The sequence below is a fragment of the Neophocaena asiaeorientalis genome, unplaced genomic scaffold (assembly GCF_003031525.2).
Source record: "Neophocaena asiaeorientalis asiaeorientalis breed wild unplaced genomic scaffold, Neophocaena_asiaeorientalis_V1.1 scaffold59, whole genome shotgun sequence".
NCBI classification, from domain to species: Eukaryota; Metazoa; Chordata; class Mammalia; order Artiodactyla; family Phocoenidae; genus Neophocaena; species Neophocaena asiaeorientalis.
Window position 1 is genome coordinate 11615966 of NW_020174268.1, and position 72089 is coordinate 11688054.

The 72089-nt window shown below is 39.1% G+C and overlaps 3 protein-coding genes across 19 annotated transcripts in view; 2 read left to right on the forward strand and 1 right to left on the reverse strand.

Moving 5' to 3' along the window:
* The window catches only part of SUPT20H (SPT20 homolog, SAGA complex component), a 39659-nt gene extending 28788 nt beyond the window's left edge, over positions 1 to 10871 (forward strand). For 8 of the 17 annotated variants that reach the window (XM_024755341.1, XM_024755349.1, XM_024755340.1 and 5 more), the window contains 6 exons: positions 82 to 236; positions 2519 to 2574; positions 4461 to 4577; positions 8006 to 8111; positions 9526 to 9629; positions 10389 to 10520. In XM_024755341.1, the coding sequence (XP_024611109.1) occupies positions 82 to 236; positions 2519 to 2574; positions 4461 to 4577; positions 8006 to 8111; positions 9526 to 9629; positions 10389 to 10520 (670 nt within the window). Of the gene's footprint in view, positions 1 to 81; positions 237 to 2518; positions 2575 to 4460; positions 4578 to 8005; positions 8112 to 9525; positions 9630 to 10388 lie in introns of all 17 variants that reach the window. The other 9 variants (XM_024755343.1, XM_024755354.1, XM_024755345.1 and 6 more) reach the window with 3 other exon arrangements.
* On the reverse strand, positions 10790 to 16800 carry EXOSC8 (exosome component 8). Its single transcript, XM_024755358.1, has 11 exons — positions 16758 to 16800; positions 15607 to 15643; positions 15307 to 15370; positions 14458 to 14531; positions 13323 to 13368; positions 12516 to 12621; positions 12382 to 12427; positions 12077 to 12173; positions 11668 to 11788; positions 11338 to 11444; positions 10790 to 11006 (listed from the first exon to the last, which is right to left on the reverse strand). The coding sequence occupies exons 1-11, from the start codon at positions 16772 to 16774 to the stop codon at positions 10891 to 10893; spliced, it is 831 nt and encodes a 276-aa protein (XP_024611126.1). The 5' UTR covers positions 16775 to 16800; the 3' UTR covers positions 10790 to 10890.
* A 1211-nt stretch (positions 16801 to 18011) lies between these two features.
* On the forward strand, positions 18012 to 51595 carry ALG5 (ALG5 dolichyl-phosphate beta-glucosyltransferase). The gene is made up of 10 exons (XM_024755543.1): positions 18012 to 18145; positions 21538 to 21709; positions 22067 to 22113; positions 24449 to 24517; positions 29256 to 29348; positions 33104 to 33217; positions 36658 to 36717; positions 42133 to 42284; positions 49196 to 49281; positions 51386 to 51595. Exons 1-10 carry the CDS (start codon positions 18080 to 18082, stop codon positions 51499 to 51501), a joined length of 975 nt encoding a protein of 324 aa, XP_024611311.1. The 5' UTR covers positions 18012 to 18079; the 3' UTR covers positions 51502 to 51595.
* Positions 51596 to 72089: the final 20494 nt, after the last annotated feature.

Here is a 72089-nt window from a genome sequence, read left to right on the forward strand (position 1 = left end):
TTGTTTTTTAATCCAAGGAATTATGTGGCTGATTTTCCCTTCTATAGTGCTAGTTTAATGCTCTGTCTTATTCTCCTGCAGTGGAGCTCAAGCTTTGATGAGTGGTTCAAACCCTATGCTGGGCTGTAACACTGGTGCCATAACTCCTGCAGGAATAAACTTGAGTGGCCTTCTACCCTCAGGAGGTCTGCTACCAAATGCATTGCCCAGTGCAATGCAGGCAGCTTCTCAAGCAGGTCAGAATATTAGAAATAATAACCTCTAATAAAATTAAAGTCCATGCTTATGTAAAAATGCCATTTTAATTATATTCTTTAACATCCTTATTTTATGAAGTATTATGTCGGAAGTATTTCCTTGCAAAAGCTTTAAGAGTTCTGGTATTTGAATTAAAAACCCATCTAGCTATGAACTTCTCTGTGAGGAAACTTGGTAAGCCTGTAAGTCTCTGCAAATTTTATCTTTACCTTCCAAAGATTATTATAAAAGTAACTTTTATAATTGTCAGTGTAGTCCTGTCCCAGGTAAAAGAAATGTATTTTGAAAACCATATATACGAGCAAGAAAAGCAACACAGCGTGGCATTTAAAAGCCTCAGTTCTGGAGCCAGACTGCCTGATGTGAATCCTGCTTGTGCAGCTTACTCTAACTGTGTAATCATGACAGAGTTACCTTTGTGCCTCACTTTCTTCATAAATGTGGATAGTAATAATACTTTACCTCAGAGTTGTGAGGATTGAATGATAAATACAGATGAGATGCTTAAACTATGCTTGAGATGTGATAAACATTCAAAAATATTTGCTGTCATCATCATTAGTAGTAGTTTTCTTGCAGTAGTAGTAATAATTATAATTACATATACTGAAAAAGAGTTTTAACAACTTGTGCTTTTTTTTTTTTAATTTACTAATTATTTGGTTGCAGCAGGCGGGCCCCTTAGTTCTGGCATGCAAACTCTTAGTTGAAGCATGCATGTGGGATCTAGTTCCCGGACCAGGGATTGAACCCAGGCGCGGAATCTTAACCACTGCGCCACCTGGGAAGTCCTGACTTGCGCCATTTTTTAATGCTCTTTGAGAGAATGTATTATATCTCAAAACAGTTCGATTTCTTACTACTGAGAAAAAAATTAACAGGAAAAGTAAACTCAGCATAGTAAGAAAAACTTATCTGAAACTTTCTATGAGTTAAGAGAAAGAAAACCCAAAGAATATAATTTAAACATGTTAATATATTGCTGTGATTTTCTACTTACTAGCTCATATTCTTATTTTAATATGTATAAACATGCTCTAGTGACAGAAGCCCTGGAAATGGAATCAGTGTTGAATTTAGGATTTTATATTTACATATAATTCTACTAGTTACTTGTGGCTCCAAATGCTAACTGTGGGGTCTGAAAGCGTTCACTTAATTTTTCTACCTTAGCCTGAGTTTCATCTGTTCTAAAATGGGAGTGAAAATTTCTAAATTCATTTGGTACTTACGAGAAATAAATGAAGTGATATGAAAGTACCTTTAGAAAGCTATAAAGCATTATACAGATGTCATCCACCTTTAAAGGGAGTTATGTCTTCTTTTTTTTTTTTTTTTCATGAGAATCCTGGAGGGAATATCAGTATTGTCACATTTTTATCTGATTATGCATTTTCCATTTCTTATACAAGACTTTCATACTGTCATCTGTGCATTATTTGCTCTGTATCTTTTTTAGTACAATTATCTGCTTAGAGGACTATATACATTTTTAACTAGTGTTCGAATTGGTATACTTAGTGAGGAAAATATATACAATACATACTTTGAGACTGGGATCAGCAAACTATAACCCACATTTAAGCAAGAATAGTTTTACATTTTTTAAAGTTTGTTTTTTTAAAAAAAAGAGAAAGAGTATATGAGAGTCTCTGTGTGGCCCATAAAGCCTACTGGAAGAGTTTGCCAACCCCTGTTTTACGATGTGCTCCATGTTGTGTCACAGATTTTGGGGAATAAGTTCAGAATTAACAGAGCATCGTTTCCTGACTTTCAGCTTGATCCTTACACACAAAATTCAGCAGCGTTCTTTAGCATTATTAATATTAGCATTTGTACTTTCAAAAATGGCACAGGGCACACTGCTTCTCAGAGATAGGGTTATCATCATATGCTGTTTAGCACTGAGGAATATAAATAGATGCCAGTCCCTGAAATGTATTCGCACAACAGTGATAGTTTTATTATATTTATGGTGTTTGCATACTGCTAGATTACTTTTCCAACCAACAGTCAAAATAGTTACAAAGAAGTCTCAGTTTCTGAAATACAGATTATAGTGTACATCTGGTGCTCACATCTTTGGTATTGATGAAAATAGGGGGGTTTTTGCTTACAAGAAATTTTTAAAGTATAGAAAATAAGCACATCTGTGCAGGAAGTACTTAAAGTATTATATTTTTATATACTAAAGTATAAAATACTTTCAAGTATAATAAAGTTTTAATTCCCTGTTTTAACCATGAGTTTTATTTAATAGGTGTTCCATTTGGTTTAAAAAATACTTCAAGTCTCAGGCCCTTAAACCTACTTCAGGTAAACCTGAAACACTGCTTTTTATTAAAGTTTTTATAGTTTTTGTTTGTTTGTTTGTTTTTAACCATGTAAGTTTGTACATATCAGCATTTGAAGTTTTGAGGTTGTCCAGAATCTTCTAAGGGTGTGGTTACCTTTGCATGTTCAAGTAGATAAGGGGAAAGAATTGGTATCCTATGTACTGCACTTTCATCGGCTCTGGCACCACTGCCAAATCAAGAACTAGTTCCAGAGGGGAGAGTTGACAACTGCCAAGGAAAATAACTTGCCTACAATAGTAGCAGCAGGTATACTTAGAAATAATTTCTCAACAGACTTTTTATGTATGCATGTAGGTATTGCTGTTTGCTTATAGTTGATTTTCTGTGTGAATAGAAATTTTTAAAATTAGGTATGTGTCTTCTTTTCCTGAGGAGAATGTGACTTCGTGGCACAGTGCCAGGCACCTAGTAGTCAGTCAATAAATGTTTGTTAGATTACAGTTTGTGTCTAGTAGTGAGGCTTTTCTTAACACATTTTATCAGTGTTAACATATAAAGAGAGATTGTAGGTAAAGAATTTAGTACATGTTGTGAACTTATAATATTCTGAGTGTTATGCTAGGTCCTTTAAGGATGGAGTTCAGTATTAAGCTAGTAGGTTGGAAAATGGATGGGATTATCTACAGAGAATTTTTAGAAAAGGTAGACATAAATATAAAGACTTGGAGACAAAGAATGGCAGAGCTATGGATTATTGGGAAATAACAAACAGATCAACCCAACCTGATATTCAGAAGTAATAAATCAGGAAATACATTTAGAACTAAATCTTAAAACTTATTTCCTGTCACAATATGCAAACAGTGTCAGTATTTACAGACTAATTGCAGAATGATCTAATTGTGTTATGGACACATTGGTTTATTTAGCCGACTTTCCTGCATTTTGCTGTAGGAATTTCTACAAGGATCAGTCTCAGTGTTAAGAGGAGTGGGATCCCTTAATAGCACTGATAATAAGGATTAAGGGCAAAGCCACCTTATAAATTATATTTTGCAACATTTATTACTGTCTACCTAATTGAGGAAGGAACATTTGACCTGTGCTTTGTCCAGGTTTACCTAACAGTGAGCTATGCTGTGTATAGAGCTTTTGACCTGAGACACCTTTTTTGACTATAAAGACCTAAGAGTTCTGTATTTGATATTTGCTTGGACTTTCCCACAAAACTTCAAAGTGCTTTTAACTTAAACTCCTGTAGAATAAAATGGAAAAACCATTTGTTTCCTGATGCATTTGGAATGCATAGTTTTAGTTTGTAGTGTGGAGTTTTCTGGATGATGCTTTTTTAAAAGTTTTTTTTTTAATTAATTTATTCAGAATGACAGAGCAAGTAATGTCTCCAAACTAAATATGGACATCTAATGCATTTTCTTTTCAGCTTTGGAATTCCTAGCTATGTTATATAAAAATCCATGCATTTCTGGTTTAGGGCAAAGCTAGACCAAATTTAGGGAGACAAGTTTTCTTAATATATATCTGATTATCACTAGCTTCTTGTTTATACTTCCAAATGCATTTAATGCTGTTTTGTGTTGATGTATAAAAGGAGTTAAATAAAAGCAGTATGTATATTTGGATAGCTAACTATTAACTTGAAGCAGAAAGACTTACATTGGAGATTACTAACATATTTGAGAGCCAGAGTAACAGCACTTAAAAATTGTGTTTAAAGCGATTGTTCCTTTTTTTAAAGGGCAGGAATCTTGTTTTGTTTCCATTTTTGTTCACCTATTTCCTCAGTCCCTGGAAGAATGCCTGACACATAGTGAATGCTCCAGAAATGTTTGTAGAATAAAGAAATTTAATCTGAAATCGGCTAATTAATTCTTGCTTACTTAATAGCTTCCAGGTGGCTCGCTCATTTTTAACACACTGCAGCAGCAGCAGCAGCTTTCTCAGTTTACACCACAGCAACCTCAGCAGCCCACAACTTCTGTTCCTCAACAGCCAGGGGAGCAGGTATGTCCTTTCTACCTTCTATATGCTTTGTATCATAGAATTATAACTTTTGGTATATGCCAAGCATATTTCAAGTGTTTTTATTTAGATTGTTTGAACCAACTTTTCATGTGCGGTTTTTCTTCATTAACAGTAGCAGCTATCAGTTATTGGGTGCCTATTTCTAATTCTCACAACCGCCATACTTGAATAGATGTGTCACTTCCATCTTGCATAGTCTGAAATAGATTCAGGTGACTAACTTGCTCACAACCATACATCGAGTGGCAGAGCAGGGATTCAAGTCCAAGTCTTTCTGCCTCTATAGGCCATGTATTTTCTACCCCATCATCATCCTTCTTTTGATAGTATTTTGTCTCTATTAGAATACAGATGTTCTTTTTATCTTGAAGCATAAAACAGAGCGAAGATAGACAAAAACAAATACTTTGTATGTTGCCAAACAAAATGAAATTGAACAAGAACTACAGTAAATTAAAGTAATAGAAGGAACTTCAGATTTTTCTGAACCTTTGCTGCACTTCGGAATCATCTGGGAAACTAAAAATTACTGATTGCTGAGTCCCACCCTCATCGTTTCTCTTAGTTCATAATTAAATATATGTAGTGTTCACTATCAGTCCTTCCACCAAAGATTCCCCAGTCAAATCTTGATTGGATAATGCTCATCCTCTATTAGATTTCTCAGGAAAGGCACATTTAAAACTATTTTTCTTTATTAACACATAAAGGATTACTTGGCTGGATATAAAATTCTTGATTTGCACTTTCTTTACAAAATTGTAAAATACTGTAACATAAAATTTACCGTCTTAACCATTTCTAAATATGCAGTTTAGTAGCATTAAGTATATTCATATTGTTGTGCAGCCAGTCTCCAGAACTTCATCTTGCAAAAGTGAAACTCTATACCCACTAAACAACTCCTTATTTCCCCCCTCTTCTAGCCAACTTTCTGTTTCTGTGAGTTTGACCACTCCAGGCACCTCATATAAGTGAAATTATACAGTATTTGTCTATTTGTGACTGACCTGTTTAATTTAGCATAATACCCAAAAGGTTCATCCATGTTGTAGCATGTGTCAGAAATTCCTTTTTAAGGCTGAATAGTATTTCATTGTATTTATATATCACGTTTTGTTTATCCATTTATCCATCAATGGACATTTGGATTGCTTCCATCTTTTGATGGAAGTCTGAGTTATCTTTTTTTTTTTTTTTTTAATGAATTGTGCTTTAGGTATTAAGTCTGAGAACTCCTCACCAGCCCTAGGCCCCAAAGTTTTTTTTTCATAGTTTCCATTTAATTCTATGATCCATTTTCAGTTGATTTTTATAAAAGGTATGAGACTGGTCCAGGTTCATTTTATGGGGGGATATGGATGTCCATTTGCTCCAGCACCATTTGTTAGAAAAGCCATCCTCCTCAACTGAATTACTTTTGCACCTTTGTCAAAGATCAGTTGGCTGTGTTTGTGTGGCTCTATTTCTGTATTCTCTACTCTGTTTCACCCATCTATGTATTAATATCTGTCACTCTGTTAGTACCATACTGTTGTGATCGCTGTAGACTATATATATACACACACACATATATATATACACACATACACATACATATAGTAAGTCTTAAAATCAGACATAGTGATTCTTCCCATGTTATCCTTTTTCAAAATTCTTTAGCTGTTCTAGATCCTTTGCCTTTCCTTATGAATTTTAGAATCATCTTATCTATATCTACAGAAGACTTTGCTGGGATTTTTAAAGGAATTGAGTTAAACCTAAAGGTCATTTTGGGAAAGGCTTAGCATGTTTACTATGAGTTTTCTAGTCCATGAACACAGTGTGTCTCTAGGCTAAAATCAGCTAGTTTTCAGCATACAAAACCTATATGTTTCATAGATTTACACCTAAGTTTCTTTCCTTCCTTCTTTCTTTCCCTTCCTTCCTCCCTTCCTTCCTTCCTTTCTCCCTCCCTCCCTCCCTTCCTTCCTTTTTTTTCCCATTCTTGGGAAATTGTTAATGGTATTGTTTTTAATTTCGTTTTCTACATGTTCATTGCTAGTATACAGAATTGGTTTTTGTATGTTGATCTTGTGTTCTGCAATCTTACTGACCTCACTTATTTGTTCTAGAAGTTTTTTTGTAGGTTCGTTAGGGTGTTTTTTCCTAGATAATCAATGCCATTTGCAAATAAGGGCAGGTATTTTTTCTTTTTAATTTATATGCCTTTTTGTTTCCTTTTCTTGAATGTGCTCACTAGAAGTTCTAGTACTATGTTGCAAACAGTGTTTTAAGCTTTAAAAACTTGTTCTGATGAAGCTTTATAGAAGCAGTATTGAAAAAAACAAACAGCCCTATCAAAAAATGGGCAGGCCTAAATAGATGAAAAGGGAGTCCTCTTGCACTGCTGGTGGAAATGTAAATTGGCGCAGCCACTATGGAGAACAGTATGGAGGTTCCTTTAAAAACTAAAACCCAAGCTGCCATATGATCCAGCATTCCCATTCCTGGGTATATATCCAGAAAAGATGAAAACTCTTATTTGAAAAGATACATGCCACCCCCACGTTCATACTCTTATTTGAAAAGATACATGCCACCCCCATGTTCATAGCAGCACTGTTTATAATAGCCAAGACAGGAACAACCCAAGTACCATCAACAGATGATTGGCTTAAGAAGATGTGGTGTATATATATATACAGTGGAATATTAGCCATAGAAAGAATGAAATACTGCCATTTACGGCAATGTGGATAGACCTAGAGAATATCAAACTAAGCGAACTAAGAGCAAGACTAATGTTATATGATGGCACTTATATGTTGAATCTAAAAATTAATACAAACCAATCTATATACCAAACAGAAACAGACCCACAGACACAGACATAGAAAACAGACATATGGTTACCATGCTGCAGGGGCGCTTAAATTAGGAGTATGGGATTACCAGATACAGACTATTATACAGAAAATCGATAAGCAACAAGGATTTAACATATAGCACAGGGAACTACCTTCAATATCTTGTAATAACCTATAAGGGAAAGTAATTGAAAATTATGTGTGTGTGTATATATATATACAACTGAATTACTTTGCTCTATACCTGAAACTAACAATATTGCAAATCAACTATACTTCAATTTAAAAAAAAGTTCTGATGAAGTTTTATAGAAGCCTTAGTAATTATTTTTAATACAGAATCAATTCTGAAAATTAGGTTTTATTTTCTTGCTTTCAAAATACCATAAGCTTATTCTTGCTAATTCTAAATACCTTTGACGTCTTTTCCTTAGGCCATTCTTTTTGCAAGACCTAGACTAATGTTGATTTCTTTTTCATATAGGAGTAAAATGCTAATTCCACCAATCCAAAATTGTTTTTATTTTTGTACAAGTCACGTATTATTTTTTTATTCAGGCTTCTGAACAAAGTTGTACCAGTCAAGAACAGGCCGTATCTGCTCGGCACACTGCAGTTATCAACCTTGCTGGAGTAGGAAGTTATATGCAGTCACAGGCAGCTGGTTGGTATCTTCATAACTAAATATGTTGAATTTATTTAAAGTGTCTAATCTATTTGGGATCTCACCATTTTAACTATTTCTTTTCCTTGTGCAGACAGTTACAAGGAAAAAGTTTAGTTGTATTTAATGTATGAACTATTAAATGGATTAATTGATGGCACTCAGATTTTTTTCATTATTTTGATAATTGATTAAAGTGCTTTGACCTACATATATTAACAGCAGTTAATGTTTTCCTCATGTTAAATTTTGTTGGGAAAATTTGTTACCCAACTTACTAGGAAGCTTCTAAAGCTGTTAGCTCTTCAGTTTCCCTGAGTTATTGAGACTGCATTTTTCCAGATTGCGCAATCTTTTGTCTCGTTCCAGTGGCTTGTAGTTGTATGAATTAGGACTTAATAGTCAAGTAGCTTAGCTTCTGTAAGACACTTGTAAAAAAATGATTGGACTAAATGATTGCTCACCACTTCTAGTAATAAATGGTGCACCAAAGATGTATGTTTAATGAGGATCATTTCATCAATTGAAGATAGCAATTATAACTACATTTAATTAAAATCAAGAAGCCACATGTATAAGAAAACTGAGATACTGTTTGAGGATTAATGAGTGAACATGTTAACATTTTGAATTATCATTGGGCTTACTATGATGCCTTTAGAATCTGGTATAATTCCGTGTCCGAATTTGGAATAATTTATGTAAAGTTCTAATTTAGAGGCAGTGAATTTCCAAATGGAAATTTATTAGTATAAACTTTACCCCACAAGCTATTTTTTCCTAAAATAGCTGTAGTATAATTTAGTGGAAAGAACTCTAGGCTGAAAAATGAGAATGTTCCTAGCTCGACTTGCCACTAATTACCTTTGAGTCACTCAAACGATCCAGGTCTGAAATGTCCTCAACTGAGCAGTGAAAGAGTTGAACTTGTCCCTGATCTCACTCAGCTCTAAAAGGTTCACCACCTTTGTTGCTAATAGTGTAGTCTGACGTTCATCTTTTAGCACTTGTCTACCAGTTTTGTCCTTAATGGTAGTTTGGATTTCTCCCACTCCATTTCCTACCTGATTGGTTATATTTTAAAATAACATACTGTATTCAATGTTTTGCTAGAAAGCCTTCTCAACAAAATAGCACTAGTATCAAATTTCATTGAGATGTAAGAAAAGAGGGGATACAGTGCTTTGGCCCACATGCTTTCCCTTCTCTTCCATGTCCAGGAAGTTCTATCATCAATGGTACCCTCAACTAACAGGAGACTGTACTAAATTTATTCTGAAATGTCTGTGATTTGATACTTAAGATTAATCATACTGATACTTTTCTATTATTTCATTTTCTGTGTTGTCCTTTTCTAACCCTGGTAGCCTTCAAACTTTCTGACTGGCCTGCTTTCCCCTTCTCCTCTCTGTAGTGTTGTCTCAGCTTGGCTCTGCCGAGAACAGACCTGAGCAAAGCCTTCCTCAGCAGAGATTCCAGCTCTCCTCTGCCTTTCAACAGCAGCAGCAACAGATCCAAGTAATCCAGCAACTTCACTCTGGTTACATTTTTAAAGATACTCTGCTCCAAAAGTACTTCAAAATACCTTACTTTAGTTTTATGTTACTGTCTTTTAAGACTATATAGTAATTGGTAAATAATTTAGCAAATTTTATTTAAAAGTCTGACAATTTTAGCCAGTGAACTTGGAGCACTGAATATTTTGTACATTTAAGTCATACTCTTTTCCTAATTCAGAATCTTTCCTGAAGTGCTGGTGGCACATTAACATACATTTTTATAGGTTTCAGTACATTTTGAAATAGTTTTAAGTGCCAATGGTTAACTTTTTAATACTGTACTGCAGAAAAAGGCAAGTGTACCAGTGTTCCTATTTGTAAATGTCATACCTGTTTTTGAAGAATGTTGTTCCATTATTCTAGAAGTCAGCATATTATAGTTGACTTTCTTTAATTTGCAGGGTGGTTTTATATTGCTATAAACTATCATACAACAAAATGGTAACTGAAGTTGCTGAGTTACTGCAATATAGACTGGCCAGGCAAAGTAACAGAAATACTTTTGAAGTTTACCAAGAGCCATTTTTAAAGCCCACAGCAGGCTTCTGTGCCACTGGTGCTGTTTGACTGTGCATTGTCCTGATGTGGTATAGTCCTTTTTTGTTACCTTGGTGCTTTCTCCCTTTCAATTTTGTTGTTTTCATCACTCTCAGGAAAAGCATCTTCCATACCTGCCTACCTTTAACCTAACTTGATTTTTTTCCCCTCTGCTTTGCAGCAGTTGCGGTTCTTGCAGCATCAAATGGCTATGGCAGCAGCACAGACAGCTCAGCTACATCGTCATCGGCATACAGGCAGCCAGTCAAAAAGTAAAATGAAGAGAGGCACGCCAACCACTCCAAAATTCTGAGGCTTGCATTATTTTTTTTTTTTTAAAAACGTAAGAGCATTGAATCAAAAGGATTCTGAGTTTCTACTTCGTTTTTGTTTTTTAACGTGTCAGTATTTTACATTGCTAGATATACAAACTTTATACAGAAGCACAACCCTATGATTTTTAAATGAAAACAGGGAAATGGTTTAACGAACCATTAGAGTGGGTTTGCCTAAGTCATTGCTTTTTAAAAATGGTTTCACTGTACATAATACAGAAGTGACCTAAGAAACACTAGAAACATCTTTCAGAAGAATGTAGTTTGATATTTATTTAGTATAAAAGGTTTGTGCACAGTGTAACAAATACAGTTTTTACAAATCTGTTTTGAAAATGTGGTGGTTGTTTATTTGGGTTTCATACTCTTAAATACTTCATCCATCAGTTTTTTTACTTCTTTGTGTCTTGTAACTGCTCGGCTCATACAGTCTTGAAGTTTAGCTCCAGTCAGTCCACTTCCACCTGAAAAAGTATTGTGCCAACACTTATTTTTACATGATCTACATCATGTCAAGTCATTGACATAAAACCAAAAAGTGAATAATATAAACCAGTGGTGCGGTCTCAAGATTTGCAGGTTTATGTTTTAACAAGACCTCCTGAAGTTTAAGAACCACTGACATACAATATAAAAATGCAAGGTATCTGAAGTAACAAAGAAACCACATAGTAGATTTACATTACGTAAACCAGTAAAACATCCCACATTCCATTTGGCCCTCCCTAACATAAAGAAGCTCATGCTGAGTTTTCATCTACGTGTTTAGTACTGCAATGGAAAGAAAGTGCGTGCCTGGTTTGTGAAGACAACATAGCTTGCCTTCCTCGTCCATTACTACTGTTAAGGTTCCAGTTGCCAGGTTTTCCTCCTCTTCAGTAGGGTCAACTATAAGCAGAGTGCTATTTTAAAAATGAAAAGGTATAAATTATCAACCCATGGGACAAATTTTATTTTAGAAAACCGTACAAATTAAACTCACTACCTGCATTTTAGCTTAAGCAAGGATCTAGAACTGGTAAAAACCAGAAAAGTTAACAGCAACCTGAAATTCTACTATTTGTAAGAATCTTTGTTCTCCCTTCAGTTAAATATACAACCTTTTAATACATTTGATTAACTTACTCATCAAACACAGCAAAGGAAGTTGCAATTGGATGAGTTCTAATATTCAAATAACTTTTCTTCTTTAAATTAACTTCTGCTAAAGCAGTTTCTTCATTTACAGTAACTTCAGGCAACTGTACTAGAAAAAGGCGAATATGTAAAGTCAGTCTCTCACTCTAGTGAAAGAAACAAAAAGGCATTCTGTGCTTCATTAATTCACTTTTCCCTCTATTAAACTTGTCCAGAAGTAGTATTTATCTTAGAACAATTAAGGCAAATACAGTAGATACAAACATGTTTTTCTTTAATTTAGAAACACATGAATGATAGGTAAGTCTTAACAAAAACCTTTAAAAATTTATTGAGAAATTTTACCAAAACGGAACATTCTGACACATAAGTAGGAGTATTCCCTAAGGTTGCTTACCATTTTTTAAAGCTGCTAACAAAGCAAAGGTGCAAGCATCCAAAATGTTTCCATCATGGTTGAGGCAAATGAGATCACAGTATAGAACCCAAGCAAGCTAAAACAGTTTAAACAAAGTGGAAATTAAAGCCTTCTGATTGCTATAACATGGTATTCGTTTCTACTTACAAACCACACCCTTGGCTAGACAATCAAGATAACCTTCAAGGCTCAGAAACTTTAAAAAAAAAAAAAAAATTAAATTTCCCCCACAAAAAAAACATTTCAGAATTAATAAAAGCTCATAGCTTCTTTATTCCTCTTACCTTTCCTGGAGAGATACACAAGTCCTCTTTCTGAATTACCTGTGAACTTGATTTGAAGACATAGAACACAGTAAATAAAAGTTCAAAAACTCTCTAAAATGAATGATAGTCACATTTTATCATAATGATCTTACTTTTCAATGACATCTGCAATGAACTGGCTGGCCACCTGGGCCTCTTCTCCAGGAGGTCCAGACCGAAATCTCCAGGAACACAGAGGTGATAGATCCACATTAGGAACTGAAAGAAACTGCAGCTATGAACCAAATGGCACCTCTCGTTTAGTTTTAAAGATAATATCAATCCATGGCAAAGACAACTGTAGGCATGGATAGGCTTTCCAAGTGGAAAGCATTGTAACACATCAGTTATATTCTTTTTCATCTCTGTGAGAATCTTATGCTTAGATAAATTTTTTCCCACACAACCGCCCCGCCAAAAAAAAAGCATGTGTTTAAGAAACAGCCTTAATCCTAAATTATTCACAAAAGTTTCTGGGTTTATTTCAAAATACCCCAATCTGTAACAGTAAATAGCCCCTCTATTCATACCAACTGTTCTGCATTTTTAAAATGTTGGTTCCTACCATAAAGAAAAGATGGTCCAAGTTAAGGAAAAAAAAATCACATAGTGGTATAAAGGAAAATTCTTTATGGAAACAGAAAAGTTTGCAATTACAGCCCTTTGCCTAAGAGAATCTTTTCTTGGTTGATGACATATGTATAAACCAAAAATGATCAAACAAGTTTGATAAAAGGTATTTACAAAATTCTGTATCTTGCTATTATGCTATCTTCTAACATAAACATACATAAAACTTTTCAGGGACGTCTGAAGCTTATGAATAATTTTCTTCAACTCACCTACTAAGATTTAACTATAATAATAGTGTTAACTGTCTTAAAGTATTTGTATTAAATTTATGAAGGCATTTAACTTACCAACATATCCTTTATCAGGGGCATCTGTTGGTGGTGCTCCAAATTCCTACAGAAGCAGACAAATGTTTCCTATGAAAGAAGCTACTAAAAAATTGTGAAGAAGTCAGTTATGGAAGGCTCTACCAAAGACCATCTTAGCTAGTTAACTACATCATGAGCATCTACTGGGAAGATGAGCTTGGGAACGTATATCAGGGGCTCTAGGAACATTGGACCACTCCTCACCAGCTCTGCAAGGCAAGAAGGCAGTGTAGTAGCACAGCTGATGGTAGTGCTACTCATCAAAATTACTTGGGGTTCTTTAGATTTCTGTCCCACCCTCTCTTCCTAACAGAAAGAAAATAGATTCTCTTATTCAGTAGCCAAGAATCTGAATTTAAACTCCAGGTAATACTGACAGATTTAGGAATTGATGGTATAATGGTCAAGAGCAAAAGCCCTAGAATTACTGACCTAATTCAAAAGTGAGACCCACACCTTTTGGCTGAGAGACTTTGGGCCAGTTATTGAATGAACTTAGGTTAACTCAGAGTTCAGTGTAGTCGAAAAAGCAGAGGCTTTTGGAGTCAGTCATGTCTAAGTTCTATTTAGGAGCCTTATGTTCCTGGACAAGTTACTGAATGTCATGTAAAATAGGAAATGAAGAAAAAAATACTTCAAATGATTATTCTGAGGATTAAACTGGATAATTCTGTAAAACACCTAACATAAGGTGCCTGGAACATAGCAAATACTCAGTAAATAGTAGCTATTATTCCCTCAAGCTTTTCTTTTGAGCAATTTCTACACATTTGCACAGATTAAATGGCATCACTAAATAAAAACGTCACCAAAAATCTCTCAATTTCTCAAATTACAACCAAATTCTTTAAAAAGTAAAGGTGGTGAGGATTGTTTTAAGTTGTTCCATTTCAGCACATTTGAGAATGTTCATAAATTGTAATTAAGAGCCATTAAACTTGGGTTGTATTATCTAAAACTCAAAGGTGAAAACTTGGGAAATGAACACAAATACTAAAAAACAGACACCTTATTGCCTAATCAACAGCAGAACTAGAGGTGTGTATTACAATCTAATAAGTATATGAAGCTAATTTAGTAACTCAAATCTTAGTAATATATACAGTAAACCTACCGCTTTAATTCCACAAATTACTGTAGTATTTCCCAGCTTCACTAAAGAAGAACCATCTGCAGTACCAATTGAACCTGAAAAGGTAAGTATTTAAACAAAATGAAAAAGTGTTTTCGTCTTCTACGTATGATTCTATCTTGCTACATATCTAAGTTGTTTATGAAAATTTATTCCTTTCTTGAGTCTTTTCAAAATTACAGTTGACCCCTGAGCAACATGGGTTTGAAATGCACCTTTCCACCTATATACAAGGATTATTTCCAATAAATGTTACCACAGTGCTACACGATCCACGGTTGGGTCTGAGGATGCACAGCCTCGGTTACGAAGCACCGATCCATAACTGTAAAATTACGCTTGGATTTCTGACTGTGCGAGGGCCGGCACCCCAACACCCTCGTCGTTCAAGGGTCAGCTGCACTGGTCTAAGGATTGTTCATTGTCCCTGAAGTGAGTTAATCCTTTGTTGTTCAATCACAGGGCTGTTACAAAGATTTAAATCTCTTGACACAAAATCCCTTAGACACGGTAGAATTTGTCTGACATACTGTTTAAATGGCTCAGAGGCTAAAACTTGGGAATGTCATATAGGTAAAATTGGGAAATTCCATGTTTGCAACAGAAGGTTTAATAAATGTAAGATATGTAAGAAAACCATGTCTTAGAAGTTTTGAACGGGGGAAAGCAGGAAAACACTTTACAGTTACTTTAAAATTTAAAATGAGCGTAACAACTGAGAGGACAGTGAGTTTAAAAAAACTTTGCAAAGAAAAATTTACTTTAAATAAAAACTATTTTCAGAACTGAAGCAACTTCAACATTCTATTTTAGAACTCAAAATACCCTCACCTATGTTGACAGTTGTGGTCCTGAATTCACCAAGTTCTCTTCCATCAGGACGGCAATTCTCTTTCTAAAATATATGAAAGTAGATTACATCTACGTGTATATTTTACACACACCAGTGAAAATACACTAAACCTCGTTAATTCAAATTAATTTGAATTACTTGAAAATTGTCTTTTAAAAACGGAGGTATAATTGTCGTATGACAGTTTAGGTGTGCAATGTAATGAATGATATTTGTATTTATGAAAAAAGCACGATATTATCAAAAAGCAAAAAATGTACATAACCACCTTTACTTACCAAAAATCTTCTGTAATACTCCAGAGGCTCCACAGTTCTGAAACACATGTTAAAAATGAGATAAATTAGTAAATCAGTATAATCCAGAAACTGGCAAAAATCTTAACAGTGTGGTGATGGAGCAGAAATCTCCAAGTTTCTTTCATGAATTCTAACGTTTATGTTGCCACGTGTTGCTAATTATAAAAATTAGATACCTTTGCAATAACCATACTCAAAGGCTGTCCTTAATTTTGTTTTAAACAAGTATAGGGTTGGAGCCCAAAACCCTAGGGCATCTTTAGAAGAGGATTAATACAGGTGTGAAAATAACATCACTCTCACTCTGAAGCAGGGATTCTTGGTGGGCAGGAAAAAGAAATTACATATTTTTCGCTATCCCGTGACTGAAATTTAGCATACTCTTCAATTACGACCGTTGGCAATAAACCATTAATATTAGCCGTACCTGCGACTTTAACAACCACAGAGAGTAAATGTTTTCGTTTTTACTTTAGAGTTGTCAAAGGTACCTGTAAGACTCATCGTTACTTCGAAATTCCAGGAGTTAGTTACTAACCTCCCCAGGAGATCTTAATTAAGAAAGTTAATTCTAAAACAGATGTATATCTCATTATACCATAAACTTAGAATTTATACAAACAGATAACTGTTGCAGTACAATTGGTTTCCTTTGCAATCTTATTTCTTTTATTTAAAACTGGACTCAAAACGAAAATCTACAAGCTTCTCCAGAGCGGCAGCAAAAACGCTTAAGTAAAACCTTCCGAACGAGTAACAACGCTTTTAGAAATAAATTTCAAGGGAGAGGGAGAGCAGCGTGGCAGGTGCTTCTAACAGAACACTTTTCACGAGGTTACAACTGCTCCCCGGGGGCTGCAGGTCTACCACACACCAAGCCACAGCGCTCTCAGCGGGTAGCGAGCTCAACACAGCCCCTTCCAGCGCTCGCCTCCCCGACGGGAAGAGGCCCCCTTTCCTTTCACTACGACCACCTCCAGCCCTCCCGCTCGCCGCCCGCTTCCGTGGTGGAAAGAAGTGGGAACCAGGTGTGTGTTGGGGGGGGGGGTCTCCTGGGGAGAAAATTACAGGGAACGGGAGCCGCCAACCGGCACGGCACGAACTCACGCCCGCCAGCCTCCCACACTCACTTAAATCCGGCAGCCATCTTCCGCCCGCGCGTCTGCGTCTGCGCGCCTGCGTCTGCGCGCCTGCGTCTGCGCGTCTGCGTCTGCGCGTCTGTGTCTGCGCATCTGCGCGCCTGCGCCTGCGCGCGCGCCGCCGCCGCCTGGGTAGCACCGCCCCTTCCTCCGGCTCTACGGCCCCGCTTCGCATTTTCAACACTGACGCCTGCGCCCTTCTCCCGCTGCCGGGTATCTAGAAGGCTGGGTGGAGTGGGCGGAGCGGGTGGCGTGGGGAAGGTTTCCAGCCTGCATTTGCTTAGACTTCCCCTGGCCAGACGCCCCTCGAGGTTTCCTAGGCTTTGACGCGTTTTGACGAGTCGGCTATTACAGAAGTGATGAGTGCCTGTTTAGAGACTGGTGGTTGAAGAGTTTCAGAGAAAACCGACCTTATATAAAGCAAAGAATCAGGTGTTGAGTGTGGAGCATAATTCCAGTGTTTCAGGGTCCTTTTCCCTTCTCCTTCTTATTCTGGGCCCTGGGCTTGCCTTCACCCAGGTGAAAGCCTCCCTGCTCCAGCACCGAAGAATTACGTAAATTTTCTGTGCGCTCGTTTTCCGAACCAGGTTACATTTACAGGTGCCGGGAGCGGGCTCCAAAGGAGCAGCTTTTGTTGTATCCTGTGTCGTGGCTCAAGACCTCCATCTCCTTCGTATAAAATACAGGGCATCCAATTCAGTTTGAATGTCAGATAAACAAAGAGTACACCTAAAGTAGTTCGTGTTATTGTTACCAGAAGCTGGGGGAGAACTGGGAAAGTTTTAGAAATAGATGGTGGTGATGGTTGCAGGAAATTGTGAATGCAGTTAATGTCACTGTAGTGTACACATAAAGTGGTTAAAATGGGAAATTTTATGTTTTATCACAGTTTTTAAAAATTAATGTAATATACCAAAAACAAATGGGTGGGTTATATGGTCTGTGAGTTTTATTTTAATAATGCTGTTAAAAAACGATTCGTTGCCTATGTGAAATTCAACTTATGTGGACATCCTGAATTTGTACTTGCCAATTCTGGCAACCTTACTACGGTGGAACAGAGCCTGCCCCCCGCCCTCCCAAAAACGGACTGAGCGCCTCCCATACAATTGCATGTTCTTCGCCTTGCCGCGCGGGGGCGCTGTGGGCGGCGCGGGCTCCCGGGTCGTGGCTGGGTCTGGCCGCGGCGGCGCTGTGGGCGGCGGGCGCCCGGCTGGCGCGGTCTCTCTGCGGGTGGGAGGCGGGGCTGCGCGGCCGCACTTCCGCGTGTGTGTAGGCGCCGGATAGGGCGGGCGGCTTCGCCGGCATGGAGGATGGTTCCTCTCCTGCTGCAGCTGGCGGTGCTCGGCGCGGCGCTGGCGGCTGTAGCCCTGATTCTGGTGAGGAGAGGGGTTGGGGACCGACGCGGGCCTGGGCTCACTGCTCTCCGGGAGACTCGGGCCCCAGGCATCCTCTCCTCCGCGCTGCCGGCTCTTGGGCACCATACTTCCTCTGAGCCTTGACCCCAGAATTTCCTCTGCTAGAATTTCACACCCCCTTTCTTCCGTTCTTTATGTTTACTTTAGAGCTTTATAGCCCTGCGTGCCCAGAGCCTAGTACTTGTGTTTACTGGGACATGCCCACCCTGTCTTATGTCACTCCCTGGTCCCCGGACTGTGCCCACCCGCCCTCTGAGCCCCGACCTCTCCAGGATTTCCTCCCGGGTCTGCAATCGCTGTAGTTCTGGCCCCATCGGGAAGGTCTTGAGCCCCCAGAAAGTGTGTGCTTTCTAGACACTCCCTTTCCTGGTGTAGTTAAGCAAATAGAAAGTGTTGACAGCACTGACAAGAGCCGTCTGTTACAGATTGGATAAGTCAGCGGATCAGGAAGACCCACTAGGGACATAGGAAGACCAAGATAGACAAGGCCTAGTGTTATCATACGCCTGGGGGTCGTTATGTCCTAGAATTCAACACCCTAAGCTTGCTGCCTCTAGAAGAGACAGTACAGGGGAATTCAAACTACGATTTTCTTTGCCATTACTGTGGAAACACGGAAACATTGTAACACTTGCTGATCCATAGGTAATAGGAAATTTGTTAAGTGAATTTTCTCCCATATAATTGGAATGGGCCTGCCTCTAGTTTGTAAATGGAGCGTTTTCCGCTTCCTTGACGTTAAGGTTAGCAGCCTAGATAGCATTGCCAGGAAGGACACTTTGCCATCTGACCAGAATGTATGGCTTAAAAGTAGTGTAGATAGAGAAAAAGTGGTGTATCCTGACTTCTTTAGGGTTTGTGTCTGGGTGAGAGAGGAGTCCTCTCTTTCCCTTAGTAGTATATGGAGATTTGGGGGGGAGGGAGGTTTCAGGTTTTGGGTTGGGCAGAGCTTGACAGAATCCTAGACTGAATCTGCCTTGTGTTGACTGTGTTGCACAGATTTAAATGTGTACGTTATGAGATTGTACTGGAAGTATTTGGTCCTATTAGCCGGAACTGGTTATAAAAGCTGTTATTTATTGAGTACTTACAGTATGTTGGGTATTGTATTCAGCATTCAACAGGGATTATCTCGTTTGATCTTTAAAACAGTGCTGACAGAAATGTTATCATTAGCTTCCTTTGACTGGTGAGGAAGCTGATGAGCTGGTATGCAAATGTCGCCCAACTAGTGGAACTTTGTTTTTTTTTTTCAATGAATATATATGTATATGTGTGTATATATACACACATACACACACACACACACACACACACACACATACATACATGTATCTCCCCACTGTCTCCTCACCCCACTTCCTTTCTGAATTACTTTTGAAGCAAATTCAAGGCATAACATTTTATCCGTAAATCTTAAGCATTTATCTCCGAAGATAGGACCCCCTTTTTAAAATAAAACCACAATAAGGTTATTGCAGATTTTTTTTAACATTGTTCAGTGATTTCAAATACTGCATCAGTTCACATGCCTCATGTATGTGTTAGTAAATTGGTTTGTTCCATTCAGTATTCACACACACTTAGCACTCGATTGGTATGTCTCAAGTCTCTTAAACTATAACAATTTCTCCTCCCTTTTTTTCCTTTTCTTTAATAAGCGGTCATTTGTCCTGTAGAATTTCTCACAGTCTGGATTTTACTAATTTTATCCCTTAAGTGACTTTTAACATCTTACTCTGTCCCCTGAATTTCCTGTAAACTGCTAGTTACATCTAGAGATGTGATGAAATGCATGTTTGTTTTAATCAAAAGAAGTGTGTGAGTGATGCTGATTACTTCCTTTTGTGTCGTATCAGGAGGTGTGTTAATCTCTGATTTTCTTTGGTATTAAGAGGGATTCTTGGGTTCAGGAGTTGTTAGCTTGACCCACCGATTATAAAGTGTGTCGTTAACCTAATGGTTTAGCAGTCATTGATGATCACTGCCTAAATCCAGTATTTCACTGTGGGTTGCAAAGTGGAATATTCTGACTGTATCATTCCTTCTTCATGTATTACCTGGAATTTTATAATGAAAAAAATTTCATCCTCAGCTATTCGATAACGCTGAAATATCTTTCATATATAAAAGGTAAGATAAAAGGCAAGTTTTCAAAATAATGAGATGGTTCCCTGGCATCTTACAAAGGTGACTAATATTTTATATTTAGTATCATTATGAATCCGTGATATAAAATTTTTCATGTGTTTTAATACATTGCATTAATTATTCTTTTTGATGCTTAAAATTTCCCCCTCACAGGCCAATGGGAGCCTGTCAAGTTGGCTACTTTGTCATGATTGTTGGTAGCCTCCTTGCTTTCCCGTCTCTGACCACCATTGTACATTTCCTGGTCTGGACCTGAATCAGCCATTCCTCTTAGGAACACTGGCTACTTTTAGTAGGAAATTGAATTTAGAAACCACAATCTGGACACTAGGGGTGCAGAGCAGGAACTCTTTAGCCACTAGTCTGGATACTGCCCTCATATACTAATCAGAAGCATATTCAATTTCAGTATGTGCCCAATAGAATATTATAAATGGTCACTGGAGTACAAATGAGTAGCATTCCAAAAGTTGGTAGGTTGATTGTTTTGAAAGCAGAAAGTATACCAGTGGAAACAGTGTTACAAAGAATGGTTGTTTCCAGGGCTAGGTCCCCACTGAATATGGAAGGGGGTTATATAATGTTAGCAGTGGGATGGTGCCTACAGCCTATAAGTTTGATACCTGACTCCAAAAAATAGTGTATTCTGAATTCAAATCTGGGATAAGTATCAAGAATATATTCTTAAGCACTACTGATCCCTACTCTGGGGGTTGGGGGACTCTTCCCTTCCTACGCTGGGTCAGCCTGGTCTCAGATGGGAGGTCTGCCCTCACCCACAAGCTCTACCTGCAGTGTGTCCTCGATCACATAGGCTCCAAGTGGGATGGGGCCTCGCTGTGTGTGTACCAGGGATTGGGAGTTCAGGGCATCTCAGAGTAGATGGCACTTCTGTAATGACTGTTCCCTTTTAGATCTGGGGTGACAGAGGCTGGGGAATGACAAGTGAGAGGAGACAAAGAGCCTCCTAGAGCATTAGGGAAAATGCTTAGTTAGGGGAAAAAAGGACAATAATAATCAGTTCAAAAATAGGGAACTGACTGGTTTAAATTTTGAAGTCACCTCCAGACCATTGTTAATGGACTAAAACAGTAAATATTTCACCTCAGGGTGAAAAAATCATGTAAATGATGTATTCTAATGTAGCAAATGTTTAAAAAGGTCAACATAACACAATTTCTTACTAACATATCTGCCTTTAGATTTCCTTTGTTGCATTTATAACTGCTACAGAGATGCCACACCTGCATCGACATGAAGATGAGAAGTTCTTCTTAAATGCCAGAGTCCAGAGGGAAGCCTTACCCAGCATACGGGACTCGCCTACCAAGCAGCTTTCTGTGGTCGTGCCTTCATACAATGAAGAAAAACGGTGTAAGCCCTACTCGATTTTTTTGGTAAGGGGTAATTTGGGAAGAAAAGGACATTTAAAGTATGGACTTTGCCAGAACATTGATACCTGTGGGCTATGGAGAGTGCACAGTTGGTAGTTGTCGTTCAGAAGAGAAAGAATGAGTGTTAGCAGCCGCATCAGGTCTAGGGCTGAAGTGTTCTAGAGGAGTGATGAGCAGGAGGTGAACAGAAGACAGACATTCCAGGTGGAAATGGCCACTGGGGGGCAGTCCAGGAGGGACTTGTTAGGTTATTCAGGCATTTTCCATATGCAAACTGTTCTGGGACTGGGAAAGTTATTTTCAAAAGCAATTTTTAATATATATTTTTTTCTTTAAGTGCCTGTAATGATGGATGAAGCTCTGGGCTATCTAGAGGAGAGACAGGTATTGTGTTTTCTCGTCCGGTATGGGGTCTAATTAAAAGTAGAGCAGGTCATCAAGCTGTGGACCCCAGGCTAGATCCACTGTGAGAGGCAGTGCCATCCGTTCTCGGGCCATCGTGGTCCTGGCCTCTGTGCTCAGCGTGTTGTCAGCCGTCAGCCACTTGCAGGCAAGCCTGACAGCACACTCCCTCCAGAGCAAACAGGAAAGCTGATGTTCCTCTTACGGACTCTCCCTCCCCCCTTTGATCCTCTCTTGCCTGATGATATACTTAAAATTGAGTGGTAGTGTGTCTGCAGACTTTGTATGACAGCACAATGCTGTTTTTGCTTTTGTGACTTTTTTTTTTTTTTTTACTTTTGTGATTTTTTTTTTTTTGCGGTACGCGGGCCTCTCACCGTTGTGGCCTCTCCCGTTGTGGGGCACAGGCTCCGGACGTGCAGGCTCAGCGGCCATGGCTCACAGGCCCAGCCGCTCCACGGCATGTGGGATCTTCCCGGACCGGGGCACGAACCCGTGTCCCCTGCATCGGCAGGCAGACTCTCAACCACTGCGCCACCAGGGAAGCCCCTTTTGTGACTTTTTAAGTAAGATGTTTATTTAAAAAAGACCCATAACTAGAGTGAAATCATTTTGTATGTCTTTATTATTCTGAAGAGTCCCCCCTCATTTATTTTCCTCTGCTTTCTCTGCATAAAGAGAAGAAAAGTAGCATGTGCCCCTCTTTTGTATCCGCTGCCATTGGAATCTCTTGGGAGAGTTTAAGAAAATAAGTAAGATTTATGGCTGTTTCTTTTTTTTAGAAAACTCCTTGTTTTGATTTACTTTGTTTTAGGTTTTTTTGTGTAAAGGGAAAAGAGAAGATTCATCGAAAGAGGGAAAAAAAGAGGAAGAGGACTGAGCCCTTATTATATTTGAGCTTCTGCCTCTTCTATTATATGTAATCTGCACACCAGCCACGTGGACTAGGTTGTGTTATTTTTTTTGCGAGAAAATAGGCCCAAAATGCTAACTTGCCCGAGGTCATAAAGCTAAGAAGTGGCACAGCCACGTGGAACCTGCACACCTGACTTCAGACCTCATGGCTTTGCCTTGTATACCTCATAGCCTCTGAGTGGTGCTCAGGAGGGCAGCCAGGGGAGCACGGGAGGCCCATGGAGACTTGGTCTGTGTTCACCTTCAACTCCCTCCCAGTCTCTGATCTCCTTTCTGTCCTTGGCCTTTTTCCTTTATGTGCTTTGTGCACTTATATTTATGTTCATATTTATACACTTCAACACTAAAACAATTGTTTCTTTTTTTAAATTTTTTTTATTGAAGTAGAGCTGATTTACAGTGCTGTGCCAATCTCCGCTGTACGGCAAAGTGACTCAGTTATACACATGTAGACATCCTTTTTTTAATATTCTTTTTGATTATGGCTTATCACAGGATATTGAATATAGTTCCCTGTGCTGTACATTGGGACCTTGTTGTTTATCCATTCTAAATGTAATAGTTTGCATCTACCACCCCCAAACTCCCAGTCCATCCCACCCCCCCACCACCACCTTTGGCAACCACAAGTCTGTCCTCTATGTCTATGAGTCTGTTTCTGTTCTGTAGATAAGTTCATTTGTGCCATATTTTAGATTCCACATATAAGTGATATCATATGGTATTTGTCTTTCTCTTTCTGACTTACTTCACTTAGTATAATAATCTCTAGTTGCATTCATGTTGCTGCAAATGGCATTATTTCATTCTTTTTTATGACTAATATTCCATTGTATATATATACCACATCTTCTTTATCCATTCATCTGTTGATGGACATTTAGGTTGTTTCCATGTTTTGGCTATTGTGAACAGTGATGCTGTGAACATAGGGGTGCATATATCTTTTTGAATTATAGTTTTGTCCGGGTGTATTCCCAGGAGTGGGATTGCTGGATCCTATGGTAATTCTGTTTTTAGTTTCCTGAGGAACCTTCATACTGTTTTTCATAGTGGCTGTATCAACTGACATTCCCACCAACTGTGTAAAAGGGTTCCCTCTTCACACCCTCTCCAGCATTTATTTGTAGACTTTATAATGATGGCCATTCTGACTGGTATGAGGTGGTACCTCACTGCAGTTTTGATTTGCATTTCTCTAATAATTAGTGATGTTGAGCATCTTTTCATGTGCCTACTGGCCATCTGTATGTCTGCTTTGGAGAAAGTCTGTTAAGGTCTTCTGCACATTTTTCAATTGGGTTATTTGTAAAACAGTTGTTTCTTAACTTCCTTACAACTTTATTAGAAATCTTGATGGCAGTCACGCCAAATTGTGGTATTTTATCTTTGCTTCTTGCAGAAACAAGATCCTACATTCACTTATGAAGTAATAGTAGTTGATGATGGCAGCAAAGATGAGACTTCAAAAGTAAGTAAACTTGCTTTTAGAATTGCCAACAGATGGAATAATTTGCAAATGTAAAATCATATTTCCGCTCGTCAGAGAACCCTAAAGGTGTGCCAGATACTCTCCATTTAACATAAGTGGGTAGTAGAAAAAGCAGAGAGATTTCATATATGGGAAGCTGGAAAATATACCTGCCTTTCCACTGCTCCTTGAGACCAGGGAAGCTTGGAAGGTCACCAAATAGGGAGAGAGTACACATAACAACAGTTCACCTTGGCCCCTGGGGAACCCTCTTTGCCCACCAATTTATGGTTCCTTTTATTCTAAGCATAATTCTTTTCTCTATGCTCCACCTTAAATTATGGTTTCTAAAGTAGTCATGCAAATAGGAAGACACCTTCATATCCTCCCCTGGGGATTGGGTATGTCCTTTGGCCTACCCCACGGTCCCTTCTAGATTGCCCCATGGGGTGACAGTATCTTAGGGTTTATCCTCTCTCCTTCCTGCATTCCTAGACCTGTAACTGCTGGGCCCTGGTGCACTAATCCTGCAGTAGTACATCTATTAAATCTTGTCAGTGATCCTGATAAATTACTCTCCAAACATCAAAGTATTTTTGTTATTATGACTACTTCACATTTTGTTTTTTGACACTCATGTTTCTATAATAAAAGATTCACTTACGGTGCTATTAATATTCCTGTTAAATGGCAACATAACAGATCTTAAATATACAGGGGAATATCTGTTCACCTGATTATTCATCAGTTATGATTTTGGTCAACTCCAGCTGTGCAGGAAGTGCTGGACACTGGCTGGACCCCACAGATACACGCGCCTGCCCCCTGGTATAAGGAGCCCCCAGGACAGTCAGGCAGCATGGCTCCAATTTCTGTAATGCAGGTAAAAATGGAGCCAAAGAGAAAGATGCTGAAAAGAATTTGAGAGAAAGAGAAGTGACTTTTGAACTAAACCTCTAAGGGTGATAATGACTAGGAACATGGAGGATAGTATATTCAAATTGAAAAAAATATATAAGGTAAACAAAGGCATAGAGGCCTGAAAGTATTGGTGGATCTGTGTTAGGAAGAGTAGGTGCTGCACTTGGAATAGTATGACTTGAAAGATGAACACAAACTGTCCCACAGGTTATTAGTATGTGAAGGGAGTGGTGTAGAAAGTCAGCATCAGGCATCTACTGCTGAGATGACAGAGCAGCCTCAGCCCAGCTGAGAAGAAGCAGCTTTTCCTGAAGAGTATTTCCTTCAAGGCCTTTTGCCATGTGAGTCTCAGGCTGCTCTCTGGAAGGATCCAAGAGGGAGAGGTTCGCACTTGTTCCCAAGGTTGGGAGAAACAGAAAACTTGAAATCATAGTTTGTAAAATTTTTTTTTTTTTAAAAGAAAAAGAAACTCTTTTCCCCTGAGTATTTATTATCTTCCCGTAACACGTTTCACTCTCCGAGGGGTCTGGGAAAAAATTTAGATATAGTTCTTGTTCTTAAGGAATTTTAAACTAAGGGGTAAAATTTATGCCAAAGTACAGAATAAGAGAGTATTGCATTTGTGCAGAGATATTTATTATACCCTCAAATAACATAAGATGCCAGAAAGGTAAGCATTCCATGTGAGCTGAATTCACAAATGGTGAGCAAGTGTCAGCTGCTGCCGTGTTCTGCAGGGCATACTGTGAAGTGTCAGTGTCTGTATAAGCCAAGCAGGTGGGCCTCAGTGGTGTTTGCTTCCTTCAAAGCCAGATCACGTCCCCTTTAGAAAGAGCCCTCATCCTCGCCTGGTCAAGTGCCTTTCAGTGCACTCAGCTGCATGCCCAGTGACTTCATCTTCCTGGTTTGGGTCTTATGATGACTATCATGCTTTCTGCCACCCCAGAATAAACATCAGCAACTCAGATAAATGTTCTCTGAATAGACATTTCTTGAGCCATTAACATGAGTCAAGGAGTAGGACTGGTGCTAAAATACAAAGATGGAGCCCTGCCTCTGCCTCCAAGGACTTCACATCCAATACTGGAGACACGCTCCAGAGAAATAGAGCACAATGTGTTCGATATTTTCATCAGTTAGAAAGTGTCTCATGGGGGGAGCTTATGTAACAGAAGGTGTTTGATTATCTCATACGCCAGAAGGTCTGGACATTGTTGTTTCAGCATTTGGACAGTGTCAAGTGGCTGGATCCACGTCTTTTCAGTTACCACACACTCCCTCATCATCAAATGGGCACAGCTCCAAATATCACTGATCCTGAGGCAGTTGAGACAGTCAGGACATTAAGAATTCTCTTGTGTGCCTCTCTCCTTTTATAACCAGGAATAAAAATCTTCACAAGAAGCTCCCACCCTCCAGCAGACCTCCCCTAGAGTCCATGAGCCAGAACTTTGGTGACATGGCCACCTTTGCCTGCAAGAGGGGCTGGGAAAGTATAAATACATGGTAAAGAGGATTTGGACCAATAATGATTCATCTCCTAGGACTGCACACACTGTCACTATGCAGACTGGGGCCAAAGGAGCAAGGAAGGAGGTGGTGTTTGTTGGGTAAGCAGCTAACAGTGCCACCACAGTCCTGTAATAAGAGTATGTACAAAGCACGGTGGCTACTCTTGTTCACTGAGATTAATCAATTCCAGGCTGTGTGTCAGGCACTAAAATATTAATGCTTGGGACTTCCCTGGTGGCACAGTGGTTAAGAATCCACCTGTCAATGCAGGGGACACAGGGATCGCCCTGGTCCAGGAAGATCCCACATGCCGCAGAGCAACTAAGCCCGTGAGCCGCAACTATTGAGCCCACGCGCTCTAGGGCCCGCATGCCACAACTACTGAGCCCACACGCCTAGAGCCTATGCTCTGCGACAAGAGAAGCCACTGCAGTGAGAAGTCTGCACACCGCAACAAGAGTAGCAACAAGCCTGCGCGCAGCAACCAAGATCCAAAGCAGCCAAAAAAAAAAAAATATATATATATATATATACACATATATATATATATATATACATATATATTAATCCTTGGCTTTAAGTAGCTCATAGCCAAGTGGGGAGGGGCTACACTACAGTTCATTACTAAATGAGTGGTGCAGAGTGATTTATAGCAAATATAGATCACTGTTCCATGACTTTGATTATTAATAATAATGAAGTCAGGAAAATTTCAGGCATCCCAGAGTCTTGAGCCTGTTCCTAGTGGGAAGGCTCTACAGATCTACAGATGAGAGATCTATCTGATCTACAGATGAGAGAAGTAACAGTTGAATGGGAAAATGCATTAGGAATACTTACTAGAATTATACTTTTTCCCTGGGGAAGGTGACGATGGGCGTGGAAGCTAGGAAGAAGAAATGGTGTTTGAGCTGAGTCTGAAGACAGGAGTGCAAACACCAGATAAGAATAGCTTCACAGGGGTTTCCCTGGTGATGCAGTAATCAAGAATCCACCTGCCAATGCATGGGACACAGGTTCGAGCCCTGGTCCAGGAAGATCCCACATGCCACGGAACAGCTAAGCCCGTGCACCACCACTACTGAGCCTGTGCTCTAGAGCCTGTGAGCCACAGCTACTGAAGCCCGCATGCCTAGAGCCTGTGCTCCGCAACAAGAGAGGCCACCACAATGAGAAGCCCGTGCACCGCAACAAAGAGTAGCCCCCGCTCACCACAGCTAGAGAAAGGCCACACGCAGCAATGGAGACCCAATGCAGCCAAAAATAAATAAATAAAAATTAAAAAAAAATAACTTCACAACTGCCTATGGAAATGAGCCTCAGAGGCAAGGGGTGATGAAGAGGTTCTGCGGAGGGTGATGTGGAAAAGCAAAGGGCATGAGCCACACCCCAATGGCTTGAAGTCTAAATGAGGGACAAAGAGATGTTGATAGGAAATACAGATCACCATTTCATGACTTGGATACTAGATCAAAGAGTAATGGCAGTCGCTTAAGATAATAGTGAAGTCAAAGGAAAATGTTTAAGATGCTGGAGTTTTGAGCATATTAGAGGCTGAGGACCCAGAAAAGAGGAAGAGATTGAAGATTCAGAAGAGGACAGATCGTGGATGATTATCTGCTGAGAGCCAGGAATTCGAGTGAGAAGATTTGGGGAAAATGGTCTAGGATACAAACAGCTTCTCTGGGGCATAAGGTCAGTTGCTGACAAGTAAACAGGTCATTAGGCAGTATTGGGAGCCCAATCATAAATGTGTACTGGGGCTTCCCTGGTGGCGCAGTGGTTGAGAGTCCACCTGCCGATGCAGGGGACACAGGTTCGTGCCCCGGTCCGGGAAGATCCCACATGCTGCGGAGCGGCTAGGCCCGTGAGCCATGGCTGCTGAGCCTGCGTGTCCGGAGCCTGTGCTCTGCAACGGGAGAGGCCGCGACAGTGAGAGGCCCGCATAACACACACGCAAAAAAATGTGTACCAGTCAATTAGAGCATGGGTTTTATTTTTACTTTTTCTAGCAGCTTGGTAGCCTAGGCAAAAAAGTCAAGAGAATGAGAGATGGCCACTGCCTGTTCTGGTGTTTCCTCTGCAGGAAAGTGAATTGTGACTTCGACCTAGTAGGTCAGTGTCGGATCTTGGCACCAGGAATCCAACAACTCCTCTCGGCCACCAAAATGTGCGGTGGGTATAATCTAGTCACAAGGAGAGGGCAATTAGAATAGCAGTGTTTAAGCCAAAATCAGAGACCCAGTTTATATTGCTGTCTTGGAATTCAAATTTATTTTATTCTGACTTTTATATAATTTGACAGGTAGCTTTTAAATATTGCCAGAAATATGGAAGTGACAAAGTTCGAGTGATAACGCTGGTGAAGAATCGTGGGAAAGGCGGCGCTATTAGGATGGTAATACCTAATTTCAACATTTTTATTTGAAATCTAAAGGTATTTTGAATAACCTCTTTTGCAGATTACAGTACATGTATGTCCTACAGCCAGCTAGTTAAATACTAGTCTTTCAAATTAGTGGTAAATTGCTTTTAATAATAACTTCATGCATATATGTACATATAATATCAAATTAAAAAATACCATGCCATATCTATAACATACTGGGTGACTCAGGAAAATGTTTATCTTATTCAAAGTTGAAAACATTGCCCTCTGTCTCTTATGTGTCTTTGACATAGTTACCAGATAATAAGATTCCATGATTTTTTGCAGTTTACAAAATGCTTTCATGTATTGAGTTTTACCTGTATGAAGGTGCTATGCAAAACATGGTAGTGTGAACTAAGATAAATCTGGGACTTCCCTGGTGGTCCAGTGGTTAGGACTCCATGCTTCCACTGCAGGGGTCTGGGAACTAGGATCCCCAAAAACTGCACAGTATGACTGAAAAAAAAAGATAAATCTGATATGGTCACTCCTGATGTAATTTACAGTCTAATACAAAAAGTGATTGTACTTATGAGAGAGGCACAGATGAGGTACAGTAGAAGTTCCAGGAAAGAAGAGGTTACTTTCAGCAGAGGCATATCAGGTAGGAATCAAGATACACTGAAAAAGATCTAAAAGCAAGATATGTGAAAGAAAATCCAAACAACAGTGCCTTAAATGATGTAGAGGTTAATTAATTTATTTTGTGCCTCCAAAAGAAGTCTAGATGTAGGCAGTGCAGGGCTCATTCAACAACTCCATGTCCTCAGGAACCCAGCTTGGACCTTTTCGCTCCCTCTTCCTCCTGCCCACCTGCATACAAAGTGACTGCGGGAGCACCAGCCATTACCTCCTCATTCCAGACAGGAAGGGCAGAGGGCAAAAGACGCACGCCAGTTAGTTTGCCCCTTCTAAGGAACTTTCCCAGAAGCTCCACCCAGTGACTGGCCAGAACAGGGTCACGGAGCCGCCCCTATTTCCAAGGAAGGCTGAGAGATGTTTTTTCTGACATTTTCATTCTCGGCCAAATCAGGGTTTCATTTGTAAGGAAGAAGAAAAGAATAGGTATTAGGTAGGTAACTAGCAACCTTGGGCACATGAGTAAAATAGCAAACTTCACAAAAGATATGTCCCTGAAGCCAGGCCTCCAATGATGGTGAACACTGGCTTCCACTTGCTGACTGATTATTCTGAGCTGGACAGCAAAAATTTACCACTTCAACATAATTATCACATTTAAACCTCCTCACATCATCTCAGTTAGTTAGGTCCTATTATTTTGATTATATAGATGAGGAAATTGAGGCATAGATAGGTAAAGTGACTTACTCAAGGTCACATAGATATTAAGGCAAGATTTGGATTGGGTTGATTTAACCATGAAATCGTGCTCTTCACCTCCCTGATCCCATATGGAGAAAGATTTGAGAGAAGAGCATGCCAGTCAGCAGAACAAGAAAAGACAGAAGTAGGAACTCTTGGGGTATGTACTAGAAGCAGTGAGTTTTCTCTGACAGGGTCACAGGATATGCAGAAAGGAGAAAAAGAAAATAAGATTGATGCAATGTCATCATGGGCTTTAAATGCACCCATTCATTTATTTATTCAGCCCACATCTGAGTGCTCACTAAGTGCCACGTACTTCATTAGAGATGCCAAGATGAAAGATACCTGTCCTGTCCGTAGGGTATCATAGTTCACTAGTGTTATAAATGCTCCAGTATAAATGCTCTGGGAGGAGCAGCAAAGACTTCCCACAGGAGATAAATTCTGGATGGACTCTTGAAGGAGGATTAGGAATTCTCTAGGCAAAATTCGAGGCAGGGAGCTTGCAGAGGAGAACATGAACAAAGACACAACAAAGGAACTTCTAGTGGTACATGAGGCTTGACTTTAGAGATACGCTGGAGGGTTATGTGGGTGTAGATCACAGACTTTAGGCTAGGTAGGGGCTGCTAGACTTTCACCATTGACAGAGTGACAGCAGCCAGCGCAGTGGTGTAGGCAAGGTACCATGAATATTTGGATTATGATGGTGACACAACAGAGGAAGAGGAAAAGACGAATATGAGAGGTATGCAAAGTGAGGTAGAATTGTCAGGTGATCGGAGAGAGCAGTGAGTTACCAGTAAGTAGCCTTGGGTACCTGAGAGGGGGAGGATGTCGTTAGAGAAGAGGTGAAACACTGGAAGAGGAGCTGGTTTAAGAGACAATACGTTTAGTTGAGTTTGAGCCATACTGAGTTTGAGATGCCAAGTAGTGGTATCCAGAATAGCCTGGTGGAGAGGGTGTGAGAGTCATCCACATGTATCAGCTGAGAGTTGAAGCCATTCAGTTGGCAAGGAAGAGGGTATAGAAGAAAAGGAGGGCCAAGAACCAAGCCTTGGGGCAAAGAGGCACATGAGGAAGAAGAAAAATCAGAAAGAACAGAGGGGAGAGGGTGTGACTGAATGGACAACAGTGGGAGCAGCTAACTTAGACTCTTTCCAAGAAGTCTGGCAGTGAAGTGGAGGCCATCCAGATAGGATGGGAGAGTAGCAGGCATTCAAAAGCCCCCTTTAGAAAAAGCGATGAGGTGGCTGAAACAAGTTTGAGGGCGAAGGCAATTTTCCATTAATATTGTGTAACAGCCTACAGTTCAGCCTTATCATGTATCATTGAAATAGTCCTTTATTGTTTTTTTTTATTTCAAACATACAGCTACAGATTTTGTGCCTTGTAATGTTTACTCTTTTCCAAAACTTGATAAAGTTTATAGATTAAATATAACATTTTTATTTCTGCTTTTTTACCCATATTCTAACAGATATGATAAAGAAAATTATAGATACTAATTAGCCTTATACTATACAATAATTGGTCAAATTTCTGTCTAGATTTGTATACATACATCTTATCTATAGCCACACTGCTGAGTGACATCAAAGCTGTATTCTGTATCAAACCATAAATATATTTACACTTAAGACACACTGTATTCACTCACATGCACCATGAAATTAAGAGTTGATGCATAAATCACTTTTTGGCCTTTTGGCTAAGATCAAGTGAAGAGTTGATGCATAGTTTATTTCTGGGTGAAATATACACTCGTAGAGCCATATTCTGCCCAAAAGACCAATCAATTCAAAATTGAATGGCATAATTTAGCTAAGTGTCAGATGCCTCAGATAACAAAATAACATTTGAATATATCCATACTTTCTAAATTTTAGTGACATTCCACATTTATTTATTCAACAATTAATTTAAGATACTTTAGATTCCATAATAAAAGATACTGAAGATCTATCATGTTATGATGCATGTCATAGCAAAGCTATCTATGTTTTGTTCTTCATATGCTGCTGTAAGGAACCCCTGATCCCTTTTATGCAGCATAATCCATATACAATACAGATATAATATTTATGATAGGTATTTTACATTTTTATTCTTACTGATGCAGCATATCTTTAACTTATCCAAATCTATTTTCTTATCTTGATATTTTCCAAGGTATTAATAGTATGACTTCACAAAGTTTTAAAAATCATGAAATAGACATTAGCTACTTTTGGAAAGATCTTATCAATGTAATTTGCATTCAGTGAACTACGGCTTCTTTCTGCCATTTCATACCTAATATTTAATTCTTGGATATTTTAAGTACAAACTCGTATGTCACCGAATTTAACCTTGATTTTAAGCAACTTTCTTTTCTTTGAAATTTTTAAATCCAGGGTGTATTCAGTTCTCGAGGAAAAAAGATCCTTATGGCAGATGCTGATGGAGCCACAAAGTTTCCAGATATTGAGAAATTAGAAAAAGGACTGAATGATCTACAGCCTTGGCCTGTGAGTATAAGAATATAGTTTAAACAATATTCATTAAAGAATAGAGGGGGTCTAAAGTAAAGTTAAAATGATATTTACCTGTAAGTTAAACAATTGGGAGATTTTTTTTTTTTTGGTGTGAAATTCCTGTATACAGTCCCACAGAAGAGCTAATATTTTATTATAAACATTTGCTGATTTTCTGAGATTCACTTGACAATTACTTATTTAATATTCTGTCCGTCTCTCTCAATTTTAAATTGCTTTACTTCTACCAGAGTTTTAATATTTATCATGCATATTTAGCTAAGTCTTTTATTTAAAAGCATAGACTGAGACTTCTGGGTAAAGATGTGAAATGAAACTGGATCACCAGACTCTTGTTTTTGATGAAACAAACAAAAACAAAACACAAGCAGCAATCTCTCAAAAAAAGATTATGTGTAAGTTCGTGCCATAACTTCAGAAAGTGGAGGTTGACTTTCACTCAGTATAATACATTTGACTTTCATCCAAATTGCTATGTATATCAGCAATTTGTTCCTTTTAATCACTAAGTAATATTCCATTGTATGGGTGTACCACATTTTCTTTATCCGTCCAGCTGTTGAAGGACATTTGGACTGTTTTCCAGCATTTGGCAATTATGAATAAAGCCAGTATCAACATTAGTTTAAAAAAAAAAAGTAGAGGTTGAGGAAAGAAAGAAAATCTTGGTGCCATTCCCACCTCTTAAAAGCCATTTAGAGAAAGAAGATGAATTTTTCAAATTCTGAGCGTTTTTAAAAATATTCCCAATCTAGAAAGAATCAGACTTCAAGAATGAGTTAGCACCCATAGACAACCGTATCCCAGGATTCTAGCAGAAGCGGAAATTGCTAGGGCTCGCCATTGTCCTGGCCTCATACTGGGTTTGGGTTCATCACAGATCCACATGATTGGATCCATTCCTCAGAGGAGTGTACCCTTGTCCTTGTACAGGGCACGACAAAATCTCACAACAGCAAGGAACCCAGATAACCCAGGAAAGCTACATAGAGCTTTAGGGTGCTCCCCGCCACCACCAAGTATAATCCTCAGGCCTTGAGACTCTAGTTCAGAAGGGAAAAATAGGTATCACGAAAGGTAGAAGTTTATCAAGGAGAATTCACCTATACTGTACAAGAGCTACCTATGTTAATCATGACAAAATGAAAAGAAATAAATGGCAGCTACACCAACATATTACTACAGAAAAAGAATTAAAGAAAGTTTCATACAAAAGGAAGATAAACCCCATCTGAAAGCCAGTGTAATCCAAGGAAAAGGATAAAATTACATAAGAGTATTTTTGCTAAAGAAATAGTACTTAATGAAAGTAAGAATTCAGCAACACAGGCAATTTGAAGGTGAGATGACAATTGCAGATTTAAGAAAACAAATTGAGGGCCAAAATAAGATCAATAAATGGAACTATCCATGAATGAAATAGACCAAATTTAAACCTAATTATTATATTTGTTAAAATATTATTATATATTTGTTAAAATAATCCCTGATCATTCAAAAAGTAAACAGTTTAAAACACCACACATAGAAAACCTATTAAAGCAAAATATCCAAAACCCAGAAAATTTAATAATAATTACAAAAATTCATCTCATATTTCTCTTCCTAGGAATAAATATCTATTTAATTTCATAGTTTGTGAAATATTGTTTCTTCCTCCACCATCACCCACTCCCATTTGTTTTTTCAAGATACTAAATAAATTAACTAATATCACTCTTAAAAGAATTAGTTTTGCAAATATCCCTTTTACCTGTGCTATTCAAAGCAGTAGCCATTTGTGGCTATTTAAGTCAATTAAAATTAAATAAAATTTTACCTCTTCAGTCTCACTGACCACATTGCAAATACATGTGGTTAGTAGCTACCTTATTGGCTGACACAGATGTAGAGCATGTCCAAAATCAAAGTGATTTTGGACAGTGAAATTATTAAATTATTATTGGATATGTTACATGTTCACTCTTACTAAAAAAAGTATGTCTTTTTTCATCTCTTAGTAAATCATGATAAGCTAAAAGAAAAGTCCAACTGGTGAAATTCTTGGGTTTGATATCCTAGTTCTCTCCAGAGAATCTATGGAGACTTGATATATTTCTCCCACCTTATTTCTCTACCTTGGGGACCCAAGAGTGGGAGGGAGAGTGGAAGGTGTCAGATTGTTAGCTGCCTATATGTCATTCTGTGGTGGGGCAAAGAAAAGTTAAATGATTCAGCCAAAGTCAGGGGGTGAACCAAACCATACACTGGAAAAAAAATCTGAACCTTCCTCTTGTAAATCCAGGTCCTCTGAAAAGGAAAGGAGTTCTGATGTCATCTTTTTTTCTAATCCTAACCCAATTTACTGCATTGTTACTATAAATGTTGAGTTTTTGTTTTGTTTTTTGTTTTTTTGCGGTATGCGGGCCTCTCACTGCTGTGGCCTCTCCCGTTGTGGAGCACAGGCTCCGGACGTGCGGGCTCAGCGGCCGTGACTTACAGGCCCAGACGCTCCGCAGCATGTGGGATCTTCCCAGACCGGGGCATGAACCCATGTCCCCTGCATCGGCAGGCGGACTCTCAACCACTGCGCCACCAGGGAAGCCCTATGATGTATTTTTAAATCCTCTGGAGCTAGTCCTTCGTCACTCTTAGAATTTTCTCGGCTCTTCTTCGTTCTTTATTTTTCAATATTAACTTCCAGATCAGCTTGTCTAAATCAATGAAAAGTTATTTTTATGTTTTCATTGGTATGGCGTTAAATTTAAAGATTAGCTTAATGAGCATTGCCTTTTCAGTGCTGTCAGTGCATCCTCTCATCCATGGTCATGGCATGCCCTCTGTGGCTGGATTTTTTTGTTTCTTTTGGTTGCATTTATATCTTTATTTAGATCTTGCCACATTCCTTGTAAAGTTTATAGATTTTTCTTATTGATGTTATAAATACTGTCTTCCATTATATCTTCTGATCACTGTTTGTACATATGAAGGCTAAAATATTATATATATATTCATTTTGTGCCCACTCATCTTTTTACATTCTCTTATTGTTTGTAGTAGGTTTTCAGTTGATATTCTTGGGTTTCCATAATGTAATGATTATATATAAAATCATACCATCTACAGATAACCCTTTTCTTTCTAATACTACTACTTTTTCTTATAATTATATTGATACAGTATTTTCAATTAGAAAAATCACTTAAATATATGACTTTTGAAATAATGCATGCCCCTTATATTTAGCCCTGAATAGTGTCATCTTGGTAAATACAATTAGAGTTGTTTAAGTTGTACATATTCTGAATTCCTCAGTAAATCTTTAAAGATATTTAATGTTACTTTTTTAAAAAATAGTTTCTAAAAAATGAGGTATTCACATTGAAAATAAATATTTTTATTAATGATACTTATTTCACTGCTTTTTTCCTCAGGATCAAATGGCTATTGCATGTGGATCTCGAGCTCATTTGGAAAAAGAATCAATTGCTCAGGTGAGGCTTTCATCATGGATCAGTTTTCTCCTTTTTTACATATACATTAGCATGAGATAAGCTTTCGTACTTAATCTCATAAAGATGAGGTTCCTTTCAGAAGAAAGGATTAGCATATTCAGAAATTGATTTTTTTTTTTTTTTCATGAGTATACAGGGAGGATGTAGACTTCACTTTGATTTTGGATACAAGCAGCTCTTTTTTTAAGACACAAAGAGAATCCCCATTCAGTTATTATATAAGGCAAATTTCTCCAAATGATCCATTTTTGAACCTATCAACTTGCCTTTAATTTTTCTCATGTCAGCACACTTAAGTACTATATTTTAAGTTTTATTCAAAGTTTAAATTTGTTTTTAACTGTTCCTCTTAGAAAAGCATTATACCTTCAGATTTGTAAAGTTGTACTGCCTTTTTAGTATATTCAAAAAATTGACTGAAGACATGAACTTCTTCAGGTTGTAATTTACAGATCAGGCTAAGAAGCTGGAGTAACTTTGAGGAAAAAAATATAATAAGGAACTACTTTATGCAGTATTTTTTATTTTAATTATTTTTTCACTTGAAAACGTAGACCTAATGTATCAAGCTCCGTAATTGTCCATTATATTCTTAACAGTTCATCTACTAGATTGGTCAAGTAGATCAAGAATAAAGCCATATTTTCAGTGCAAGGTCAAAATTATCTGGGGTGTTTTGTTTGTTTGTCTGTTTTTTCTTTAATGCATGTTCTTAGGCCAATCCCAGACACTAAGTCAGACTCTAGCCACGGGACCAGGAATGTGCCTTTTTAACAGTTTCCCAGGTCACCCTATGCATACCAGAGTTTGAGAACCAGTGGAATAAAAGATTGAACCTTTCCCTTAGTGATTCTGAAGTAGGACATGAAAATATTCTCATTTTTTCCCCAAGATATACTGATGGCAGACTCATAAAATCCCTTAAGGATTTTGCTCAAATGTGGAAACCTGAACTTTCCTTTTTTGTTTTTGGTTTTTTTTTTTCGCGGTACGCGGGCCTCTCACTGTTGTGGCCTCTCCCGTTGCGGAGCACAGGCTCCGGACGCGTAGGCTCCGCGGCATGTGGGATCTTCCCGGACCAGGGCACGAACCCGTGTCCCCTGCATCAGCAGGCGGACTCTCAACCACTGCACCACCAGGGAAGCCCCTCCTTTTTTTAAGAAATAAATAATTTTAACATCTTCAGCATCTAGTCCAAATGTAACTCTATAACCCTATGGACTGTTATTGGTGTTTCAAAAAGGTTAATCTGTTAACCATAGAGAATCAAACTCCTAGAAATTTAACACTGAAAGAGTTTAGAGATTAGCTAGTCCAACTTCATCACTTTACTGATACACAAGAGATAAGGAAAGAAAAAGTGCATGTGTGAAATGTTCAGCACATTATTTATCATTGTGAAATACTAGAAACTATAAAATACTAAATCCCAACACTAGAAAGTGTACATATTTCCCCTGGACGAAATGTCATGCAGTGATAATATAGATGATAATGGAGACTGTATAATCATGTTGGGAAATACTAAAATATTAGGTTGTATGGAGAAAAAAACAGCATGATATTGTAAATACAGTATAATTGTGTAAAAAACACTTAATGAAAATAGACTGATGTTAATTTAAGGGTTTTGTGAGTAAATTTGGTCCTTTTTTAAAATATATATATAGATAGGGGAAAAGAGGATTATCTACTTGGAAAGGAAAAAGGGTTGGAGAAATAGGAGGCAGTAATTAGGAAGCAGTTGAAGTAATCTAGGCAAGAAATAGTTGGGACCTGTATTGTTGGTGGCAGTAGAAAAGAACTGTGGTTTTTGACTTTGTTTTTAACGGTGCAAATTCTCTCACTTAGAACTTCCATTGGTTGAAAACTCTTTGAATTTTTTTCCAGAATAGTAAGATGAGGCTGTGCTATGGTCTGAACCTTCTTTTACCTAGTGATGCTTTTAACCAGTCATCAAGGGATCTATTCCAGGATCTATGCGTTTATAATTTATGTTGTCATCTATCCATCCATTCCTCCATCTGTAAAACTTAGTTACTGACATAGTGCTTTTGGACCCTACAGAGGCTGCTACTCTAGAAAGAAAGGGTAAACTGGTCCACTGACTAGAGATCAGCAGTTGTCCTCTGCAGATGCTATGTATAACTCCTGCTGAGTAGGCTTGTAGTTCAAGTCCAGGTGATTCTCACAGAACTATACCTGTCTTATAGAAGGTCATCTCCAAGGGGCAACACAACCATCTGCCACGTGTCCAAGAAAGTGTGGCGTGGCCTTCCACTTCTCAGCCATTAGGGTGTTCTCTTAATGTGCCATAGGTAATATAAATCCTGCATGGTGATCGATCTGTGGACAGTGAGAAAATTATAAAAGTATTAATTAACCAAGATAGTAGACAGCAACTTCAGTAGCCTAACTGTGTAGTTTTCATTCTTATCTGTCCTAAATACCTTTACACATATTCTCAGTTAATCTTACCGTCTGTTCTGTTGCTCTCTTGGAAGACAAACATGCATGATACAGCACCATTGGAGTCTTTCAGGCATCCTTAAAAGTGTTCATATGCCCATGTGTTCTCTATAACAGTTAAAACAGTCATGTTTATATTGTCTGGGTATTCTCAAACTTTCATTTTTAAATGATTCAAAATAGAATCCATTACTGTTTGTTTGATCTCTTTAGATTTTTTTTTGAAGAGTCTGCTTAAGTCTTAGGACTTCTTTAACTTCTCTTTTTGAGATAATAAAATTACCAGTCAGCTTTAAATTTCACCTGAATTCCTTGTTTACACTTCATAAACATTAGAGATGATTGTTAATATTAAAGCAGTGAATGTTTTTAAATATCTACTTCAGAAGTTCATATGCTATTCTATGACTTTGTTACCTTCATTTAACTAAATAAGTCTATCCTGTAGTATGTTTTTAGATGTCTTCTAAATTCTAAGATATTTTGCCAAGTTTTAAAAATTAAAGAAAGTTCCAGTTGTTTGTAGATTATATTGTTATGCTTTTCAATATGTTAGAAATGAAATAAGTTAAAGTCCTCACGTGAACTCAACATGTTTCTGTTTTTTAAAAAAATAGCCATTATCCTAAAACAAACAAAAATCTATTAACATCCAAGCAAAAGCAGTCATGAATATTTTCATTTGGTTACTAGTAAGCTCATTTAAATCATGTTAAAAATCATTCAAGGAGAATAGTTTATAGGTATTATTTTTCTACCTTTTTTTTTTTTTTTTTTTTTTGCGGTACGCAGGCCTCTCACTGTTGTGGCCTCTCCCGTTGTGGAGCACAGGCTCCGGACGCGCAGGCCCAGCGGCCATGGCTTACAGGCCCAGCCGCTCCGCGGCACGTGGGATCCTCCCGGACTGGGGCACGAACCCACGTCCCCTGCATCGGCAGGCAGACTCTCAACCACTGCGCCACCAGGGAAGCCCAATTTTTATTTTTCTGTCTTTTGATTTCTGTTTGTTCCTTTCCTAAGCATAAATGCTCTTTTGGAGGTTTAATCTGTCAACCAGTATTTATTGGAAATATTTTAAATGAAAGGCACTGAGCAAGCTGTTGTGAGATTCCCAAAGTATTTTAAGATGAGGTTTCTGCCCTATCTGCTTAGAGAGGTAAGACATACTTACATCAAAACATAACTAACAATTCTAGGTGATCAGTGATAAGTGCTAGAGCTTTTCAAAGAGTTTGTTTTATGTACCCTATAGATAAGTATTTTATTCTTCCTTCCCTTCTTGCCCTATTTAATACACAAGTGAAACTGTGGTCAGGAGGTTAAAGTGAGCTTTCAAGCCTTCTTCCCTTATTAAAAGCTCTTATTAAGTTTCTGTTACTTCCTGTACCAAACACTTGGTTAAAGCCTTTAATATTATCTCATTTAAACTTTACCTTTGTGAGGCAGGCATTTTCATTCTAGATGAGCAAAGTGGGATTTAGAGAGTGGAAGTAACTTGTTCAAGGTCAGCGTGCTAATCTTTTTTGTCTTGTTTTGTTTTTTATCATTTTTTTAAATAAATTTATTTATTTTATTTATTTTTGTTTGCATTGGGTCTCCGTTTCTGCGTACAGGCTTCCTCTAGTTGCGGCGAGTGGGGGCTACTTTTTGTTGTGGTGCACGGGCTTTCTCATGGCTGTGGCTTCTCCTGTTGCGGAGCATGGGCTCTAGGCACGTGGGCTTCAGTAGTTGTGTCACGCAGGCTCAGTAGTTGTGGCGCACGGGCCTAGTTGCTCTGCGGTATGTGGGATCTTCCTGGACCAGGGCCCAAACCCATGTCCCCTGCATTGGCAGGCGGATTCTCAGCCACTGCACCACCAGGTAAGCCCACAGCCTGCTAATTATTAATGGAGCCAGAATTCAAATATAGGCCTGCTCAGCTCCGTGGCTTTTCTCCCATCATTTTTTCACTGTTGAGTCATGATTTTGTTCCATGGTGATAGAAAAAGACATGTGAATGAAGAACAGTACTAAAGATTACAATAATGAAAAAGAAAATCCCAAAGGAGGAAAGGACTTTTATTTAGTAGGATAAGATATTAAATATTCTGCATAGACTTACTGGTTTGCTTATGTGCATATGTAATATATCATTCCATGGGGCTATTACCATAATTATAGAAAACTCTAAGAGATCTTATATATTTTTAATCCTAAATATGAAAGTCTTGAATTCAGTGATAGTTAATGATTTTTTTAAGTTTGCATTGTTTAATGAATAATGGAATTGTGTCATGTATAACGACTAATAACAATAGTGAATTCTCAGATAGGATTAGACTACTTAAGTTTAATATCCAAAGTATTAAAGAACTTTCCTGTTAAAATATATTTAATCAGAAATATCTGTCATAGTTAGAGACACTGGGTTTTTGTTTCAAAGTCCTTTCTACTCTGTGACACTCGGCTGTGCCTCTTCTATCACATCCTCATTAGCTAGGTATCATACTTCAGGTTGAAATCTTAGTGTTTCATTCTTCCAAGATATTCTGGTAACTCACCTTTTTTTGAAACGGAAATGTGTTTGGGGCACAAAATATAAGGTGAATGAGATGTTCTCCTGGCTCAGAGCAGCCCTCCAACTGCTGTGGTACATTTCTGGCGCACTGAAGCCCTGACTCTCACAGGCACTGTGATTCTTCTTGTCTGACTCCACCTCCAGGAAGTGAGTAACTACTTTTCTAGCCTCTGTCCAGCTCCAAGCATTAGGCGTCCTCACAGTTTCTAGAATAGACTTTGCCAGTGCAGCTAATGGAACAATGGCGTTCATGTGTGAGATCTACCCAGTCAATTAAGTATTAAGTTGCAGTTGTCTACAGCCAGGTGTTTTCAATGTCTCCTTTATAGATAAATAGAAAAGTCATTTATATTTTGTCTTTGTTTCAGCGTTCTTACTTCCGTACTCTTCTCATGTATGGGTTCCACTTTCTGGTGTGGTTCCTTTGTGTCAAAGGAATCAGGGACACACAGTGTGGGTTCAAATTATTAACTCGAGAAGCAGCGTCACGGACGTTTTCATCTCTCCACATTGAACGATGGTAGGTTCCTAACCGGAATGTGTCTGGTGTATCTTATACAGCAGTTTCTCCAGGTAATGGGCAGCAGCCCTGTAGTCCCATAATGAACATCCAGGTTTAAACAAAATTGACACTTATATATGTAAACTTAATCTGTACCCTTACAGGTTTGGTTCTTATTTATCTCAAACCAAACATAGGGTATAAAGTTATATATTTACCTTAATTGTAGACAGTATAAATTGAGAGGCTTGAAAACATCCTGTTACCTTAAGCTTCCTTTTTTTCCTTCAAAGAAAAAGCTCAGACATACCAAAGCAGAAGAGGGTACCCACTTTCTCTTCTTTCCTTTCTTTTGCAGGAGTAAGTTCCCTCTCCTGCCTAAGACTAATCCTTGGACCTCTGCATCCCCTTCCACCTTCTAACAACCCAATCCTGTTCACTTACTTTCTCTCCTGTGTATTTAGCCTTTTCTCTCAACCACATCTTTCCCATCAGTTTTTTCAAGTTTAAATTTCTCTTGCCATTAGAAAAACACCCTCTCCATTGACCCCTGCCCCCAGCACCCCTTCAACTCTAGCCCTCTTTCCTTTCACAGTGAACCTTTTCTTGGAAAAGTGGTCCATATTCACTGTCCCCATCTTCTCGCTTCCCACTCACTCCTCACCCATCCTCCCATCTAAACATCTAGTTACCCTCCTATGATTAAATCCAATGGTCATGTTTAAGATGACGACTTACCGTCTCAATGAACCTGTCAGCAGCATTCGGCCTCTCTTTGTCCCAGACCTCGCCTCGGCTCCCAGCCTGTTTAGGGAATAACAGTCACATAGAAGCCTGAAACCTTGGAGTCATTACAGCCTTCCCCACAGCCCCTCCGTATATCCAGCCCATGACCGAGGCCTGTTGTTTTGAGCTTTTATGTCCCTTCATTCCTCTTCATCTTCACCACAATCCAAGACATCAGTTCCTATGCTGCAGTCCAAGGGGACCCTTCAGAAATTAGAAGTGATCAGTCATGCACCTCTTCTGCTTCCCATTGCCTTTCGGTGCCTTCCAAGGCCTTGAGAGGGATACCAATAGGCAGTATCAGTATTGATATTACGGTCTGGCCCACCTGAGTCTCCATGTGCGGATTCTTCCTTCTCACCACCCACTGCCCCTCCGTCAAGGGCTCCTTATCCTTCAGATCTTCGTTAGGACAACCTGCCCTCACTCTCTATACCAGATCAGATACCCCTGATTGTATGCTGCTGCAGTGCCATAAGCCATTCTCGTAGCACCTGTCACATCTGTAGTGTTTTATTTGTGTAATGTTTCTTTTTCTCTATTAAAACATAAGCTCCACAAGAGCAAGAATCCCATCTGATTTTGCTTATTGTATAGCAAAGAGAGTGCCTGGCACATCATAGGTACTCAGTAAATACTGTTGAAAGAATACTTACTGTCAGTACCGGGTTCTGTGTGAATTCTGTTCATGGTGGGAGTCTCCATAATTATTCCAGTAGATGTTCATTTTTATAGTCTCTAACTTTCATGTGTCTATTTGCAAAGATCTGTTATCTCTGCAGAAAGAGATGTCATATAATCTTCCCAAATAACTATAAAGAAACTGTAGTTTCAGAATTAAAATTATCAAACATGTTTTTGAATCTTTCTTTCCTAGATTAAAATTTTTTAAGTAATGTATATTTGGTTTTAAATTCTAGATGCATGTTTCTATTATGTTAAAGAATAAAATATATTGATAGTTAATGGACTCCAAAATCAGAGGATCTTATTTATTAAGAAGCCACTCTAGAAATAAAGTCCTCCCTCTGCATTAGATATTTTTCAGTCAGTTGTTATGTCTCCATCTATGGTCAAAGAGCTAGGTTCTTTGTAGTTCAAAAGGAAGGATTTAAAAATGGAGAACATTAGGGTTAGGGTCGAGACTTAAAAATTATGAAGTTTCCTTATCAGGACTGTTGTTAAGTCAGGATTGTTGTAAGGCAGCATTGTCCAACAGAAATATAATATGAGACACAAATGCAAGCCATATGTGTAATTTTACATTTTCTAGTAGCCACATTAAAAAGTAAAAAGAAAGGTGACATTTATTTTAATACTGTATTGAACACAATATAAATGTAGTCATTTCAGCATGCACTCAGTATGAAAAAAATACTGAGCTATTTTACATGCTTTTCTTTGTACTGTGTCTTCACTCTACAGTACATCTCAATTCGGACTAGCCACATTTCAGTTGCCCAGCAGCCAGCCACATGTGGCTAGTGTATTGGCCAGCACTGTTTCAAGGTTTTATGGGTTTTTTAAGTTAAAAAACATGTTTTTATTTTTTCTTCTTTAAATTTTATGTTCATGTGCATGCCTTTTTAATTTATTTGCAATTTGATTGGCATAATATTGACCTTAAAATTTTAGCCTCTCACATCTCTCTTTAGGGTCCAGTTATGTTTATGTTGTGCCCATAAAGGAGAACCTGATTAGCAGTATACCCTTCACCACAGTTATGTTTCATTGTCTTTATTTAAACATCTCTGTTCCTTCACTTCAATCAAGAAAGACTAAAGAGCAGATTTGTTTTTTCTTATGCAGCATAAGTTTTAGAAACCAAATTGTGCATCCACTCATTTCCATATGTGTCTTCTTAGACGGTTTTTTTAAGAGGACTTGTTCTAAAGATTCACAGAAATTTTTCTCGTAACTTTCAGGGAATCCAAGTCAAGTAGAGTTTCTAGGTATTAAAACACTTCAAGGTATACGCTGTACTGCTGAAGTTAAAAGACTACAGGCATCTCTTTGATTCCGAATTACTTGAGTATGGGTAACGTTAAATGTTAAATATAAATATGTATATAAAATCTCCATCCTCTGAACTCTACCTCACCTAAATTCTTTCCATTTAATGTTAAGGTATAATTTGACCCAATTTATGAATAATTTTTTAAATGGATTCTTTGAAATGTATTTCTAGTGAATTTTTAAAAAATTTTAATCAATGTTATTCATATTTATAATTTAAAGTCATTCCATCAGGCTTATAACAAGAAAACAGTTGTCCTTTGCCCCATCTCCGTCCATCCCCCATTCCTGCTCCCTCACTCTAGTCACTTTCATCTCTTTACTGCTTGTTTGTGGTGTTTGCTTTCACATTGAAAACAATGGGTCTGCATAGCTACGTCTCAGTTTTTCAGTTTTAGATACTAATTTCCACAATAGGAAATCAATGGACAAGTATTTCGTTCTCTTAAACTCCTGTACACCCTCCACAGATATGCTCCTAATACAGTTTTAAAATAATGTTTGCTTAGCTCAGCATTGATCGTTATAGCTGGGTAAAGAGAATTCAAATTTGAGCCGTAGCATGCAATGGGATTATATGACCCACATAGTTGTAGTACTTTTTGTTTTTCTAAAGGTAATAACTGGAGTTTTTTGCTGGCGTTACTTGACCGTGGATCTAACACTTGTCCTCACTGTCTGACAGAAGCATAAGTTCCCAGACACATCAGATTATGCCTCAATTCCATCTTTTTCTTGGAGATGGAAAGCCTTTCTCATTGGCTCTTTCTTTCTAGTTGTGTCCTGGCCTGCTGCAGCTCCTGTCCTAGATCTTGTTTTCCTTGGTTTCCATCCTAATTTAGTAGAGCACACCTCTCTTACACCTCCTAAAAAATATGAGAAAGACACTGCAAGACCCCACATGTAGAGACATGCCTTGATTCTACCCTCATACTTGTTTACCGGTTAGCTGGAGAAAGAGTTATAGGTTGGAAATCCTTTTTCCTCTGGATTTGGAAAGCATTGCTCTGTTGTCTTTGGCATCAATGTTTCTGTGGAAAAGCCCACTTCTGTCAATAATCTAATCTTGATTCCTTGTCTATGGCATGTTTTTTCCACCCCACTTTGGAAGCCTTTTATTCAGTGTTTTGAAATGTCATGATTCAGCGACTTAACGTGGCTCTTTTTCATGCATTTTGTTGAGTACTCAGGAGGCCCTCTAAGTCTGGAAACCCATGTCCTTTAGTTCTGAGAAATGTCCTTTATTCATTTCTTCAATGATCTCCTCTGTCTTTTCTCTCTTCTCTCTTATAAAACAGATATAGAGCTTCCCTATTGATCCTTTCATTTTATTTTCTCTCCCTCTTCCTATTTTTCTTCTTTTGAATGTCCTCAATTTTATCATCTAACCCTCCTTTTAAATTTCTATTTCTGCTATCAAAACCTCAATTTCCTGCAATTCTTATATTCTAGTATTCATTTTTCTAAATCTGTTCTTGTTTCATGACTACAGTAGCTTCCACTAACACTTTATTTTCTTCTTGCATTGTTTCTGTTGCTCCACTTTTTTTCTTTATGTTTGCTTTTATCATTAACGTTTATCCTCAGATATCTAGTGTGGTGCTAAAAATTTTAGCTCATCAGCAGCTGGGTGCGTGGTCAGCAAACTCTGACTGACTGATAGATTTCACTACAAATTAAACTAGTGGGGCCATTTTGTGTGGGTAACTCCCAGCTGTCACTATGTTTGGGGCTGGTCATTTTCACTAAATTGGGATCCTTCAATTTGCTGCCTAAGAAATATGATCCTGGCTGCCAGCATTCACAGAACCGGCTGGAAGAAAGGAGAATCTCATACAGATTTTCAGTGAGCCCTCCGGTTTGCAGCCCACCTGCACCTCCACTTACAGAGGTCACTTGGGCCCTTGATGCCTGAGCCTCGGGGGCTCTGTGGTGCCCATTAACCTGCTCTGGGCTTCTCCCTCTGCCGTTGTCTACTTTCTAGTTACCACTTGTCTAGCTACTTTCCAACGTTCACATTTTTTGTTAGTCTCATCTTCTCCTCTTTTTGTTCTCGTATGGTTATCCCATCATTGTCGTTTTAATTTTAGTGGGATTTCAGGAGGGAGCAGTAGGGTGTGTGTGTGTGCCATGTTTAGCAGAGTCTCAACACACTCTTTGTTCTTCAGAAATACATCTGTTCCTGAGGTAACAGCTGTATCAGGAACTGAATAACAAAAGAAAATGTGGTGACTCTGCCCTCCCCACATTTACCAAAACTCAAGAAGTCATTTCAGTTGGAGAATAACCCTTATGCTGCTTCTCTTTATTGGCATAAGGTTCCATCCAGAAGTACTTGGTATTTTAACTATAATGTTTCCTTTGGTAACAGATTGGTCTCTTATTTGTAATATGGTGATACAAACTGCAGTTTTTGTTTTGTGGTTTTTTGTTGTTTTGGGGGTGTTTTTTTAAATAAACATCTCATGTCTTCTAAAATGTTTAAGGGGAGAAGTGTATAATAAAAATAATAGTTTATAAGATGAATAGCCCTTTCAGTTCTTTAATATAAAAAAATTAATTTGTATTTCAGTTTATCAGTGGTTTTTTACCCCACTCCTTTTCATTCATCATTTTTATGTTGTTTTGTGTCTTTGATGAGTCACTAATTCTATATGATATCTTTGGAGAAATACGTAATAATCTTGATCTGATTATTAATTAGCATTACTCAGCAGCCCATTAGGTAACTTTTTGGTTTTATGTTAAAGGAAAGTTTTAAGGGTTAATATTCAAATTATTTCCTTCTTTCATGAGTGTCACATTTCTACTTAGCGGAAGTTTTACTTCGTCCTTTTAGAAACACAAAGAACACTTTTGTAGATGGTTTTATCATCTTAGGTAAATATTTTATTAGGATAAGGAAAAGCATTAAGTGTTTAAAAAAAAAATAGTTTTCATATTGAATTATCCAAACACTTGGGATTTAAACTAGTTGCATAATGGATGGTGGTGGTATTGTAGCCAAGAAAACAAAACTCCCAAATTCAGATTGTCTGGAATCAGGGAAATCAGATAGAAGTGGATTTTAGGCGTTTTCTTGTTTGTGCTCATATCTTAAAACCAAGCCTGGGAAGTCTGAAGTGTGTTCCATGCAGTCTAGAAAGTGGGGCGTTTCATGTCTCAAGAATGAAAGCAAAACAGTGAAAGACTTCAGTGCTTTTCGAGACAAGTAAAAGCATGAAGTGCAGCACAGGCAGTGGTGCTTCTCTTTCTGAGCTTAATGCCAGTGAAAGGAAGCAACTGGTTGAGAGAATTTTGTAAAAATCCAGGAAAACTTCTAAGTCAGGATTCAAAAATGTTAAGGAAAGCAGATTCGACGAAAACCAAAGGGCTGATTGAAGAGGAGCTTTTTAAGAAAGAGTCTTTCCTAGGTAGAAGGAAGGCTGAGCTGGGAATTCAGGCTAGAGATGATTTTAAGTGTATGTTAAAATGAGACAACGTATCTAATTCCTATGTATATATGTAGTTATACCCACGAGGCCTTTCAGGCCAGCCTAAACTGGCTTTTCACTTCCACCAGCTGCCAGTACTGTATTGGCCAGGACGGCATTGGGGAGGGGAAGAGGGAAGGCAGGCCACAGGGACCCCGTACTTAGAAAAGAAACCTTGATTCTTTGGCGGTAGAAGAATGTAATCAAGCAGCTCTAAAGTGACTGAGAACATTTTCTCCTAGTGCTTCTCAAGGTTCTGTTTTACCAGCTCTCTGAATCAGTTGAAAATGCGATCAGTTCTGTTTCTTGAGCTAGTTAAGGTTGGGATTTGAAAACCATCAATCTTGAACATTTCCAGGATTAATTTTCTCTTGGAGCCCAGGAGGCCATTTTTACCTGAGAGTTTCTGAGTTGTGACAGAGACGCCATATTTCTCATTTATATGTTATGCAGTGACACGCGATGTTATATTATTTGCCTTGAAGCTCCTGAACTACTTTGCTTTTATTTGACCTTATGTTTATCTGGCCTTCACTTTACAATATAAGCTTTTATATCTGCTGTGTAAGCTTCTTTAAAATATGCCAAAGTAGAGATTTAATTACACTCTGTTTGTCTTTTTAAAAATAAATAGCAATGTATTTTCTATTTCAGGGCATTTGATGTAGAACTGCTTTACATAGCACAGTTCTTTAAGATCCCAATAGCAGAAATTGCTGTCAACTGGACTGAAATTGAAGGTGAGTATATTGTTTACATTACAGCTGATCTTAAGTGGGGGAAGACGTCAGACCATACAGTTGTCCAGTGAAGTCAGCTGGCTTTACTGTCACCCCAGCTCAGCTGTCCTAACTCAGAGGCAGTTTCATAGACAGTAAGTACTGCCTACTAATCCTTGCCACCCTCCTCCAGCTGGCTTACTGCCTTCTGTAAGCCCATAATTCATTCTGTAAATGCCTTCTTCTCCTAAGAGAAGAAGTCTCTTCTTAGGGTCTTCATTAGGCCTACTGGCTTGCCTAAGCAACTCAATAAAAACTTGTACAGTAGACAGGATCGTGGTGATTTCAGGCTAGAAGCAAGGTGAATAGTCTTCAGATAAACTTTATTGTTTGTAATACCAGTTATTTTTTTAGTATTATTTCATTACTCAGTGAGTTTTGAGTACCTACAAACCACTGTGCAAAGCTAAATAAGGAATTAGTTGTTTTTACTCCAAATGTCCATAATCCATTCACAGCCGATTTTTAACTGGCATCTGTACACATATCCAAAAATGTAAAGATTTCTAAGATTTAAAATGTGAAATCTGTCATACTTCCGAATAATTTCTATTCAGAAAAGCTTAGACAGCGCTCACTGTTTACAATTTAAAATATATTCTATTGTTCTCCTTTGCTTACCTTAGAATGATCCTAAATTAATTCACAGTGTAGGAGCAGTTAACTGGAGACTTTTTCAAAGTCACCTCTCCCCCAGGTAAGCATGGCCTCCTCTTGAAAAGTCACTGTTGAAGTAAGCAACTTCACATGTTTAGGGACAGAAAAAGGTTAAGAACCCGTCTGGAAATCATACAAGCTATGTAGACATCTTGGAGTCTTGCTGAATCATACTGAGTTTACAGCGGTTTGACTCACCTCCACAGTAGCAGCCTAGATCAAAGGGGATGGGAAGCAGGTGAAAGGATGCCTCAGACTCGTTAGGATCAGCTCGGTGGATGTGTCTGTGTTGATCTGTGCCCAGCATAGACTCTATGGGAAGTTGAAGTGGGGAAAAGTAAAAATATTTTTCATTTTATATCAGTTGCTCACTTGCATTTCTCAGAGAGTTGAGTGTTAAATCTCGATAACCAGCACTTAGCAGTTTTTCTGTTAATCATCCCCAAACCCTCAGCCATATATGATCGGTGCCTCCCCACTAGAGCAGGGCCATCTGAAATTCTCATGGTTTAGATCCTCCCAAGTTTTATTTCACTTCAAGGTGTTTTGTTTTTGTTGTTTAAATTTAGAGAAACCACTCACTTTGGCTTTGAAGATATTTAAATCTCTTATCCATGATTTAAATTAATTACGGTGGATGTGTTAACTTCATTGTGGTAATCATTTCACAGTGTATACAGCTATCAAATCATCACGTTGTACACTTTAAATACATTTCAGTTTTATTTGCCAATTACACCTCAGTAAAGCTTGTGGTGGGGGGGAGGGGTGGGAAGAAAGGAACAGAGAAAGAAGCTAGAGCATTTGGGCTTCAGTCTGGAAATTGTCAGTGATCGTCCTGTGGTCTTTACCACTTCACTCTACCATCCAGCATGCCAGTTACCTGAGATTGGAGGGCAGGGCAGGTCTGCTTCTGACTTACCAAAAAAACAATTCCAAGGGGTAAAATCAAGGAATATAAGCTTTTAAGACATGCTCAAGGAGGCAGATCTCATGCAGTCAGCTGCACTTGGCATGTTGCCATTTGACAACCACTGGACAAGAAGATGGCCTGTAGCTAAGGTGTATTTATTTTATCTGATTGAGAGCCTTTGGTAGAATTAGAATAAAAGTTGGGTTTTTGTCTTGGCTTTCTTATCTCAGATTATTAATCTGTACTTGTATTATGTATAGAGGTGTATCTGATTCTCTGTAGTACATGAGATTGAAAAGCAGTGTGTAAAACATGAAGATTTGCCCCCAAAAATCATTTTTAAATGTACAAAGGAATTGTTTAACAGACATACATATATAATATAAATAATGTAAGTTAAATTAAGGTGACTAGAAGCTCACAAAGGTCGTGACTTCTAAAATACAATTTTAAACTGTTATGTTTCCTGAAAATATATTTATTTTTAAATTGCAGGTTCTAAATTAGTTCCATTTTGGAGCTGGCTACAGATGGGCAAGGACCTACTTCTTATACGACTTCGATATTTGACTGGTGCCTGGAGGCTTGAACAAACCAGGAAAGTGAATTAGGTTATTTGCCATCTTTGGTTGTATTCTTATCCATCAGTGTCACATTATTTCACTTGAAATTAAAATTTTAAATAAAGCTGGAATAAAACTGTTCCATTGTATGCTTTTTGATAATTTTAAAGAATTTACTCCAGCAGTACAAATCTTTATACCTCTTTTGGACACAAAAATTTTTAAGGTGTTTGTAACAAAAGTCAGATTTTCTTTTGCTTTAGCAATTTTATTCGTTTAGATTAATTATCATTATGATTCTGAGAAATACAATTTTTAAACAGAAGACAGAAGCTATTATTCTTACTCTAAAGTGCCTTATTCTCATGAACTTAAATATAAACCACAATCATATAGGTGTTCAGGGATTTAAAAATAAATGTTTAAATATATATAAATTTACCAATATTAAACCCATAAAACTTTTTCATTCTGTAAAAGTCTAGGAAATTATGTTAAAGAAAGGATATAGGCTTGCTCACAAAGGTATCCACTTTCTCATACAGTCTTATTTATCTCCTTCCAAATTTTTCTTACCTCCTGGCAACCCTAACCTCTTGAGTTCATGTTAATAAAAATTGGAAATTCTTTATTAAAAAGAGAAAGTTTTGCGATATTAATAAATGTATTTACTTAATAACATCAGAAGCCTGTGTTTTTGAGAAACTAAAGACTAAAGAATAGCAATTATAAAACAATGATTATAAAAAATAATCCTAAAAATAAGAATTAGATTGTTTCTGATGTTTTAGAGAAAATAATAATACCTAACATTTACTGAGCGTTGACTGTCTGCCCACCACCGTTCTAAGCACTTAGTATATAATGACTCACCTAACTTTTACAATAGGAGAGGGAACTCAAGGCACAAAGCAGTCACTTGCCCAAGGTCACAGAGGTAGGAAACAGTAGAGTTGTGACCCTAGCCCACATAGTCCGGATCCAGGGCTTACACTCTTTAATGAGTATGCTACTTGAGTTTCTGACAGTATGATAACTGGGGACATGTAAGTAGAAAGTTTCAGAAGCACGTGAAAAACAACGTTTTAAAGACAAGACTTACGTGGAAAAGTAAATTAGCTAAAGATGACTCCTCTCCAGTAGTTTAAACAACAGTGACGCTGTCACATCTGCACTAAACAAGCGCCTTGAAAACAGAAAGCATTTCTTACTCCAATTAGTATGCCCAGTACGGTGCTTAGCGTAAGCACTTAATATCGATCAAGTAAATAAACAAACTTCATTCACTACCAGGTTTTGAGAGCCTTTAAGTCACTTAAATGAACAGAACAAAACAAGGCTTATGCAAGTAGAAATGAGAGAAAACAAATAGTAAGATGACCGTGAGCATTAACAGAATTTAAAGTTACAAGCCTTGAGCCAAAAATAAGATCCTTAATGAAACTATAATAAGACAATAAAATAATTTATTGTTCTTTGTAAGCTAGTGATAAAAATGTATGTTTGAAGCAGGAGAGGAATTTTCAGGAAAAGGGTCAATAGTTTTTTATGTAGTTCACCCATGAGCCCTATTAAGAAAGGTTTCTGATATTCTTGATGCCAGTTTATCTTCCTAGGCACAGGTTCACCTAAGCTAACAGCGTAGTACAGACTCGGGGGCACTCTGTAAGAGAAAACGTAGTTTAACTTGTTGACATTATAGAGCCTGCTAACAAAAAGAGGCAAGCAGCCATAGCAAAAGCAAAAATATCAGCTACTATCATTTTACTATGTGCAAGGAACTGTGATAAGAATTTCATGTGCATTACTTAGCTTAATCCGATGAAACAACTCTATCATACAGGTATGACTACCCACATTTCAGAAACGAAGAAATAGTGTTAGACAAGCGATTTGCCCAAGATCACACAAGTAGCCAGTGTCATGCTTCTACTGAAATAAAAGCAGGAAATAGGATCATGGGCCATGATTAAAACTGAGGGTACAATCTCATCACAATCAGACAACATGACCATTTACAGTACTTTCTACCTTCTGACTTGTTCTTATAGAATATGTACATGGAGTTTATTTGACTTAAGATTATGTCTGGATGATGACATGTTTCTTGACATCTGTAATTCTATGTCTCTATGTAGTTGTGTATTTCCACAATTCACAGTTGATTCTCCAGTTCTGTTTTCCACTTTTTTTATTGTTATAATCTCCTCAAGGGCGGAAACCTTGCCTTTTATTTGTGTGTCTCCATGGCATCCTAAATTGTGATTGTTCAATAAAGGTTTCCCAAATAGTTAGATAATGCCAGCATTACAATTCATTTGTCCAAGAAAAAAATTACATGAATGAGGTTATCCATTTTATCGACAGCTAAATGTCCTGAAGAAGCAGTCTTATGGGTTGCTTTGTTTTTATGCAAACTCAAAGGCACCAAATCTACAAACTAATGATTTTATTATGTCCATCCAATATAGGACTTATTTGGAATTCACTGATTTTGAAGTAAAACTCATTAGTATTTTGATGGTCACAAAAAGCAATACCTTCCCAGATTTGATCCTCTAGACAACTACTGCCCTTCTACAACCAAACACTACAGGAAAGAATGGTGACCTCACACCTGCTGACAAGAGCCCAGGCTGAGTGGGGAGCCAAGATGTACACCCTCACAAGGCTGGAATCAGGTACCTAGACACCCTCACCCGGGTGATGTCAGAGACACCCAGCAGGGAGCAGGACTTTCCTCCCGCAAAGCCAATCCTGAGTCCGCACCAGGGGAAGCTGGCCTTGCACTCCCCTCTGCAGTAACAGCAGCTCCACCCCCTCCCAGGGATGGAGTCAGAGGAGGCACTTCCTCTGGTGGCCTCGAAGTGATGAGGCCAACCCGCTGCGGTGACAATGAAGACCATGTAGTGAGCCAGAACTCCTACCCCTGCCCAAGTATAATAAATAAATAGTCCCCCTTCCTTTGGGTGTCAGTGGGGGCCAAGGGGAGAACCTGTACTTACACCTCCCCTGGCAATATAACAAGACGCTGCTCCCCCTTCTCAACCAGAGGAGTGTCAGCTAAAACAAGAGTTGTGAATAAGATCCAGAGTCTCAGAACATAATAAAAAAAAATGTCCAGGTTTCACAAGAAAATCACTCGTTAAAGCAAGAACCAGAAAAACCTCAACTTGAATGAAAAAAGACAATCAAGAGATGCCAACACTGAGATCACAGAGATGTTAGGATTATCTGACAAGGATTTTAAAGCAGCCATGACAAAAATGCTTCCAAGGAATTACAAACATGCTTGAAATTAATGAAAAAAATAGAAAGCCTCAGCAAAGAAACAGAAAGTCTCAGCAAAGGACAATATCAAGAAGAACCAAATGGAAGTTTTATTTATTTATTATTATCTTTAATTTTTTTATTTCGGCCACGCCATGCAGCATGTGGGATCTTAGTTCCCCGACCAGGGATAGAGCCTGTGCCCCTCAGCAGTGGAAGCATGGAGTCTTAACCATTGGACTACCAGGGAAGTCCCCCAAATGGAAATTTTAGAACTGAAAAATACAATCACTAAATAAAAAGCTTGGTGGATAAGCTCAACAGCAGAATGGGGGTGGCAAAGGAAAGAATCGGTAAACTCAAAGATAGCACAATAGAAATTAATCTGATTAAGAGAGAAAAAACAGAAGGAAAAAAAAAAGGCTCAGTGAAACTATAAAAAGATCTAACAGTATCATCAGAGTCCCTGGAAGGGTGGAAAACATCCTTGAAGAAATACTGGCTGAAAACTCCTCAAACTTGGCAAGAGGCATAAATCTACAGAATCAGATTCCGTATAGGATAAACCCAAAGAAATCCATACCAAGACACATCACAATTAAAATTCTGAAAACTAAAGACAGAAAAAATCTTGAAAGCCGCAAAAAAAAAAAAAAACCAACCTGACACCTTACCTATAGTGGGGAAACAATCAGAATGACTGAATTTGCCATCAGAAACTATGCCAGTCAGAAGGATGTGGCACGATATTTTTTAAATACTAAAAGTAAGAAACTGTCAACACAGAATCTCATACTCAGCAAAAAACAAATCTTCAAGTATGAAGGGGAAATAAAGACAACCTCAGATGAAGAAAAGCTTAGAGAACTGGACACCCACAGACCTACCCTAAAACGATGGCTAAACAAAATTCTCTAAACAGAAAGAAAACATCAAAAGGAAACTTGGGACGTTAGGAAGGAAGAAAATACATGGTAAGCAGAATATTGACAAATACAAAAGACTTTATCTTCAAGAGTTTTATATTATGTTTGATGGTGGAAGCAAATACTAAAACAGTCTGATGTGGTTCTAAATATATGTAGTGGAATATATAAGACAATTTATTACAAATGAGGGAGGGAAAAGGGGCAAAAACAGAGGTAACAGGCCTTGCAATCCCCTAGGCAATCTTCTGACATCGCAGTTGGGGAGCTGTGACCCACAGTTGGAGAATCAATAAGCTAAGTATGCAACTAGTGCCCAATCTGTCTTTTTTAAGATAAAAGAAGTATTAGCAGAATCTGCCCAAAGCAAGCCCTATTCAGAAGGTGACAGATTCTCATACTAAAGTAGGTGGGGTAAGAGTTTGACCCATTAATGTTTCCAACTATGATTACTTTTCTCTTTCCACAGGCCAATTATTTAAGAGAAATAAATTGAGATTTTAAAATTTAAAATCCTCAGTTTAATCAAGTCCCATAGTTTTTTGAATTTCTCGAATACCTGTACACTCACCATTTCTGATGATCAATCAGTGCATGACAGCTGAGTTTTAGCTGCAATTTTATCACACTTTTCAAAAATAATCATTTCAGAAGAAAACACTTCCGACAAAAATAGAACCTTATTTATATTTCTTCTCTTTTTTCTTAAATTTTTTTAACATCTTTATTGGAGTATAATTGCGTTACGGTGGTGTGTTCGTTTCTGCTTTATAACAAAGGAATCAGCTTTATGTATACATATACCCCCATATCCCCTCCCTCTTGCGTCTCCCTCCCACCCTCCCTATCTCACCCCTCTAGGTGGTCACAAAGCACCAAGCTGATCTCCCTGTGCTATGCGGCTGCTTCCCACTAGCTATCTATTTTACATTTGGTAATGTATATATATCCATGCCATTCTCTCACTTCGTCCCAGCTTACCCTTCCCCCTCGCCACGTCCTCAAATCCATTCTCTACGTCTGCATCTTTATTCCTGTCCTGCCCCTAGGTAGAACCTTATTTGTATTTCTTATGGGAAATATATGTTAGAAATTTAAATTTCAGACTTCCCTGGTGGTCCAGTGGTTAAGACTCTGTGAGTCCACTGCAGGGGGCGCGGGTTCAATCCCTGGTAGGAGAAGATCCTGCATGCTGTGCAGCGCAGCCAAAAAATAAAATACATATATATATATATATATTTAACCAGAAGAGCCCTAAAAAATATTTTTTAAAAAAGAAGTTTAAATTTCATTAAAAATGTGGTTTCTTGGACATCATTCTTCCCTCTGAATAGGCAACTGATGTGGAAGGATACTGTTTGGGTGAGTCAGGAGACTTTTTTCCAGTGATGAAAGCTGTGTGCATCTCAGTTTTCTTATCTATAAAACAGTAATACAGAGATAACACATGAGCTGCTGAATGAAATGAAATATACAAGCCTAAGCTTTAAAAACAAGAATTTCATGAAAATGAAAGATAACACATATGCTCATATCAGGGAGAATATTTTATATTTGGTAAATGCAGAATATTATCTTTTATTGGTTTACAACGTACCTTATTCTAAAGGTAACTATTCTAAAAGACTATTTCTCCACCCAAACTTCTCTCTTAAATAGGAGAGCAAAAAGTAATGGATTAAACTAACACACCATTGTAAAGCAATTATACTCCAATAAAGATGTTAAAAAAAAAAAGTAATGGATTGGCTTTCTTCTCTGCTTAACTATTTTCAATAGAGGCCTTAAAGCAGATCTAAGGCTCACTAAACAATATGTGATACGATACAAGCACATCATGAAGACTCTTTATGAATCTTAAGATTCTGTATGAACATGAAACATTTGTACAGAAAATGCTTTTAGAGATGTTCTTTTATTCTCATTTAAAGTGTTCTGAATATTTCTTTAATTTCTCCTAGAATTCATTCTTTCAGAAGTCATCTATAAATTAAAGAGTGGGCTTCCCTGGTGGCGCAGTGGTTGAGAGTCCGCCTGCCGATGCAGGGGACACGGGTTCGTGCCCCGGTCCGGGAGGATCCCACGTGCTGCGGAGCGGCTGGGCCCGTGGGCCATGGCCGCTGGGCTTGTGCGTCCGGAGCCTGTGCTCCACAACGGGAGAGGCCACAGCAGTGAGAGGCCCGCGCACAGCAAAAAAATAAATAAATAAAAATAAAAAAAAAAAATAAAGAGCAATGTGTGGCTGAAAGAGTATAAAGTTTATTAAGCCCTTATAAAATAATGCCACAGAGAATGGCAAAAAGTCAACATACTGATCGCTAACAAATACCAGGGAGAAACTTGCATCTTCCTGCCAGGCAGCTAGTAGGCAGGGATCTTGGACTTCCAGCTTCTAGAACTGTGAGAAATAAATTTCTGTTGGTTAAGACACCCAGTCTATGGTATCTTGTTGCAGATACCTGAACTAAGACACCCATTCTTAGTAGTAAAGCTCAACCATAATTCTGTGATACCTTAGGATGTTGCCTTTTATCCCAGAATGTATTGCAAAGTTCCCGTATCAAAATTAAACTTATCTTCATCTTAAAAACAAATTTCTGCTATTCAAAAGGAATGGGAACCCATTCAGTCCTGTGGGGATCAGATACCACAAAGTCAAGTACCCCCTACAACCCACAAAAATTATATTGAAATAAGTGGATAAAATTTAAATTAAAAAGTCATTATAACTGGGTTAGGGTTTGTGTTACATATACCATCAAATAATTAAATCCCACATGAAAATAAGAATAAACCTTAAACTTACCCTTACTGTTAAGTTTTGTGGACCATACGACTCTCCAGGTGCTTTAACATGTCTACCGCTTCCCCAGAATGACTGTGAATCACCCCTAACTTCACCCCACTTCAAAACACACACACACACACACACACACTTCTAGTTTTTCAAAAAGAAGACCAGAGGCAGGCGTTGCTTTCTCCTGCACTGCTAAGCCCTTGGCACACCAAAAGCCTGGTACGAATCCAAGCCCAGGATCCGTTACTCTATTCTCTTCCTCTATTCCTAATACACCTCCATACATTTAACAAGTATTTGATGAGCACTTACTATATGCCAGGCCCTTTTTAGGTGTTGGGAATAAACAAGAACAAAATCAGACACACTCCCCATTCTTTTAGATATTACAGATAATTAAAGGAGACAGACGGTAATCAAGTAATTAAATATAAGTCAATTTGGAACAATGGTGTTGGTTATGAATGAGAAATACATGGTTCTACAAGATAATAAACCAGAGAGTCTAACCATATCAAAGATGCCCAAGAAGGCTTCTCTAAGATGTGACACTTGAGCTGAGATCTGTAAGTAGGTGTTAATGAGACAAGGAAGGGAAGGAAAAGCCCAATACAATGGAGCCCAAGGGAAATGTGAATTGGGAGTTAACAATGGTTGAATAATTCCTGCCATTTAATTAAGTAGAATGTTTTCTTCTCTTTTCCTTTTATGTGTTGCATTCATTCATTTATATTTATTTATTTATTTTTGACTGTGTTGGGTCTTTGTTGCTGCGCACAGGCTTTCTCTAGTCATGGCGAAGGGGGCTACTCTTCATTGTGGTGTGCGGGCTTCTCCCTGCGGTGGCTTCTCTTGTCGTGGAGCACAGGATCTAGGCACGCGGGCTCAGTAGTCGTGGCTCGCGGGCTCTAGAGTGCAGGCTCCATAGTTGTGGCACACAGGCTTCGTTGCTCCGCAGCATGTAGGATCTTCCCAGACCAGGGCTCGAACCCGTGTCCCCTGCCTTCGCAGACAGATTCTTAACCACTGCGCCACCAGGGAAGTCAATATTCATTCACTTATTCATTTAATTTGTTAAAAAACTTTGTGGGTTTCTTAAAAGTAGTAGAGGCATCAAAGAATGAGGATCAAACATGACAGCAGAAGTATAGGCAACAAACGTAAAAACAGACAAATGGGATTACATCAAACTTTAAAACTTCTGGGCGTCAAAGGAAACAATCAACAGAGTATAAAGGCAACATACAGAATGGAAGAAAATACTTGCAAATCACATATCTGATAAGGGGTTAATATCCATAATATATAAGGAGCTCCTACAACTCAACAACAAAACCAAACAATCAGATTTTTTAAATGGGCAAAGGACTTGAATAAAAAATTCTCCAAAGAAGATACACAAATGGCCAACAAGTATATGAAAAGATGTTCAACATCACTAATAGTAAGAGCAATGCAAACCAAAACCACAATGAGATGTCAACTCACACCCATTAGGATGGTCACTATCAAAAGAACAGAAAGTAAAAAGGGTTGGTGAGGATGCAGAGAAATTGGAACCCTTGTGCACTTAACATTCTGGTGGGAATGTAAAATAATGCAGCCATATGGAAAACAATATTGAGGTTCTTTACAAACTTGAAAATAGAACTGCCATGTGATCTATCAGTCCCACTGTTGGGTATATATCCAAAATAATTCAAAGCAGGATCTCAAAAAGATAGTTGCACACTCATGTTCACTACAGCATTATTCACAAAAACCAAGAGGTAGAAGCAAACCAAAGGTCCACTGACTGATGAATGGATTAAAAAAAAATGTGGCCTATACATACAATGGCAAATTATGAAGCCTTAATAAAGAAGGAAATCCTGCCACATGCTACAACATAGATGAACCTAGAGGACGTTACGCTACGTGAAATAAGCCAGTCCCAGAAAGAGAAGCACAGTATGACACCATGTATATGAAGTTTCTAAAAGAGTCAAAATCCGGGGCTTCCCTGGTGGCGCAGTGGTTGAGAATCTGCCTGCTGATGCAGGGGACACGGGTTCAAGCCCTGGTCTGGGAAGATCCCACATGCCGCGGAGCAACTGGGCCGGTGAGCCACAACTACTGAGCCTGCGCGTCCGGAGCCTGTGCTCTGCAACAAGAGAGGCTTGTGATAGTGAGAGGCCCGCGCACCGTGATGAGGAGTGGCCCCCGCTTGCCACAACTAGAGAAAGCCCTCGCGCAGAAACGAAGACCCAACTCAGCCCAAAAATAAGTAAATAAATAAATTTAAAAGAGTCAAAATCCTACAAACATGAAGTAGAAAAGTGGTTGCCAAGAGCTGTGGAGAAGGAGGCGGGGGAATTACTTTTTAATGGATATGGAATTTCAGTTTTCTAAAGTGAAAAAGTTGTAGACATCTGCTGTATAACAATGTGAATATACTTAACACTTCTGAACTGGACACTTTAAAATGATTAAGATGATAAAAAAAAAAAAAGTCGGGGACTTCCCTGGTGGCGCAGTGGTTAAGAATCCGCCTGCCAATGCAGGGGACACAGGTTCCATCCCTGGTCCGGGAAGATCGCACAGGCCGCGGAGCAACTACGCCCATGCGCCACAACTACTGAAGCCCGCGCACCTTGAGCCTGTGCTCCGCAACGAGAGAAGCCCCTGCTCACTACAACTAGAGAAAGCCCGAGCGCAGCAACGAAGACCCAACGCAGCCAAAAATAAATACAATTAAAAAAAGAAAGTCAGTCTCACCTAGTCCCTAAATAGCATGCTACCAAGCACCAATTTGAATGAATTCCAATATTAACATAAATTCAATTAAAATAATAAAGCTGTATCTCAAAACTTTTTAAAAATGAGGATCAAGAAAACTCACTGAATTACAGAAATGTCATTGTTGACCTCTAAGAATGTTGGAACAGCACTCAAATCAAATAGTTTGACAATTCTCTACAAAAACTGAGGTTTTCATACTCAAAACCTCATGGAATTCAGCACATTCTAGGCATTCTCGGCTGTCATTAAGATCGTGCAAGTTGTGTCTGCATCCAAGTCTCTGGCCAAGGTGGCTGGATGAAATCCAGGCTGCACTCTGACTCAAAGCCAGCACCCACAGGGCTGCATCCACCAAGGTGGGCGGGCGCACCGTGTGGTTCTTTGGCTATCTGGCTGGTAGGCATTCATACTCATTTCTCAAGGTGTAGCTGAATTTCACCTCTGTGGAGACCTCCCTGACACCTTCCGTGTCCGTGGCCCTAAGCGACACATGAAGTTGTATGACAATCATTGGCATGTGGGTCTCTCTAGTGAGACTGAGTTTACTGAGGGCCTCTGTTCTGTGTTCATATGGTTAGTCCAGGCACCTGGTACTCAGGAAAGTGTTCAATGATGGTTATGGAGTTAAGATGGCTCTTGAAGGAAAATTCAAGGGGGAGGCAGGAAAAGTGGAGAGCTACAGATGAAATGTAGGAAGGAGACTGGAAGTGGGAGAGGTGTACAGGCAGCAACTCCAATGGCTCTGAGTGGAACCATTATAATGCTGGATCAAACATAAGGTACAACAGATGTACAAAGCAGGATCTTTGCATCGATGGATTACTGTAGACTTTCTCACAACCTTGTCCTATGTTGGGCACATGACAAGTGAAAAGAACCAACCTTCTCATGGGTAAGGAGGCTGCCTTTCCTACCACCTCTTTATGGGCTGCAGGAGCCCATGTTCAGCCAAGTTCTTGTAATTCAGAAAATTCATCTTCATTTTGCCATGGTTTTCAGGTCTTAATACTGGTGTTTCTACCAAATCACAACCCGTGACTGAGTCTCAGCTCTCACATGATTCCCATTATGTACTTTTTTGGTGGAAGTTCTAACAAGCAATAAAACTGCAGCCGATCAAGAAATCAAGAGGGAAAACTAAAGCAAAGAGTCTGGATTTCCTATTCCAAGGATATTCAGCTTTTGAAAAATGGAGTGTCAGCTCTGAGCCTTCCTTCCCAGAGTGGGTATTTTCTCCTTGGAACTCAGATCTTACTGTTCCTGGGTATAAAGGATTAACCTGCTATACTAGGTTTGAGGGATAAGTGATAGGCATTGTATAAGTGACAGGCTAACTTCTCGATGCCAAAATTTCATGGTATGTAAATGAGAATGTACAGAAAAAGAAGACTACACACAAAGAATCTGCAAATCCAAGTCCTGCCAAGGGCCCAGAGAATTCTGTGAACTTAAAAAGACTGTGGCAGAAGCACCAGCCAGTACTGCAGAGGTTATAATTTCTTGCTCTGCGTTGTGTCCTCTGCATTGTCTAATGCACGTAAGCAAAGGAAACAGATAGTGGCTGGGCCATTTCTTTTCTTAATAACATTAATAAAAAGAAAAAGTAAGCCACATATTAGCAATTGTGTGACCTCATTAGTTTACCTGCAATAAAGTGCCCAGGAAGTGCAACCTGTAGTTCTTAGCAGTCCAAAGGTTTCCTGGAGTTTCACACCCAGAACAATCTCCAACTTAACACCTAGCCTGGAGCAGAGGAAAATGGGCCAGGTGTAGAAAGATGATTTAAATTCTACCACAAATGCTGTTTTACACAAGGTCACTGCTCAACTGACAACACTATGATAATGCAAACATGGCATCTGCTACAGGAAGAAACCTCAGTACTTTGAGAAGGAGAAAAAGCAGTTAAATTCATGGCTTTGCATTTCAGGGGTATCAGGACCTTCTGAAGGACTCATTTTTCTACACACAAGAGCAAGCTGAATACTGTCCCGTGCGGCTTTCTTCTACTTTCATCTCTACAGTAAATGCCTTTTCTATGAAGAGCTGCTGGCTGATGGGGAATCAGAGGCCATCAGTATGTTGGTGGCATTTCCTAAACAAATTCTGAGCTAGTTGGAGGAGTCCACAGTGACCTCCAAAGGCAGGCTATCCAGGGGGGGAGCCAGGCCATGAGCAAGGAAGGCTGTCCATTAACGTTGTTCACGGCCCATAAGGTTGTACCTTTATTAGATTAGACAAGAGTATATATTATATATGCTAGGCTGTTAAGCAAATAAATACGGGTAAGGAAATGACAACCCACAAAATTATATGGCTTGTTTTAACCACCACTCACCACTCAGAGTGAGTAGCTTTTCTTCTGCTTATGCCAGGGCAAACCAGCTACTCTGGCGCTGTCGGTGGGAGTAATGATCCCCTTTACTCTGCAAAGCAAGTAAGAAACAAACAGCAAATAACAGCAACCCTCAGGGGCCAGAGACACGTCAGAAAGAGTCACTCGGGGGCGTGGGGGGGAGTCCAAACCGATTTGTTGGTCCTGTATCTCTAGTTCTGGTAACGGCCCTCCGGCCTTGGGCTCCAGGTGGAGGCAGGAAGTCTCAGCGTAGCGGGGAAGAGACGCTAGCTGCCCCGCGCTGGCGGGAGCCTCGCCGCCGAGGGAGCTTGATCGCGGACCGAGTGGAGTCCAGGGTCTCGCGGGAGGACGCAGACGCAGCCCGGGGCTGGGAGCCCCCTCGCTCGGGCCTCCACGAGGCGCCCCCGCCGCGGGTTTTCGCGACCGCGGGGAATAGGTAAGAGCTGCCCTCCCCGGCGCGCGCTGGGCGTGTGCGTGTGTGGACGCGGGTGCGGCGAAGTTTTTCTTCCACAGGGAAGTGTTGGAGGCTCTTTGGTGTGTGGCTTGGCTCTTTATACTCTCCATACCTGTATTTCTTGGTGGGGCCTGTTTGGGGTGAGTCGGGGTGGGCGAGAGGCCGGAGGGGGCAGCTCCCGGGAGACGGCCGCGCGCCTTCCTCTCGGCTGCGGCTGCGGGAGCCGCCGGCACCTGGGACTTGTCAGAGGATGCTTGACCCGCGGCGGGGGACAGGGATGGGCGCTCGCCGTCAGCCCCCAGGCTGGGTACCGCGAGGGGCCGAGCACCGAGGACAGGCACCGTGGAGACCCCGATTTGCCAATGAGTAACTGTTTGCTGTGGCCGGAGGGGGAGGACAGTGGAGAAATCGGGGTGCGGGGTAGTATGTGTGACTCCGCTGGCCTCCCAGGTCCCTTGTATCTCGTAGGGTTTTTTTACTTTGCTTACCTTTGAGACACGCGAAGTGAGCAAAAAGAAAAGTTAGGAATGTTGTTCAAGTGTCTCTGCGCTAGCGCTTGGATTGTGTTGGGAGCTGGGGTGTTTGTCTTTTCCTTCGCCTGCTGTTCGGTGCCAACTCTCCGCGGAGGGGAGGGGGGCGAGGTGGGGAACAGATACAGGAGACTTACTGACGCCAGCATTGTGATCGGAAGGAGCAGCGAGCGTGGGGCGGCGGCGGGGGGACGGGACACATTTTTATGGATGGCTAATCGCTGACAAGTCTTCCCGTTACTATGCCTTCCTCTTCCCACTCTTGACAGTGGAAATTTGAAATGATAGTTTAGAAATACTCCGTTGACTTGTTTCTGGGCTGGAACTGGTACGCGTGAGAAATAACGTACAAATGATGTAAATCGACTTTGGGAATAAAATTGCACGTAAATCCTTTGCCCAGTAATTCACAGTCGGATACACACCCACAGGACACTGTGGATTGCTTTTAATGGATCCAATTTACAAGTACCGTTTCAGTGGCTTGCCAGATTTCTCGGATAATCTTTTGGAAGCGTTGTTGAACAGGAATAATAGAGAATAGCTGTAAAGTCATAAGGCATTTAATAATGCTACCTCCTTGGCCATAATTGAGCCAAGCATCTGGGCATCCTTCTGCGTGAGTGACAGGCATATCTTCTGCCTTGGGATTCCTGTCGGTGTCAGGGAATACCAATGGATGTTTACATTTTAGAAATAGTGATCTATATTTAAAAAGGAAGTAAAAATAAAATCCAAACACATTCTCCTAACTCTAAATAGACAGTTCAGTAAGTAAGTATCCCTATATTTGTAGGAAACCATGAGCAGGATTTTGGACCGCTCTCAAGTTTGTGGTTATCCAAGAAGGATACTGCAGATAAGAAAATGATGTAATCATTTATAAATAAGGAGCATTTAAAATATATTATGATAGAAGCTTCAAATAATATATCAGAAAAAAATAGCTTTTAGTGGCAATGATCGCCTTCATTGATGGCAAGACTGCTGTCTTTAGCAGCCTTCAGCTTGTTAATCTATTCTGACACAACCAACTCCCGTTTTTATGCTTCACTGGCTATCTTTGCCAAAGCTGTTTTTTGCTTGAACTCTGTGGTTTCAAGCTATGTTTAAGAGAATGCCAACGTATTCTTGATCTGAGCAAACTCATTTTTATCACTACAGTGTTTGCTAAAAATCAAAGACATAAACAAATCTTAGGTTAAACCTCAAAGTGCTTTGCCCTTCTCACATCTTTGCCATCAATCTTATAAAGTCAGCATGAGCTATTTGACTTTTCTCCTTTTAAAATCTTTTTCCTTTTCTTATATATCCCCAGTTAATGAGTAATCAGAAAATATTCACAGACGTCAACTACTATATCTCTGATTGCCCAAGACCGTGGAATGAGAAAAAGGAGGGGTTTTTGTTGTTAATGAAACATTGCTAAGGATTCTAGAAGTAATAAACAACTGGTAAATTTGTTTATTCTTTCTAATCATGTGGTCAGTTGGAGGAGAAAAAAAAATCTGTCAAGAAATTATTTCATAAATATTAAAATTTTCAATTTTACAAATAGTTTAATTCTTTTTAATGAGAGTTCAATTTCTTTTGCCACATTTGGAGAGTTGGTGTTTAATAAGTGGTCACTATAGCACTTAGACAACTAACTAGTTTATGTCTGACATTCCCTCTGCAATAAATAAAACAGCAATTTCATCATGTTTGGCTTTAATATGTTGGAAATAATACTTGTCCACAAAATATACTCTGATACAAGGCAAGCTAAAAGTTATGAAAATGAAGAAGTTTGTTTTTTTAATTTGCAAAACATACTACCTTGAATTTTAAAGTTCTAATGAAGTTTAGTGCAGATTTTCTGCTCATCACTTCTAACATTTAATGAGGAATTCAGAAACAGGGAATAGTCCAGAATAAAACAGTACATGTAGCAGTACATTGAAAGCATGAATCTCTTCAAATAGTTGTAATTCTAGGCTGTTGGATTTATATTTCCTTGGTTACTGTTGCCAGTGAGTTGAAAAGTTATTCTGAACGGGGAAAAAGAAAAAGCAAACAGTAAATTTGTAAGTAGTTATAACAGTATGAGCACCTTAGAATATTTTCTTTTCTGTTAACCTAGTAAATGTTCATGTCATGAGTAGGGGCATAACAAAAAATAAACAAATACCCCTTGGCCATAAACTAACATTTTCAAATAAATATTCCGATAAATGATGTCTCTTAAGAAACGTGAGCTAACTAAAGTTAAGATTTTAAGATGTTTGTTAGCGTTAGAAGCCATCAGACCCGTGGAAGTTGGATGTTCTTCTTGCCAGTGGACCTCAGCCTGACACTTCCTACCCCAAACCATTCTGAACACCACCCACTACTCTCTTTTTGCATCAGCCTTGAGCTGACCCTAGACCACGTTTCCAGGCTTATCTTCCCACCCCTTCCATATTTTATGCTGCAATTAAAATAAAGAATTGTGATTTTCCCTGCATACCCTGGCTTCCCTCTCCTCTGCATGTTTCCTCATGCTAAGGCCTAGAATGCCTTCCCCTGCTTCCCGACCTCTCACCAAATCCACAGACCTATCAGCATCTTCCTCATCTTTAATGACCCTGTCCAGGTGTGTCCTCCTCTGATGCCCCTGGTCTCAGGTGTGTCCTCCTTTGAGCACCTGTGGCTCTTGACATTTTGCACTCTTGCCCATCTTGTCTGCTATTGAATTATTCATATACTAATTTGTTTCTTCTCCTCAGACAATCCTTTCAAGATCTGTGAAGGAACGGACTGTGTTTTTATCTATCGTTTGCATTCCCTTCTTGCCCACCACAGTGCCCTGCCTAGTGCTCAGTCAATAAATATTAATTAATTGACACGTCTTTCACTGAACCCATGGTCTCGTCTGGAATAAAATCTGCAAAGGAGTTTCCCCTAAACGATAGGTCTTAACGGTCCATCTTTCAAGAAGCCAGCGTTGAACTTAAGCTGAGGACGTGTTAAGAGGCTGTGGAGAATAAGCCCTCACCCCAGCCCAGCTGAGCCTCTTTCTCCTGAATATTGTGGCTGAGCATTACAGTCAGGAAAGCTTATATGATACTCTTATTGCATTAGCAATTTTCCATATCAGATTCACTAAATACACAATGGAAACCATTTAGCAAAAAAAAAAAAAGACCAGATTTTTAATGTGATATGGCTACCACAATGAAACTCTAATTCGATTCCACAGAAAATTGCTAACACGATATGCTGACCCCCTTTCCCCCAGCAATAGCCACAGAAAAATTGATACTGTTTTTAGTGTACATGTTTCAAACTGTGCTCACCAAAGAAAAAGCCGACTGCTGCTGAGATGAGCTTCTGCTCTGGTCCGATTGGATGTATAAAGAATCTTGTTATCAGTCTTGTCAGAGAGCTGAATCTCCCTTCTGTGCCTTGTTCATTACATTACCAAACCATACTAACTCCCATGGTAACGTGCATCGTATTCTGTTCAGTGGTTCAGAGTGAATAGAGTTAATATAATGTAAAAAATATAATTTGTATATAAATATCATGCCTATATAATATAGTCCATTATACAGTTTTAGTTGGGAAATCTAATCAACTCAAACCAGTTTTTTAAGAACCAGAGAGACTATGACATAAAATTTAAATGCAAAACTTAAAATGAAAATGCATAAATAGAGACAAATTATTAATGTGTGTATACAAAGCTGTAGCACTTCAGAAGTCCTAAACACTGATGAAATGTTGGTTCTCCCCTTTCATTCCCTAAACCGTATTTAATTCAAAGACGAAAATTTAACCCATGAAATCAGTGTAAAGGAGTCCTACAAAGTTCTGATTTTTCCAAAAGGGCAGTTTTGATTTTCTTTTTCAGGGGGAAATACTAAATATCAAAGTCCCTCTCTTTCTCTCTCTCTCTGCGTCTCTCCTGATTATCTGATATCACTGGTGGGGATTATTTTTATATATGAATTTTCCTTTAGGGAAATTTAATATTTCATATCTGACCACTTCCTTTCCCCTTTTTCACATTTAACTTTGAGGGACTGTACGTAGGAAACGTGTATTCCTCAATCATGAAATGGGTTTAGGGCTGCGGTAGTGCAAAGCTGTCTTTGTTTACAAACACTGGGATTATCAGGGTGGCCATCCAGTTTTCTAGTCACTGGACAGATAATCTGCAGAGTTCATATGTTCCCTGGGGGCCACCCAGATATGTTGATGGCCTTGGGGATTCGTTCTGAAACAACTTAGGGTTTGGAAGTGGTGGAGGTGTGAACATTCTGTGAGGGAGCAGCAGTTTCACCTGGCCGATTCCGAGAGCACATCCCCAGATAGAGGGGGCCACGTGCCCTCACAAACCCTTCTTAACCCATTGGGTATCTTCTTCCATGTGGCCTAATATTTTTCTTTTTTAATCTGTTAAACTGCTTAGAAGCTGGTCAAATGTAGGTTTGCTTTAGTTAACATGTGTGTGTCAGTTTGTTTTTACAAAATGCAGTTCATTGTGAAATAGGTAGTTGAGGCAATTTATCAAAAGCCTTTGAAGGATTTTGTCCCGAGCACTTAGGGGCTTTGGAAGGTTTAGAGCAGATGTGCAGATTTTTTTTTTTTAAGGAGAGTTTGATGGATGGTAGAGTTCATCTAAAGTGCTGTGAGTTGCTTTCTGAGTACTTGTATGTAATTTAATTGACTTGGTGGTAACACATTTCAGAAAATAACTCAGAAAAAAATGACAGATTCCATCAGGGATCTCCATCTCTTGGTAGAATATTTTATATCTCCTATTATTCACACTTGATTATAAATCTATTCATTCATCTTGCTTTTTTTCTTTGCTAAGAATCACACATGAGAGAATTGGAGTTTGGTAGGAGGAGAAAGGAGAAAGAGTAGGTCATTTAAAAGTTGGTGCATTAGGACAGTTGTGAGGATTAGAGGTGCCTGAGCTCGGGCAGAGGGTGCGGCAGAAAGCAGGTCGGCAGGTGCCGAAGGTGGGCGTCACCTATTTGGGCTGGTTTTAGCAGTATTAGAGGCTACCTGTACTAGGAGTGGAGAGGGTCTTGGTGGGCTGGCCAGGGAATTTATCAGCACTTGCAACATTGTTTCTGCGAGGAAATGAATTCCACTTTCCCGATGACCACACTGAAATGCACACTTGTTCATAAAGTGGGACCACCAGGGATTAATGACGTGAGTGCTTATTATTAATGATATGAGTGACTATTAGAAGCCAATGAATGTGAAAAATGAGAAAATGTTATAAACTAAAAAGATTTTAGGTCCCAAGTGCTTTTCTTTCACTTGTTGATGCCTTTATATCATTCTTGCCTGAGTTCCTAGGGGTAGTAGGATTTCATTTTTAGGAGCAGAAGTTGGATCAGATGTTTGTCAGAGACAAACCCTTGTGTACATAAATGCTTCCCTTAGGATTTATTAGTTATTATGTGTTTACACAAAGCAGTCGTTAGGAGTTGGATGTTTGCAAACAATGGCAAGTTGGTATCTGGGTGTTATTTCAAAGGATGACACCTTCTTTGTGTCATCATTGATCTAAATTGATTGCAAATATTCATTTTAAAAAGTTTCAAAAAATACTGTATTGATTATGTTTTGGGGTCATAAAATGTGATTTTGTGGTTGTAGTAGTTGCTCTAGAAAGTGGGACTGATACACTTGGCCATTCATTCAACATTATTTACTCTGTGCCTTTTGTACCTACACTGCCTGTGAGGCCCCAAACCAGGCTGTCTGGACCATATAAAAAGGTAACCATGGGCTTCCCTGGTGGCACAGTGGTTAAGAATCCGCCTGCCAATGCAGGGGACACGGGTTTGAGCCCTGGTCCAGGAAGATGCCACATGCTGTGGAGCAACTAAGCCCATGCGCCACAGCTACTGAAGCCTGCACTCTAGAGCCCGCGAGCCACAACTACTGAGCCCATGTGCCACAACTACTGAAGCCCATGCACCAAGAGCCCATGTTCCACAACAAGAGAAGCCACTGCAATGAGAAGCCCACGTAATGCAAAATGAAGAGTAGCCCCCGCTCGCCGCAACTAGAGAAAGCCCGGGCACAGCAACGAAGACCCAAAGCAGCCAAAGATTAAATAAATAAATAAATTTTATTTAAATAAAAGGTAACCACATAAAGTAGCATAACAAAATTAAATCCCGGTATCCAGGATTTCTTAGCCTAATTAGAGAGAGAGAGAGGTCAGGAAAGCAGATATCAAATTGTTTATCCAATAGTTAAGTTTTTTATACAAAAAATTGACCTATTTGGATTTCTCTAATTTTTCCTGGTTAGAATTCCATTTTAACTGTGTGTGAATTTTGAGTCACTCTTGACAAGGATAATTAGGACAGTATTATATGGGGTTCAGGACTCTAACCAGAGGTGAAATAGAAGGCATAATGGGAATAGAGATTCTGGTAGTAAGTCCCTGTGAGAATTTAAGGATGCTGAGGGCATCCCTGGGCCTGGAATTTAAGGATGCTGAGGGCATCCCTGGACCTTTACTGTTCTGATTTTCCCAGTTACCCTCTACTGGCTGAGGGAGTTTGCATGGCCCCTCCTACAGGAAACCTTCCCCAGCCTTTTTTTTTTGGCTGTACGCGGGCCTCCCACTGTTGTGGCCTCTCCCGTTGCGGAGCACAGGCTCTGGATGCGCAGGCTCAGCAGCCATGGCTCACGGGCCCAGCCTCTCTGCAGCATGTGGGATCTTCCCGGACCAGGGCACGAACCCACGTCCCCTGCATTGGCAGGTGGACTCTCAACCACTGTGCCACCAGGGAAGCCCCCCAGCCCTTTTAATAACAGCTATAATAATGCACCTGTCACCTGTCTGGTAATAATGTGTTTAGTTTTCTGTTTCCTCCTGTAGACTGTAACAGGAAAGGGACTGTATTTTATCTTGAAATACCCAGTGCCTAGCACCATGTCTGGTTCATCATTGCTACTTGATAAATTTAGTTCTTCTTTCAACCATGTCCTTTTCTCTTCCCCTAAGATAGGTTGGTGTTTCATAGGGTAAGGAGGAAGGAAGGAGAAGCCATTTGGATTTTAATCTGTAGACACAGGAGAGCGATTCCATTTTGACCTGTGGTCAAAAAAGAAACACTAAAGGATTTGAACAGGCAAATCACATAATCAAAGGGGTGTTTGAAGGAAGGTGAAGACCAGTTGAAGTGACACAGTGCATCTGAATGCCCACATTCGCATCCGGCGAAGCTGGTGAGATGGTTGATACACCATGAATGCCTTTGGCCAGTAAAAATCTGCTTTTACCCGAACAGCAATGCATTACACAGCTCATTAATGATCCTCCTCTATCGGTTTTTAATCTCATCCTTCAGGCAGCCTGTGGCCAGGAAACTCAACCTCCCACAATACATGCACATCAATAAAACATTTTAAATTGCCCACATCATTTTTAAAAACATTTAAAATTTTCTTCACAGCCATTGAACACTTTGCAGGTATTCAAGTACAGGTTGGTGTTCTCTATAACATCAGCCTT

Coding starts and splice junctions, on each gene's coding strand:
- ALG5 (XM_024755543.1), top strand. CDS start 18,080: ATGGTTCCTCTCCTGCTGCAGCTGGCGGTGCTCGGCGCGGCGCTGGCG. Junction 36,718..42,132: donor AAAAAGAATCAATTGCTCAG/GTGAGGCTTTCA, acceptor TCTTTGTTTCAG/CGTTCTTACTTCCGTACTCT. Junction 42,285..49,195: donor TCTCTCCACATTGAACGATG/GTAGGTTCCTAA, acceptor TTTCTATTTCAG/GGCATTTGATGTAGAACTGC.
- EXOSC8 (XM_024755358.1), bottom strand. Junction 14,532..15,306: donor GACCACAACTGTCAACATAG/GTGAGGGTATTT, acceptor TTACCTTTTCAG/GTTCAATTGGTACTGCAGAT. Junction 12,622..13,322: donor CCCTGATAAAGGATATGTTG/GTAAGTTAAATG, acceptor AGTTTCTTTCAG/TTCCTAATGTGGATCTATCA.